The 72,089-nt window shown below is 40.1% G+C and overlaps 2 protein-coding genes, 1 long non-coding RNA gene, 1 other non-coding gene and 4 pseudogenes across 7 annotated transcripts; 1 reads left to right on the top strand and 7 right to left on the bottom strand.

The window, feature by feature from the left end:
- Positions 1-21,775: 21,775 nt before the first annotated feature.
- Positions 21,776-23,897, bottom strand: LOC148933834 (UDP glycosyltransferase 9-like; annotated as a pseudogene). The gene is made up of 2 exons (XR_016134683.1): positions 23,173-23,897; positions 21,776-22,581 (listed from the first exon to the last, which is right to left on the bottom strand). The product of XR_016134683.1 is annotated as a UDP glycosyltransferase 9-like (transcript).
- A 136-nt stretch (positions 23,898-24,033) lies between these two features.
- Positions 24,034-27,001, bottom strand: LOC148933833 (mogroside I-E synthase-like). Its single transcript, XM_089063192.1, has 3 exons — positions 26,621-27,001; positions 25,459-25,843; positions 24,034-24,814 (listed from the first exon to the last, which is right to left on the bottom strand). Exons 1-3 carry the CDS (start codon positions 26,878-26,880, stop codon positions 24,086-24,088), a joined length of 1,374 nt encoding a protein of 457 aa, XP_088919318.1. The 5' UTR covers positions 26,881-27,001; the 3' UTR covers positions 24,034-24,085.
- Positions 27,002-30,577: 3,576 nt separating this feature from the next.
- Positions 30,578-33,556, bottom strand: LOC148933831 (mogroside I-E synthase-like; annotated as a pseudogene). The gene is made up of 4 exons (XR_016132909.1): positions 33,482-33,556; positions 33,019-33,251; positions 32,258-32,642; positions 30,578-31,281 (listed from the first exon to the last, which is right to left on the bottom strand). The product of XR_016132909.1 is annotated as a mogroside I-E synthase-like (transcript).
- Positions 32,729-32,830, bottom strand: LOC148933832 (U6 spliceosomal RNA). Its single transcript, XR_016134831.1, has one exon. It is a non-coding gene; the product is annotated as a U6 spliceosomal RNA (small nuclear RNA).
- Positions 33,557-37,223: 3,667 nt separating the features above from the next.
- On the top strand, positions 37,224-38,559 carry LOC148933830 (uncharacterized). Its single transcript, XR_016135341.1, has 3 exons — positions 37,224-37,376; positions 37,765-37,830; positions 38,323-38,559. It is a non-coding gene; the product is annotated as an uncharacterized LOC148933830 (long non-coding RNA).
- Positions 38,560-40,195: 1,636 nt separating this feature from the next.
- LOC125220654 (UDP glycosyltransferase 9 pseudogene) lies at positions 40,196-41,922 on the bottom strand (annotated as a pseudogene).
- Positions 41,923-43,106: 1,184 nt separating this feature from the next.
- LOC125220655 (UDP glycosyltransferase 9 pseudogene) lies at positions 43,107-47,760 on the bottom strand (annotated as a pseudogene).
- A 17,711-nt stretch (positions 47,761-65,471) lies between these two features.
- LOC125221923 (UDP glycosyltransferase 9-like) lies at positions 65,472-69,479 on the bottom strand. Of its 2 annotated transcripts, none has more exons than XM_048124264.2 (3): positions 68,231-69,479; positions 67,285-67,669; positions 65,472-66,252 (listed from the first exon to the last, which is right to left on the bottom strand). In XM_048124264.2, exons 1-3 carry the CDS (start codon positions 68,488-68,490, stop codon positions 65,524-65,526), a joined length of 1,374 nt encoding a protein of 457 aa, XP_047980221.1. In that variant the 5' UTR covers positions 68,491-69,479; the 3' UTR covers positions 65,472-65,523. The 2 variants fall into 2 exon arrangements, with proteins under 2 accessions (XP_047980221.1, XP_088919314.1); XM_089063188.1 differs by having other exon boundaries at positions 68,211-68,342.
- Between the last annotated feature and the right edge of the window lie 2,610 nt (positions 69,480-72,089).

The following is a 72,089-nucleotide window of genomic DNA, read 5'->3' as shown; positions in this document are numbered from 1 at the left end:
GAGGACATTATCAAACGAGACTCTCCTCGTGCACGATTCAATATAATAGCAATCCTAGCACCGCTAGATATTGATCACCACTACCCAATATATCAGGATAATTGGGTTACGAAAAACCCGCACCATTTAATAAGTCAAAGTAGTGCATAATCAATACCGTATGCTCAATGCTAACCTACATTGATTAAGAAACAAATATTATCAAGACCTCGCCTTTCAGTAGATAGCCCAAGGCAAGTCTTGCTGTTAGATCCGTTCAGTGCTATACCACACCAATGTCATCTTATTTCAGTAAGGCTTAGAAATATGCGGACTGACATTGCAACCTTTCTCGATGGATAGTCAAATTCCATCTAGGTTGTGAAATTCATCTTTTTCTTTGTTTAGAACTGACCGTGTTACCTTAAAGTGGACGACGCCCACAACCGGTCTACTAAAACAAAGGCTTAGACTTTGTTAGGTTAACTTATACATTTAAACATGCATTAACATCCATTAAATGTAAAACATAACAACATTATGACAAAAATAATCTGTTTTATTCCTTGGAAAATAAAATAAGAGTTTTACAGTATTCAATCACTCGAAACGTGATTTCTAGTATACAAACTCTAACAATCTCCCACTTATACTCAAAACACTTTCGAGTATACAAAAAAAAATTGTGCTAACGTCTAATATTCTCCCACTTATACTGAAAGCGGATTGAGGTCTTAAGTTAGTCGAACTCTCATTCCTTCAACATGGCTTTCATACGGCTTTACCGCTAATGCCTTCGTGAAAGGATCTGCCAGGTTGTTCTCTGACTCAATCTTGATCACTTATATGTCTCCTCTCTGCACTATATCTCGTATAATATGATACTTCCTCTCTATGTGCTTGCTCGCTTTATGAGCCCGTGGTTCTCTCGAATTTGCCACAGCACCAGAATTGTCACAATAGATGGTGATGCTCTTAGGCATATTCGAAACCACACCTAAGTCCAGAAGGAAGTTCTTAAGCCATACAACCTCTTTTGCAGCCTCGGAAGCGGCCACATACTCGGCTTCCATGGTAGAGTCTGCAATGCATTTCTGCTTTACACTCTTCCAAATTACAGCTCCACTTCCTAGGGTAAACACATATCAGGAAGTTGATTTTCTCGAATCTACATCAGCTTGAAAATCTGAATCTGTATATCCTAAAGGACAGAGCTCGGCTGCATTGTAAACTAGAACATAGTTCTTAGTCCGATTAAGGTACTTGAGTATGTTCTTTACGGCAGTCCAATGTCCTTGGCCGGGATTTGATTGATATCTTGCCACCATGCCAACAGCAAAGCAGATATTGGGTCTGGTACAAAGCATAGCATACATGAGACTACCAACTGCCGATGCATATGGTATTCTTCTCATCTCTGCTATCTCAGATGTTGTCTTAGGACACATCTATTGAGATAAATGGATGCCATGTCTAAAAGGTAGGAAACCTTTCTTGGCGTCTTGCATGCTAAAGCGTCTAAGTACCGTATCAATGTAAGATTCTTGGGATAAGCACAACATTCTCTTAGCTCGGTTCCTGAGAACCTTGATACCGAGAATGTGTCCCGCATCACCCATATCTTTCATTTCGAACTGGCTGGACAATCAAGTTCGCACTGATGACAACATCTTTTTATTGTTTCCAATTAGAAGAATGTCATCTACATATAAAACTAAGAACACAACATTTCCCTTTTCAACCTTCTTATACACACAGCTTTCATTAGGGCATTTTTCGAATCCAAACTTTTGAACAGTTTGATCGAAACACTGGTTCCATGATCTAGATGCTTGCTTGAGGCCATAAATGGCCTTCTTAAGCCTCCAAACCATGTGTTCCTTGCCCTTTACCACATAGCCTTCGGGTTGTTCCATGTAGATGGTCTCCTCAAGACTCCCGTTTAAAAACGCAGTCTTGACGTCCATCTGCCATACTTCCCAATCCATGTAAGCTGCTATAGACAAAAGTATACGGATCGATTTGAGCATGGCCACTGGGGAGAAGGTCTCATCGTAATCGATGCCTTCCTTTTGGGTATACCCCTTAGCCACTAGTCTTGCCTTAAAGACTTTAACTCGTCCATCGGGTCCACGTTTACGTTTGTATATCCACTTGCTCCCAATGGCAGTACAGCCTTCGGGTAGGACAGACAAATCGTAGACGTCCTTGTCTACCATTGATTGTAGTTCCGAATCCATTGCTTTCACCCATTCGCAATGATCGACATCTGCCTGCGCCTCTGCAAAATTCCAGGGATCAAGTATATTGCTGTCCGAGGAGTGATCCATGCACTCTCCCAAACCAATGTATTTATCGGGCTCATGAGAGACCCTCCCACTGCGGCGCGGCACTACAATATCTGGAGTATCAGTTGAAATTTCTGGAATTGTTGGTACACTAGGTAATTGTTCTTGGTTAATGGAAGTTGTAACTTGAGTGAGCTCTTCAAGAGCTATCTCACTGCTGGGCTTATGATTCATTACATAGTCTTCATCTAAGAATGTGGCATGAGTGCTCACAATCACTTTCTGATCTCTGAGACTATAGAATTCATAAGCTTTCGTTCCTCTAGGGTATCCTATAAACACACAAACCTCCGTCCTAGATTCTAGCTTAGTTGGATCCTTTTCCAATACATGAGCCGGACACCCCCATACTCTGAGATGTTCTAGATTGAGCTTTCGCCCATTCCACAACTCATATGGGGTAGTAGGAACTGATTTAGAAGGTAAGTGGTCTAAGAGATAGGTTGCGGAAAGCAATGCATGCCCCCAAAACGAAGTAGGTAACCGTGCATAACTCATCATCGATCGGACCATGTTTAATAAGGTCCTATTCCTTCTTTCAGCTACGCCATTCTGCTGGGGTGTGCCCGGCGCAGTCGTTTGGGATTGAATTCCCGCCACTGATAAGTAGTCCGAAAACTCGGCACTTAGGTATTCGCCTTCACGATCAGATCGCAGGCATTTGATAGTCTTACCATGACGCGTCTCTACTTTAGCCTTAAACTCCTTGAACTTGTCAAAAGTTTCAGACTTGTAGCGCATCAAATAGACATATCCAGCTTTCGAGAAGTCATCTATAAAGGTGACGAAGTATCGATAGCCTCCCCTTGCCTCGGTTGACATTGGTCCACACACATCAGTATGAATGAGCTCAAGTACTTCCTTGGCCCTATTTCCCTTTGACCTAAAAGGTCTCTTAGTCATCTTGCCTTCGAGACAGGATTCACACTTCGAAAATGGTTCCTTCTCAAGACCTTTGATAAGATCTTGATCAACCATCGCATGAATCCTTCTTTCGTTGGCATGACCAAGTCTAAGGTGCCATAAATACGTGTCATTCATTGAACTTGGAGGTTCTTTTCTTTTCTTAGAAATTTTCGATGTTGCATTGAGTTCTGATTTACGTTGATTAAATTGTGTAGAAGTGATTGTGTACAGATTGTTTTCCATGATACCACGACAGATATAAGAGCCATCTTTCTTAATAACACAATTGTCATTAAAAGACATCGAATATCCATCAAAAGACAATTTAGAAACTGAAATTAAATTTCTTCTAAAAGAAGGTATCAACAAAACATTCTTCAAAATCAAAAATCTATCACTAGAAAAGCGTAAATAAACGTCTCCCACTGCAACGGCCGCCACTTTCATAGCGTCGCCCAGCTGGACTTCGATCTCACGATCATCTAACCGTATTGTCACCTGCATTAAGTCAGGATCAAAACATATATGATCAGTTGCTCCAGTATCAATAACCCAAGTATGAGTAGATGTCGAAGCCAAACATGACTCGACTACTAGAGCATGGTGCATACCTGTAGCCTTGCCCTTTTTAGGACAATCTGGCTTCCAATGACCTTTCTCTCCACATTTGAAGCACTTTCCAGTTTGCTTCTTGTCACTTCTCTGTTTCTTCTTTCCCTTAGCAATATTAGCTGCCAATAGGTTCGGTGCCTTTTTCTTTCCTCTTCTAGGCTTAGACCCAGAGGAATTAGGCGCCAAACTTAGCATGGCTACCTTAGCTTGAACCATAAGGTCCCCCGCCGACTGAAGTTCAGTCAGCAGCTCAGCTAGAGTATAATCCCGCTTGTTCATCTCGAAGTTGAGCTTGAACTGCTGGAAGCTAGGGGGAAGACTCTGAAGGATTATAGTAACCTGAGACTCGGGATTGATCTTCCCTCCCAAAACCTCAATCTGATTGAGGTGGCTCATCATCTCGAGGACATGTTGCCTCACAGACGTGCCTTCCTTCATAGACTTCGTCATGATACTCCGAAAGGCTTGAGACTTAGCCGTTCGATTCTGAGTACCAAACAGATTTGTAAGATTTTGCATAATCTCGGCGGCAGTCGCCATGGCAGAATGCTGATGCTTGAGTACTGAAGACATAGATGCCAACATATAGCACTTAGCCATCTCATTCGCCTTATGCCACCGTTTATGCGCATTCTGAACTCCCACCGAGGCGTTAGCCGCGGGGACTGGAGGCTGCGGAGTAGTGAGTACAAACTTGTACTCTTCAGCTGTGAGAACGATATCCAAGTTTTGTTTCCATTCTATTTAATTTTGGCCCTCGAGTTTGTTTTCTTTGAGAATGGCAGAAAGAGGATTAAAAGACATCTTGACGGATTTTATTGCACTGCAAACAGAAGATTTTACTATTTGTCATAAACTTATGTAAGGAAATTGAGTAGATTAACCATAGAACTTTTCAAAATCTTACAACAGCAAAATTAATAAATTGTATCCTCCTTTGGAGGTTAATACACATCAAAACTTTGGCAATTTTACTGGTCACAACACGGACGCATCAATATCTTCCTCCTTTGGAGGTCAACACGCCTAATGTTTCCTAAGCACGACCATCAGATTTAGCATTACAGAATTTTATTTCTATAACACACTCCCATAACAATGTTCATGTGCTGATAACAAAAATCAAGCTATCTCATAAATTCTGATTGAACCCTGAAACTTGCAGTTCCTTAGGATTATTGTCCCCACTTTGCAGGTGGCAATAATATTGGGAACCACTTTCTAGTTCATTCTATTTATTATGTAAGAAGTCCGCCCTTATGAACTTACCGTTTTCGTAGGATTATTGTCCTTACTTTGTAGGTGGCGATAATATTAGAAAATCAGCTTCACAAAATTTGGCAGTCCAACCGATGGAGACCATATATAAACTTTAAGTTCATAATTATCGCTTAGACATTTTAGTTATGGTTTTTCGTTAATTATCCATTAGCCTTAAGGCAGATTAAGACTAATTAAATTCTGTTGGTATTTAATTGACTGGATAATTAAATCTTTTATAATCTTTAATATCTAAGTTTAGGAATTATTAATCTAGAATTTAATTCTTATTCATGTCATACTATAAGATATATCTAAAATAAAGTACATTATTTATAATCTTAATTAGACATGAAAAATTAAATTCATATAATTTCCAAGTTCAAGATTAGGAAGAATATTAATTATATTATTTAATGTAATCTTATATATATCTATCTTATTATAGATTCTAGATATATATTTTATATATTTAGGAAACTGTTAAATTATTCTTATCTATATCATCTAGGATATAAAATATTCATAGATATAGAAAATAATCTAAATATTCCTAAAATCTAGGGAAATCATCCCAAAATATTTTATTTCATTAAATAATATTATTTTTAATGATATCTATTAATTTATGAATTAAATAATCATTAAAATAATCTTTCGTCAATATCTTGCGATTCGAGGTTGGCACGAATCTACACGACGAAGATTTGAACGTATCCTCCGGAGGCACTCGCCGGAGCAGCGAATTCGCCGCCCGACTGCCGCCGGCGTTCGCGCGCACTAGGCGCGCCGCTCCCTTCTTATTTCCTCCCGGCGGAAAAACCGCCGAGTCTCTCCCTCTGTCATCGTCAAACAGAAAACGCCGTCGGAGCCGCGCCTTACCGGCGATCTCCCACTGCCCGACGAGCTCGCGCGCACCAGCAGCCGCCGTTGCCGGCGATGCTGCTCTCGGTCGCGCCTCGTTAGGGCTGGGTCGACTAGGGTTTCGGTTTTTAGGGTTAGGGTTTGCAATTTCCGGTGGCTTCGCCACCTATTCGCGTCGTCGGCGGTCCAGCGCCGGAGCATCAGAGGTAGAATTGGTCATGTCAGCGGCGTGGACGAGCTCCTCTGCTCGCGTTCACGTCGCCGCACGTCCGGCCTCATGCTCCGACTTCCCGTCACAAACGTCGAATGGAATGGGGCCGCCTAGGGTGCATAAATAACAATCTCATAATAATCAGATCTATTTAGCAGATTATTTAGACAAAACCTATTCACGTAATTACCATATGTATCATGCTCATAACTTGAATTAATCATGCTTTAAGAATATTGAAACCTAAAACATGCTTTTCTACGGAGCAGAAAAATACCTAAATAATTCTCCAAAGAATTGAAGATGGCTAGCTTCTTCTCCACGTGATGCTTTGAGTACTAGACCACAAATCTTCTCTCTGGTTCCCGAACTGTATCCCAATATCAGTGTGGGCTGATCTTACTAGAATACTAGGACTTAAATAAAGAAGACAGAAGAAATCCTTTTTGGAATAGGAGAGGAATTCGAAAATTCCTACAGCCTGTGAGAGCTGTAATTTTCGAAAATTTCAACAAATAAAACTTGTGTTTTCTGTCTCCTTTATTCTCCTATTTATATTAAGTTCTTTTTGGGCCCAGACAGGGATCTAGGGAAGGTTTTGGATATGGGCTCATCCAATTTACTTTTTACTAATTAAATTGAACCCACAATTTAATATAAGTTATAATTGGAATATTACGAGCAGCCACTACAGAAGTAATATTGAACTCTCCCCATCCAAATCCGAAATTACAAGTAATCCGGGTTTCCGTTTAACTTTCATTTCCCGTGCTTAAGATTAAAATGTCCATTAATTAATTAATGTCTGCTACTGACGTAATTAATTAACTTCTTATTAATTCCAAGAGTGGACTTAGCATGAAACACTTATTTATTATTCATAGAGTAATCAAACTCCAACTAGCTAGGTTCCGAATAATAAAACCTTGTTTCGTGCTCCTCTTGAGGACATTATCAAACGAGACTCTCCTCGTGCAAGATTCAATATAATAGCAATCCTAGCACCGCTAGATATTGATCACCACTACCCAATATATCAGGATAATTGGGTTACGAAAAACCCGCACTATTTAATAAGTCAAAGTAGTGCATAATCAATACCGTATGCTCAATGCTAACCTACATTGATTAAGAAACAAATATTATCAAGACCTCGTCTTTCAGTAGATAGCCTATCCGTTCAGTGCTATACCACACCAATGTCATCTTATTTCAGTAAGGCTTAGAAATATGCGGACTGGCATTGCAACCTTTCTCGATGGATAGTCAAATTCCATCTAGGTTGTGAAATTCATCTTTTTCTTTGTTTAGAACTGACCGTGTTACCTTAAAGTGGACGACGCCCACAACCGGTCTACTAAAACAAAGGCTTAGACTTTGTTAGGTTAACTTATACATTTAAACATGCATTAACATCCATTAAATGTAAAACATAACAACATTATGACAAAAATAATCTGTTTTATTCCTTGGAAAATAAAATAAGAGTTTTACAGTATTCAATCACTCGAAACGTGATTTCTAGTATACAAACTCTAACAATCTCCCACTTATACTCAAAACACTTTCGAGTATACAAAAAAAAATTGTGCTAACGTCTAATATTCTTCCACTTATACTGAAAGTGGATTGAGGTCTTGAGTTAGTCGAACTCCCATTTCTTCAACATGGCTTTCATACGGCTTTACCGCTAATGCCTTCGTGAAAGGATCTGCCAGGTTGTTCTCTGACTCAATCTTGACCCGTGCTCTTAGCTAAGATTACAAATGTGGACCCGGACCCACTTTTACTCTTTATCCTTAGGCAAGAGCACAACACCCACATCCGTACTCTTAGCTAAGGACAAGCTCAAGGGTCCCACTATTCTATTATTCAATTTAAATACTTCAATTACTAAAAACATTTCTATATTATAAAAATATATTAAAATAAAAATTACATAATTAAAATCATAACAAACAAAAATTACAGTATTTAAATTCTAAAAAATTTAAATACATAATTAAAATTCTAGAAAATAAAAAAATACATACTTAAAATCCTACAAATTAAAAATGACATAATTAAAGACTAAAAAATACCCCCCGTGGAAGACTAGTCCTCTATCACCAATGTTCTCTTTAGATGAGAGAATATGAGAAAAAAGATGAGAGAGTAGATGAAAAAAATAGATGAGAGAATTTAGATGATAGAAGATGAGAATTGTGTAGTGTTATGAGAATTTTTTGTGTTGAAGAGGGAGTATTTATAGATGAAAATGTGAATTTTGGGGAAAAAAAATTTGAAAAAAAAATTTAAAATGTGTATAAAACGGTTATAATCTATTGGGAAGTGGGAAAATATTTTTTTATTTAAAACCATTTTTAAAAATTTATTTCGCATTTTTTTTTAAAAAAAAGAAAAAATGGATTTGCCAACGGCACTGCCACGTAAGGGTGCTCAGCAGCACGGACGTTGTGACATCCGTGACCCAAATCATACATTATATTGCATAATTTCATATTTTATTATAATGACGTGATATACATTTTTTTTTATTAGAATTATAGAGATTGAGTGGGTTGGTATATAATATGGTGCTTAGAAATATGCTTTCATGATATTAGCAATTATTTATCACATAATTACATGTAATTGAGTTTAAAACTATAAATAATTGAATTATGCATTATGCATATATGTACATGTACGTGTTAGACTAGGAGTACTTTTCTAATTATTAAGTCATACACATAATAATTATTTAAGCCACATACATATGCCTAATTGTGTAATAGTGTGTGCATGGATTTATATGTGTGTGTACGTACTAATTGTCTAACTAAACTTCTTTATGTACTTAGCTCTAGTAATCTCTGTTTACTATGACTTTGTTTACACACATATTTGTAATATTTCATTTACACACATATTTGTAATATTCCATTTTACCTTCAACTTCAAAAGTATGAATCTAATTAAAGAAAGGTGAGTGTATGGCGTGTATAATTTTATCAAACTACAAAATATTGTTTAGAAAGTAGATAAGTGTGACTTTTTTAAATTAGCTTTATTTATATTTGTTTATGTACTCTAAAGTCCATTTTTTTAGGGCACGTGTAGTGCCATGAATAAATGCATGCCTTGCATCCAGATGGAGCTGTTGAAACTACATACAAATGGATTAATTAGCCGACGTTAGTATGCTCAAATATATATACACATATACGAGTGTAGTGAGAGAAAAAAGGGGTGGAAATTAGAAAGAGAGAAAAAGAGACGAACGTGAGAGCAGAAAACAAATGATTAGAGAAGAGTAGATTTATGGGATAAACAATCGAGGGTGGTAAATCAGGAGATGAATTCAGAAGCAATAAGTTTACCTATCATAATCAGGTGGATATAAATCACACTTTTAATTTTACATATTTTATATGATTGATTGCTATGTGTATCATAATCAGGTGGATATAAATCACACTTTTAATTTTACATATTTTATATGATTGATTGCTATGTGTTAAATTGAAGTGAATATTTGAATTATATAATATGAGACTAAATGGTTATGTGTTATTTGATATTGATGGTGAAATGTGATGTGGATATGTGATTTGTGCAATGGATATGTTTATCTAGAGTATTGGAGTTAATTGATGGAATATATGGGTATGTAATTGGTGCAATGGATATGATTGATGCATGGTATTGGAATTATTCGAGTCATAAGATTAAAGAGGATATTTGACAGTCTTGCTCTGGATCTGATATACAATGGAAAAAGACCTATGGGTCATATTCAATGATAATGGACCTACGGGTCAAAGAATATATGCAAAGAGGGACCTTCGTGGAAAGGTCAAATCAAAGAGGGGCCTTCGTGGAAAGGTCAATATGCAAAGAGGGGCCTTCGTGGAAAGTTCAAAAAGCAAAGAGGGGCCTTCGTGGAAAGGTCAAATAATGAAAAGGGACCTACGGGTCGTATACAATGGAAATCCCGGGCAGATACCAGGCTTGATGTGTCAGAGAATAATAAAAAGAATGGAGAGGCATATGCATATGAATGTTAAATTGTTTATGATATTTATTACTTCCGGTGATATATTTTGATGAAAGAATGAGTTTGATATATGTGTGTGAAATTAAAGGTAAGGTTTATATGCACTGAGTTGTGGCTCATATAAACCACTAATATTTTTCAGGAATAAGATATCAATGATCGTGGGTTGATGTGAGTTACAGTTATTATAAGGGTCGGCGGCTGACGCATTTTGGCAACCTTCTCTTCCTCATCATTTTTGCATGTAGATAAATGTATAGTATATAGAGTGGTGAGAGGGTCCCACTGCAGTTTAGAATGGTTTGATATATTCAATTGATAAGTGTTGGGTTTTGAAATTATATAACATGTGCATTATATGTACTTGGCGCGTGAATTATTTATTTAAAATTTCTAAATTTATTTATAGTAAGTGCATAAGTCATAAGGGTTGGGGTGTGACAGACGTGCTCTGATTTAAGAGCAGCGCCGTGCCGCTGGCACGGACGGAAGACATGCATTGGCGGACGGCGGGTGTCCCCGCCGCTAGCACGGACGGACGGACACCTGCTGCGGATGCTCTAATTGACGTGTTGGGTATATACTTACATGTTGGGACCGTTTTTGGTTTAATGGACGCACATTTCACTAACATTTTACACTCGCTTTCTACTACATTTTTAAAACACGCGCTCTATTAAAATTGGTCTTGTATTGATAGACGAGGGAGTAACACATTTAGCTATCAATAATACTTTTTTTTATTTCAAACGTTTCATACTTATTAATTGAAAGGAAAATATGTGTAATTCACACTTATTTGTTTAAATGGACTTGAGATTAATAGTAAACTTTTCTTGAAAATGTTATTTACAATTGTCGACTAAATTCTTTGGAAATATATTCGCTCCATTCACAAAATAAGGTTATATTTATTTTTTCGAGGCATTCATAAAATAAAACTTTCATTTTTTTTTTTTCATTTTAGATAAATGTTCCGTACAGCACACAATCATTACCCTCACATTTTAATATACTGAAAAATACATGTAACATCTCGTAATTTAGAACCCTATTTTTAGAGCCCTAAAATTTATTAGTGATGACGTAGAGTCGTGAATGCATTTATTGCATGTGATGCTATGGCCAAATTGAGTCTAGGGTTTGCGTTGAAAGTTTGAAAAGTCAAACTTATTGATTTTATGATGTGGCATGTGATTTATTAAATTATGAGATTATGTGGTAAATTAATTGTCTAAGGGTAAGTGAGAATATTAGAGAAAATTTCCATAAATACTTATCACCCTAATTCTTGAGATTTTCGACCCCCCTTGAATTTTTGAAGAAGAAATTCTATTTTTTTTCGGATTTAATTTAATTCTTGGGATATTTATCCAAATTAAATCCAAGACCCAATTATTCCCTATTTCTAGAGAAAATTGAAAACCCCCTTCTATTCATTAGTGATTTTCGAAATCACTATATTTGGGAAGGAAAGAATTATTTTATTCTATTTGACTCCTTACTTGATTTTCTTCCATACCTAGAATTTAATTATTCTACCAAATCTTTCCATACTTCAAGAGATCTTGACTTACCTTATTCTAGACAATATTAAAAACACATGCCTTATTTAAATAGGCATAGGGACGCCTATTTCCATCCCAAGTTGGGAGAATTCTTTTTTTTTTTTTTTTTGCTTCGTGATATTTTATTCTACTCCGTAAATTATACCAAAACAAAATCTTGGCTAAATAAGTAGCCTAATTTTCGAAAACTAGGAGATTTATCCTAGGATCTATTTTTGTTAACTCTCCTTCCCTACTTCACAATATTTATTTATTTAATTGTGGAGAATAAGATCTTACCAAGTATTCTATTATTAATCTAAAGATTTTATTGGACTCTATAAATAAGGAGCCAAAAACCTAACCCTAGCCATCACAAATTTTCGCCCCCTCATGCATCTTGGTTGAGTGAAAGAGGGATAAAAGGGATGTGGGAACATGTATGTGTGTGTGGCGTGTGTGTGTGTGTGTGTGTAGTGTTTGTGTAGTGTGTGTTTGATGACTAAATAATCTTTTGAGATAAACATGATCTTGATTAATTAGTAATGATAAGATAAATCAATGGAAAAGGGAAAAGGTGTTTTGAGACATGCATGAGTAAGAGTAGTATTGAACCTAATTTGTGATATGTGCCTATGTGATTAAAAGGTGAAACTTTGGTTGCGAAGCCGGATAACGAAAAAGCGAAACTACTTGAAAACTAAGCAGTCGAGGTGGGCTTTACTCTAAAAACTCTCTTTTATTTTATCAAAATGTTGTTAGGTGTTATAAGGGTGGTTTAACGGTTATGCCATGCCTATGTTTATTTTAATGTGATGTTGGATATGCTTATACGAATTCGGGTCTGAGTATGGGCCGCAAGCCTTACCAGTCTGTGTACACGATGGGATCGGGAGCCGTCCTTGCTAGTCGGCCGGTCTCGTGGGCGAAAAGTGTGGCCACACTTTCGTCGCACCTTGGAATATTGTGATTGTTATTTTGATGAGAAAATGGAGGATTATTTTGACTGGCCAGTCTATGAAAATATATTTTGTGATACTCGTGATATTTCTTTTATAACTGCTTAAAACTCGAGTTCACTTGTTAAGGGTGGCATAACTAATAAAACGTTTTGGCAATGAGCTCACTGAGTATTTCAAAATACTCAGCCCTGCATGTGTTTTCCTTATGTGCAGGTTGAACGATGGCGGGTGGTGGCGGGTGTTGAGCTTGTTAATTAATTAAGAATGGTGGTTATGAACTTCAAGCATAGTTGTGTCTTCATACATAGCTATTCTTTCTTTTGGTCGTCTTCCGCTGAATTTTGATACACTTTGGAATTTGTTTTTGGAACCTTTGCATCTTGCCTCCGGTTTGAGGCCTTAGCCTTTTCTTGTGACTTTGTCTTGGATGTTATGTCGTACTCTTCAAATATTTTGATCGTTATTTATGATACCTTCCTTCTTCTTTCAAATTCCTAGGTTTTGTTATTGCTTTAAGTACTCTGATACTTCCTTCAAATCTTTTGGCAACACTCTTTGAATGAAACCCTAGCCTATGTTCACTTCTTTGGAGTCTGTTTGGGTAGCAGCCGTCGCATTTATTGTACCCTAGGAGGGCGGGCTGTTACAGTTGGTATCAGAGCCTCAGTTTCTTTCCGCTCTGAACCCAAGAGTCTTTTCGAAAATCTAAGTTGTCCTTGTAATCTTTTGTTAATAAACTGAATACGGAAGGCTCAACACCGCGACTCGTCTCGTTCAACCACAAAGAAAGAGGTACAAATATTTCTATGGTTGAAACTTTATGCTCTTGGAAATTTTGGTTGAAAGTGTCATTTTTGTGAGAAGCATGCCATAAGTGTTGAGAATATTGTTGTGCTTGTGAAGCGATGCTTCTTAAATGATGATCCCTAAGAGCTTGGAGATATTATAAATGTGAAGCGATGCTTCTTGAATGGTGAACTGTTAAACGTTGTATGAGAATTTTTTTTTTAATGCGAATGCGATTACATGAGATTATGTTGAAATGTTGCGATGCCTAGACTTGGACTTTTGAACCTAGCATGCTTTAGATATACGATCACAGCGCTTGTACCAACAATAGAAACGTGGAATGACTAGTATAAGGCCGTTAGTGTATATGGGGATTCGACGAAACGCGAATGGAGAACGCACGAATAGTTATCTTAAGGACAAGAACCTTGGACGCGACGCTATGAACCATCACCTTTTGACTTTTATACACTTTCGCAGCACCATTGGAGATCACGCACTTTCTATCCTTTTCCACCTTTTGTGACGGTGCTGACTTGTCCCTTTTCCCCTTTTGTAGATGGTTCAACCCTATCACGCTCTTATGCGTCACCGCTACGCCAAGTATAGGAACTTTCCAGTAGAACGCTATAGAGAGCTGGAATGGGACGGAGAGCAGTTCCTTCTGAAATTCGTCACCGATTTCTACGGTCATTGGCTGGACGCTTACGCGTACGGGACTACCCATCACGAGGGAATCATGCGACTTATCCATATACTACCTTCCCCTTGGAGCGAGTGGACCGCTCAAGCCTCAGTATCCTACACTTGGTTTAGCCCGCCCAAATAAACGCCTCGAGGAGACTTCGTCGGCCTAATAGGAGTCTTACTTCCGGCCATGTCTGCCGCCGTTGACGGACCTCCACTCCATCCGCCGACGCAAAGGTATTCGCCAGGAGCAGCACGTCGGATGAAGTATCGCGACGATGAGGAGCCGCACGTTGCTCGCGTTCCCCGTAGAAGGACCCTTAGGATGAGCGTTTCGGCCCCTCGAAGGATCATAAGAGAGGCCGAAGAGATTCTTACTTCGATTCCTTCGCCTCTAAGCAACGAGAAGAAAGACGAGGAGATGGGATCGTTCGAGAGAGGAGAAAGTTCGAACGCGGAGAGTGTCGGAGAGTCGGGAGAACTCGAAGAGGACGAGGGCGGAGATGTCTAGTGCCCGAATAGAAATTTTGTTTTTCTTTCCCCATGTTTTTGAATTCTAGAACTTCTATTTATGTTGTTATTTTCTTCCGGGATTGTATCGCTCTTTTTTTCTTTCGTTGTACCAAGACCTTTTGGAGATCATCTCTTTTTGGAAATTTAATGGGGAAATCGTACCTTTCATTCTATAATCTGGCGAAGAGCCTTCTTCACTCTTTTCTACCCTTATCGCATGAATATACTTGCTCGTTCTATTATCTTCCAAGTGTTTTCCACCTTATAGTGCAACCTTATTATGTTCTCTCTTGCACGACTAATTTCCTTACAACTATGATTGTGTGGTCTTTCTTTAGACCCTACTTGTGAATGAGTTAAAAATTTCTTTTCCTTTCCTTTCAAAGTACCCTATCACTGCCTTGAGTTCTAAATAAGTGCGCTAACAACTCGAGTGTGATGAATCAGAATGCTGCCTACACGCAACGTGAGGAACGAGGAACCTACCTCCCAGGCTTCGGTAGAAGAAAGTGTGACGCAACCTAGGCTGCCGTCACCACCACCACCACCTCCACGAGTAGATAGGGAAGTCGTGAAGCTGTTCCTTGACCAAAAGCCTCCTACCTTTGACGGGATGGGTGAACCTGCAAAAGCTAAAACTTGGATATGTGCCTTAGAGCGCATCTTCAAGACCTTAGTGTGCAACGATGCGGAGAAAATGATTTGTGTGACGCATCAACTGACCGGGTCTGCCGATTTTTGGTGGGACACTAAGTGAAGACCATGCCCCAGGATCGCATAGACATGATGACTTGGGAAGAATTCAAGACTGAGGTTTACGACAAATACGTACCCAAGAGTTACCGCAAGGCGAAAGCCGCCGAGTTTCACAACCTCACCCAGGGACGTCTGTCCGTAACCGAGTACGACCGCGACACTTTGTGACATGACCCGTTATGCACCTGAACAGACCGACACCGATGAGAAGCTGGCCGATAAGTTTCGTGAGGGTCTTAGGCACGAGATTAGGATGGCATTGGCAGTCCGTGGAACCCTTACGTACGCCGAGGCGTTAGCCCTCGCACTCGATGTAGAGGCAGCAATGCCAAAGGAGAGGAGCGCGGGGAACACCGCCATGACATTACCCCCGCCACGTCCTAACCATGATAAGAGAAGATGGGAGGAGAGCATGACTCACTATGACAACAAACGATACCGCCCCGCTCAGAACAGGCCGCCATACGGAGGAGGACATACTTCGTTCAATCCGGGAAGCGACCCCCGTGCCAGACCACCCCAGTGTAGCGTTTGCGCCAAGTACCATTTCGGACAGTGTAGAGGACCGAACTCGAATAGGTGCTTCAACTGTGGAGGAAATGGTCATTTCTCTAGGGAGTGCCCGAGTAGGAACGTAGGAACCGGGTCGAGGCAGAACCATCAGGGCTTCCGTCAGCAGCCGAGGGCGCCACCGACGGGCTCGGGAGCAAACCAGAATCAGCCACTGCGGCTGCAGCAACCTGTCCGCCCAAGACTTCCCGCCCCGGCTAGAGCGTACGCCATTAGTCAGAAGCAGCCCACGATTGAGCAAGGAAAGCCCGAGAGTGGAAATCTAGCAGGTATAGGCGAAATCCTCAATACCCCTATTGTTGTTTTGTTTGACACGGGCGCATCGCATTCGTTCATCTCTGAGTTATGTGTGCATACCTTAAGCTTGCCTACTAGGAAGTCTGAACATAGGATGATCACCAGTAGGAGGGATAGTAGAGATTTCCCATTTTTGCACGAACATAGAAATCACGCTAGGAGAGCTTAAACTAGTTGCCTACGATCTGCGAGTTATAGCGATGAGAGACGTTGACGTAATCTTAGGAATGGATTGGTTAACCGCGAGCTTTGCGACGATTCGCTGTAAGGAGAGACTGATAACCCTACAAGCCCCGGATATGGAACCCGCCGTGTACCACGGAATCTCGATGACCCGACGAATCGCTATAGTCTCCGCGTTACAAGCCACCGCCATGTTAAAGAAAGGACGCCCGACCTACCTTGTCTATCTCCACGGAGAAGAGAAGGAGGAAGCGAGGCTTGAAGACGTTGCTGTCGTACGAGATTTTCCGGACGTTTTTCCCGAGGAGTTACCTGGACCGCCGCCAGATAGGCAGTTAGAGTTTACGATCGATCTCGAACCTGGAGCCGCACCCGTATCGAAGGCACCATACCGCATGGCGCCTAAGGAGTTAGAGGAATTAAAGATTCAGCTACAAGAGATCATGGACTTAGGTTTCGTTAGGCCTAGTGTTTCGCCATGGGGCGCACCGGTGCTCTTCGTTAAGAAGAAAGACGGGTCAATGAGAATGTGTATCGACTATAGAGAGTTGAACAAATTGACCCTCAAGAACAAGTACCCTTTGCCGAGGATAGACGACCTGTTCGATCAACTCCGAGGAGCCGGAGTGTTCTCTAAGATGGATTTGAAGTCCGGATACCACCAGCTGAAAGTGCGAAAGGAGGATATCCCCAAAACCGCATTCTGAACCAGATATGGTCACTATGAGTTCGTTGTGATGCCGTTCGGTCTGACGAACACCCCAGCCGTGTTTATGGACTTGATGAATCGATTTTTCCACCCGTGCCTAGATACGTTCGTCTTAGTATGCATAGATGATATCTTAGTCTACTCGAACAACGAGAAGGAGCACGCGGAGCACCTACGAATCGCGCTGGAGACGTTGAGGAAGGAGAAGCTGTACGCCAAATTCAGCAAGTGTGAATTTTGGCTGAAGAAAGTCAACTTTTTAGGGCACATCGTGTCAGCAGAAGGAATTCGAGTGGACCCCGCCAAGGTCGAGGCGGTGCAACAGTGGAAGTCACCATTGATGCCGAACGAGATCCGGAGTTTCCTGGGCTTGGCAGGATACTACCGAAGGTTCATAGAAGGGTTCTCTAAGATAGCGAGACCGATGACCCATCAACTCAAGAAGGGAATCAAGGTGAATTGGACGCCGGAGTGTGAAGCGAGCTTTCAACTCTTGAAGGAGAAATTGACCACCGCACCAGTGCTAGCTGTGCCAAAGCTTGGAGTGAACTACGTAGTTTACACCGACGCTTCGAAAGTCGGATTAGGATGCGTGTTGATGCAGAACAACAAGGTGATCGCTTACGCGTCGCGACAGTTGAAACCGCACGAGTTGAACTACCCCACCCACGATTTAGAGTTAGGCGCAGTAGTGCATGCCCTAAAGAGTTGGAGGCACCATCTCTACGGAGTTAGGTGTGAAATCTTTACGGACCATAAGAGTTTGAAGTACTTCTTCGAGCAGAAGGATCTGAACATGCGACAACGGAGGTGGCTCAATCTGGTGAAGGACTACGATTGTGGTATCAACTACCACCCTGGCAAGGCAAACGTAGTAGCAGATGCTTTAAGCCGTAGGGACCATTCGCAACTCGCTGTTTTTCTGACTGAAGAGGAAAGTTTAGTACGAGAATTGAGTAAGCTGTGGATAGAAGTAGTTAGAACACCCGATACCGTGGAAGGTCGAATCGCCGCGTTAGTAGTAGAACCTGATCTAAGGACGAGGATCGTTGCAGCACAACGACTAGATGTGAGATTAGAGGAGATTCGAGTCGAAGTGAGAACCGGTGAATCCAGAAATTTTAGCGAGGCTTCCGACAACGCTCTCACCTTTAAAGGGAGGCTGTGTGTGCCGAACGACGAGGGACTTAGGAACGAGATCATGAGCGAAGCCCACGAAACCCCATACACTGCTCACCCCGGGAGCACAAAGATGTACCAGGATCTGAATAAGTCCTTTTGGTGGAACGACATGAAGAGAGATGTCGCAACTTTCGTGGAGCGCTGCTTAGCCTGCCAACAGGTGAAAGCCTTACACCAACGACCGTACGGGAAGCTAAAACCGCTTGCGATACCCGAGTGGAAATGGGAGCACGTCGCTATGGATTTCGTGACGGCATTGCCGAAGACCCTCAAAGGGAACACCGCGATCTGGGTGATCATAGATCGACTTACCAAGAGTGCGCATTTCATACCAATCCCCGTAACCCATGGATCGGATAGGCTAGCTCGGATCTACATTCAAGAAATCGTGCGATTACATGGAGTCCCGGTAACGATTACGTCCGATCGTGACCCGAAGTTTACCTCGAAATTTTGGATTAGTTTACAGCGCGAGCTTGGAACACGCTTAAACTTTAGCACCGCTTTCACCCCCAGTCTGATGGACAATCCGAAAGAACGATACAAACTCTCGAGGATATGCTAAGAGCCGTGGTGCTCGACCGAGGCGGGAGTTGGGAGACCGCACTCCCTTTGATCGAGTTCGCCTACAACAACAGCTTTCAAGCAACGATCGGCATGGCGCCATATTAAGCACTTTATGGGAGAAAGTGTAGATCTCCGCTCTACTGGGATGAAGTTGGTGAACGAAGAGCGCTTGGACTCTATGCAGTCGAAGAAATGGTCTAAATCGTTCGACAAATCCGCGCGAATTAAGGAAGCCCAGGACAGACAGAAGTCGTATGCCGACGTTCGACGGACGGACTTACAGTTCCACGCTGGTGATAAAGTTTTTCCTCAAAGGCAAACTGAAACCGCGTTTTATCGGGCCGTACGAAATTCTAGAAGGAGTAGGACCCGTAGCTTATCGTTTAGCGCTGTCGCCCAGCCTTGGGAATGTGCACAACATTTTTCATGTGTCGCAGTTGTGAAAATACGTGTTCGATCCGAAGCATGTGATTCGTTACGAGGATATTGCTGTAAGCCCGGATCTGAGCTACAAGGAGCAACCCCAGTTAATCTTAGATCGAAAGGTCCAAATCACGAGAAATAAAACCACTGCCTTCGTGAAAATTCAATGGAGAAACCACGGGCCCGAGGAAGCCACGTGGGAGCTTTAGGATAAGTGATGGAACTATACCCGGAACTCTTTCCGTAAAGGTACCAAATTTCGGGACGAAATTTTTTTTAAGTGTGGTAGGATGTAACATCTCGGAATTTAGAACCCTATTTTTAGAGTCCTAGAATTTATTAGTGATGACGTAGAGTCGTGAATGCATTTATTGCATGTGATGCTATGGCCAAATTGAGTCTAGGGTTTGCGTTGAAAGTCTGAAAAGTCAAACTTATTGATTTTATGATGTGGCATGTGATTTATTAAATTATGAGCTTATGTGGTAAATTAATTGTCTAAGGGTGAGTGAGAATATTAGAGAAAATTTCCATAAATACTTGTCACCCTAATTCTTGAGATTTTCGACCCCCCTTGAATTTTTGAAAGAAGAAATTCTATTTTTTTTCGGATTTAATTTAATTCTTGGGATATTTATCCAAATTAAATCCAAGACCCAATTATTCCCTATCTCTAGAGAAAATTGAAAACCCCCTTCTATTCATTAGTGATTTTCGAAAATCACTATATTTGGGAAGGAAAGAATTAGTTTATTCTATTTGACTCCTTACTTGATTTCCTTCCATAGCTAGAATTTAATTATTCTACCAAATCTTTCCATACTTCAAGAGATCTTGCCTTACCTTATTCAAGGCAATATTAAAAATCCATGCCTTATTTAAATAGGCATAGGGACGCCTATTTCCATCCCAAGTTGGGAGAATTCTTTTTTTTTATTTTTATTTTGCTCCGTGATATTTTATTCTACTCCGTAAATTATACCAAAACAAAATCTTGGCTAAATAAGTAGCCTAATTTTCGAAAACTAGGAGATTTATCCTAGGATCTATTTTTGTTAACTCTCCTTCCCTACTTCACAATATTTATTTATTTAATTGTGGAGAATAAGATCTTACCAAGTATTCTATTATTAACCTAAAGATTTTATTGAACTCTATAAATAAGGAGCCAAAAACCTAACCCTAGTCATCACAAATTTTCGCCCCCTCATGCATCTTGGTTGAGTGAAAGAGGGATAAAAGGGATGTGGGAACATGTATGTGTGTGTGGCGTGTGTGTGTGTGCGACGTGTGTGTGTGTGTGTGTGTGTAGTGTTTGTGTAGTGTGTGTTTGATGACTAAATAATCTTGTGAGATAAACATGATCTTGATTAATTAGTAATGATAAGATAAATCAATGGAAAAGGGAAAATGTGTTTTGAGACATGCATGAGTAAGAGTAGTATTGAACCTAATTTGTGATATGTGCCTATGTGATTAAAAGGTGAAACTTTGGTTGCGAAGCCGGATAACGAAAAAGCGAAACTACTTGAAAACTAAGCAGTCGAGGTGGGCTTTACTCTAAAAACTCTCTTTTATTTTATCAAAATGTTGTTAGGTGTTATAAGGGTGGTTTAACGGTTATGCCATGCCTATGTTTATTTTAATGTGATGTTGGATATGCTTATACGAATTCGGGTCTGAGTATGGGCCGCAAGCCCTACCAGGCTGTGTACACGATGGGATCGGGAGCCGTCCTTGCTAGTCGGCCGGTCTCGTGGGCGAAAAGTGTGGCCACACTTTCGTCGCACCTTGGAATATTGTGATTGTTATTTTGATGAGAAAATGGAGGATTATTTTGACTGGCCAGTCTATGAAAATATTACTCGTGATATTTCTTTTATAACTGCTTAAAACTCGAGTTCACTTGGTAAGGGTGGCATAACTAATAAAACGTTTTGGCAATGAGCTCACTGAGTATTTCAAAATACTCAGCCCTGCATGTGTTTTCCTTATGTGCAGGTTGAACGATGGCGAGTGGTGGCGGGTGTTGAGCTTGTTAATTAATTAAGAATGGTGGTTATGAACTTCAAGCATAGTTGTGTCTTCATACATAGCTATTCTTTCTCTTGGTCGTCTTCCGCTGAATTTTGATACACTTTGGAATTTGTTTTTGGAACCTTTGCATCTTGCCTTCGGTTTGAGGCCTTAGCCTTTTCTTGTGACTTTGTCGTACTCTTTAGATATTTTGATCGTTATTTATGATACCTTCCTTCTTCTTTCAAATTCCTAGGTTAAGTTATTGCTTTAAATACTCTGGTACTTCCTTCAAATCTTTTGGTCAACACTCTTTGAATGAAACCCTAGTCTATGTTCACTTCTTTGGAGTCTGTTTGGGTAGCAGCCGTTGCATTTATTGTACCCTAGGAGGGCGGGCTGTTACAATACAACTCAAGTTTATTGGGACCAGGTGAGTTTCATCTCTCAATTATTCTATTTTCGTAGTGCGGAAACAAATTCATCAATATTAGTAGCAGAAGTCCCACCTTGTTCAACAGCCTCATGAGCCAAACTCTTCCACTTAGAAGCATTTTACTTGAGCTCAATCCCTTCATCTCCTTCAACAACTTGTTTAACCCGCATCGCGATCTCCTCTCTCCGGACGATTCCATCCTCGCCCGCTCTAACTCCGATCCCAAACCCCCATACGTCCTCGACATATATAGCATTTGTCGGCTGATCAAATTCCCGCGCCATGGCCACAAGAGGCACACCGTGGCTCAGTGCCTCGAGAGTCGAGTTCCATCCACAGTGGCTCAGGAAGCACGCCACGGCGCGATGGGCCAGCACCTATGGCTGATGACACCACTCTACAATAAGGCCTTTCTCTACATTAAGATTCTTTATCTTATCCATCTCAGAAGCTCTCACCACCCACAAAAATGGGCAGTTGCTCATTGCTAGGCCGTGGGCGAGCTCCTCCATCTGCTCCTTTTGGAAAGACGCTAAGCTTCCGAAAGAGACGTATACGACCGAGCCGCTCCCCTTGGCGTCGAGCCATTTTTGGCACGCTTCATCTTGTTTTGACTCAAACAGGTTGATGATGTGGTTCGAAACTAATCTCTTGCTTTTTTGGAGTAGCAAGTAAGTTGGTCCAACAGTCTTGACTGGCCATAGGCTTGGCATCCAGTCCAATACCTCCAATGACACATCAAACTAGGAGCATGAAGCATATACACTAATATTTTCACGGGATAAAATGTCATGTAATTAGAAAATTTGATCCAATTCTAATTAATATATAAATTTGAAAACATAATACATTCATACATCCATAAAAAATAGTCTTAATATTATGTGACATGAGTTTAACGCGCGACTGATAAAAGTTGAAAATGAGTAACGTATGAAGGCAATAAACTGTGAGAAATTTTTATTAATGGAAAGGGAATAGTTTTATGGACAGACAAAAATTGAAAAACATAACTTTTCTTGGACGGGGAAGTACTAAATCACAAAATTTCAATTCTTTTCTTTGCTGTCTCATTCTTGTACAAAATGACATCATTTGGTGGTACTCATAGCAAAATTGTTATTTTGAAAGGAGTAATTTTTTTTCTTTTCCTTAAGACTTTTTTAGTATCACCAAACGACGTTGTTTCATACACGGATGTCAGATGAAATAGTTAAAAAAGCCTAGAACTTCGCAATTCATTTCTCCGTTTTCAAATTTTATGAGACTGATAAGAATATGACCAAACTTTGTGATTCAACCAAAGTAAGTTGTACCTGAGATTCAAGCTTGTAAAATGAGTTGAAGAAGATCCAATCAGCTCTCTCAAGATTATCAAACTGATGACCAACAAGATCCACAGTAACCATCGGTTCATCAAGATGCGCAAACAAAGGCAGATGATGAGGTCGAAAAGGAGGCAGCGCCGGCAAGTTCACGTTGGAGTGTTGATCGTATGGAAACCTCAGCAAGCCTTGTCTCAAATGGTAATAAATAGCGGTAACACTGCAGGGCATAGTGAAAAATGTAGCCCCGAGCAAGCCTCGTTGGTGCGCGATATCAAGCACCCAAGGCATTGTGGAGTCGTAGATCACGGCTTTAACCTGGCCTCACTCATCCAAGAAGGCGGCCAGGCTGCGTGACAGATTGGCCTTGAGACGGGCTAGGTAGGCTTTGACGGTCTCAGGCTGGGTGACTTGTTCGTGGCCGTCGGAGAGGTGGTGGATGGGGATGGATGCGTGGTGGAATGTAGGGGTTTTGGATATGGCGGTGGTGGTGGTGATAGTAAGGGTGACACGTAGGCCGTGGAGGGTGAGGGACTCGGCCAAGGCGGCGGCCGGGTTGATGTGGCCTTGGGCTGGAAATGCAACCATCACAACCTCTGCATCCATTTCTTTTGCTTTTCTTTGTTTCTTACTTTTGGATTTATGGAGGTGTGATGTGATGATCCAAGTCAAGAGTTAGGAATGTTTTGGTGGCCTATTCTAGTTCAGTAGCAATCATAGGACTGCACCATTGTTGACTGTCCGTATAAGTAGTGTTAATGGATTAAATGATATAGAGTTATGTGATTTTTGTGGCCTATTATAGTTCAGTAGCAATTATAGAACGGCACTATTGTTAACGGTCCGTATAAGTAGTGTTAATGACCTCAAGTTCCACTAACGCATTCCACTAACTTGAACTTGTTCAAACAAGAACAGAGGTGGGGCTAAAATCCCCGCCATCATCAAACGCAATCTTAGAAACAAAATCCACAACATTAAGGTCGGAAGTCCCACCCTTCCCCACCGCCTCCGCCGCCATTTCCTTCCACCTCAGAGCATTCCTCCTAATCTCATCCCCTCCAACAACTCTCTCAATACACTTCGCAATCTCCTCCCTCCCAACAATCCCATCTCTGCCGCCGCACCGCGCCCCTGCCCCCCACACATCCGCCACAAACTTGGCGTTCGTGGTCTGGTCCACCCACTGCGCCATCGCCACGAGGGGCACCCCGTGGCTCAACCCCTCGAGAGTCGAATTCCACCCACAGTGCGTCACAAAGCACGCCACGGCTTTATGCGCCAGCACCTCTGGCTGGTGGCACCATTCTACGATCAGACCCTTCCCGGCCGCGGTATTGGCTAAGTCGGGAGGGAGCTTGTCGAGTTCAGAGGATCGGACCACCCATAGGAAGTGGAGGCCGGTGTTTAGAAGGGCGTGGCCGAGTTCTGCCATTTGCTCTTTTTTAAGAGTGGCGATGCTTCCGAAGGAGACGTAGACGACCGAGTTGGGGTCTCTCGACTCGAGCCACTCTCGGTAGGCGTCGCCCTTCGGCTCGAACATGCTGATGCTGTGCTTCTTGGCTTCGCCAAGTAGTAGGAACGTCGGTCCGATTGTCGTGATCGCCCATCGTCTTCTCATCCACTCGAGTATCTGCGTATTGAATGTGTTAAAACTCTTAAATCTTGTCTCACATCAACCAACTTAGTGATGATCATAGCTTCTCTGTATAAGTGTGGATAATCCTCTCACTTATAAGACCTTTTAGGAGGTAAGGGACACATTTCTAATACAACGATATTATGATATAGGGACACATTTCTAATACAACGATATTATGATATTGGACTTTAATTCATTCATTACTTAAGACAAAAAAATTATAAGCACTCGACTCTAGAACCTATAATGGGCTTAATATAAATTTTCTTCGTTTTCAAAATAAAGTCTTGTGTTACTAAATGGATATCCATATAAAAATCTCATTTTACTTTTTCTTTTTTTATTAGTATACTATATAACCTATTCTATTACAAATTGCTATTCCTATTGAACTAACTTTTACTCACTTTCATTTCATATTTCTTAAATTCACATTGAAATTAATAAAGTGGAATTTGATTATATTTCAGACGAAAGCCGTATTTCTTAGTGATTGCTTTTAGAATGTATGAACTATTCCATCCGTTTCTTAAATTTTGTCACATTTTACTATTTCCGTCCATCCCACAAAATTCCTCATAATTATTGTGAAATTTATTCCATTTGAAACTGCAGGCGAAAGAGAAGAAAAATACCGGAGTTTCCAAGTTGTCAAAGGTGTTGAAGAAGACCCAATCCGCTCTCTCAAGATTAGAGAACTGATCAGTAAGAAGCTTCACAGCGCATTGCTCAGGATCCACCACATGGCAAAAGGAAGGCAGATCTCTCTTCTCTAGTTGGGGCAGAGCCGGCAGCGACACCGCCACGTCATCCTCGTATGGATACCGAAGCAGCAACCCTTGTCCCAAATGATGGAACACGGCGGAGACGCCACAGCTCATGGTGAAAAAACACGCCCCGGCCAAGCCCCGGTCCTTGGCCATATCCAACACCCACGGCATTATCGAGTCGTAGATAATAGCCCTCGCGCAGCTCATGTGGTCGTCCATGAAATCCGCCAAATTCCGGGAGAAATTGCACCTGGGTGCGAACACAGGAAAAAGTATCGCTAAATTTTATTTATAAATATATTCACTCAGGCTATGTCTCATTTTGTTATATCGGGACTTCTACAATTTAAAATCTCACTGTTTATTTCATTCTGGAAAACAGACCACATAGTTCACTTAATCATTACACTTGCATGTCATTATAAAATTAATAATATACTCCCTCCGTTCCATAGAGGGATTTTATTTTTTGCACCCGTTTTAAAAAAATGATATTAAATAATTAAAGTGGAATGAGAGTAAAGTAAGAGAAAGAATAATGTAGAAAAGAATCTTATCACAATATTCTCTCTTGTTTTTATAATTAATTTTTCAAAATAAGTGCGCAAAATGAAATGTCTCTATTAATGTGGAACGAGGGGAGTAAAAAATAGACCGAAACACTACTATTTCTCCACCAATTTTCATTCAAATTTCTTAAATCACACCAAATCAAAGTGAGATTTTAATGGATGGTTGAAGGAAGTACTATTTGTTAAGTGATTCGAATCATTGATAAAGGACTTTTTCACAATAAGCAATACTATAAAATTCGGATAATTTTTGAAGATTTGAAAATTAAAATAAAAATTTGGTAGCGCACAAAAATCAAAGTGAGATTTTAAATAAAAAACGAAGAAAGTACTGTTTAAGTGATTTGAATTAATAATAAAAACTTTTTACCTAATATTTGAAGACTAAGTAGAAAAAAGGTAAAAGAATAGATTGGTATAGCTAGGGGGTTTAACCTCATCCTTAATTTGTGTACCTGAAGCGTTTGAGGTATGTCTCGACGGTCTCGGTCCCCTCCACATGCTCGGAGCCATCGGACACAGTATGTAGGGTTAGAGAGGCGCAGTCGGAGAAGTTTGCGGATTTGGCGATGGAAGTGGTGGTGACAACGGCGACAAGAAGGCCTTTGGACGCTAAGCACTTAGCGAACGCTAGAGCCGGATTGATATGACCTTGTGCCGGGAATGGGATCACTACTACTTGAGCCTTTCTACCAGCACCTACTTCTATACCCATCCTTTGTAGTATATGTGTATATGATGAACTCCATATATAGATTATTTATAAGAAAGGGTGAGAGAGTGAGAGAGAGAGAGAGAAGAGAATTTGAATTTGGAAACATAGCAGTCTTAGTCTTTGGAATGGAGAAATAAAGGTGGGTTGAATTGGCTTGATGCATTATGGTGTCAATAATTGAGTTGAGAGCACCTTTTTCTTCTAGAAAAGTAGTGCTCTAGAAGATGAAATTATTTTTAGTAGAAACAATTGTAGTTTTGGTCTCTTTGAGCTCTCCTTTTTACGCTCAACACTTTTCTCCAACTCCAGATCCAACTCCTGATACTGCGGCATGCATTGCTAAAATGCGCACCCGTGTGGCTCGTCTTCTCCAGAGTCGAGTCCCAACCAGAATGGCTCATGAAACATGCCAGCACTTACGGCTTTTCAGACGACCTAATCACCCACGAGGATTGGTGGTTGTTCATGATTAGGTTATGTTACAAGGTTTAATGTAAAATTTGTAAAGTAAAATAAAGATAGAAAAAATAGTTGAAAAATAAGATCAACTTTATTATAGAGATAGAACTTGCTATAAATAGATAGAAACTAATATTTGTGATTAACTTGAAATAAAAAATAAAAATAAAAATTTACTTTTTAGGGACGGAGATAATAAATCAAATAGAGAATTCACTGCTTGATAGACTCCCTTCTTGTTGTTTCGAAGAGATATATTTGTCATGTTTCTAGTCTAGTAGCAGTGTTTGGGCCCACAGTCTTATAATAGTAAAACATGGTTTGAATAATTGAATGGCCAAGACCACATTGGCTTATCTAAACAAAGACTCAAAGAAATAATGTTTCTCTGGTCAAGGAAAAAGGTGACAATTCAATCCCGTACGATGTATATAGTCTATTAATTTCTTCAAAATATCAACTAAATGTCGTGAACTATCGATAAAATATCACAATATTGCTAATTTGCTATAATCAAGCTTAACAAAATATGGCATGGCCAAAACTTGGATGTTTTATTTATGGAGTTTAAGCACATCCATCTTGGCTTTAATTTAATTAATTACCAAGAGCTTTAATGTAACAGCCGGCCTTTCTAGGGTATAATAAATACGGCGACTGCTACCAACACGGACTTAAAAGCAATAAAAACATAGGCTACGGTTTCATTTAAGATGTTTGACCAAGGTGTTAAACGAACTATGAAAGCAATAAGTCAACGGTTTAACCTAGGAAATCAACTAAAAATAGACACCATAAACTATGATCAAAATCAAGGGTTTGACATAAATTCAGCAAAAACACAACATGTCTCAATCTTCTAAACCAAAGGGAACAAGTTTCAAAAATTCAGCGGAAGCGACCAAGAGAAAGTGAAGCTACGTATGAAGACACAACTACACTTGAAGTTCAAAATATCCATCTTATTTTATTAATGTGCTCAACACCCGCCACCGCTCGTCGCCTTTCAACCTGCACATAAGGAAAACACATGCAGGGCTGAGTATTTTGAAATACTCAGTGAACTCGTTGCCAAAATATTTTAATAGTTATGCCACCCTTACCATAGTGAACTCGAGTTTTACAATTATCAAAATAAAGATCATCGAGTATCACAAAAATATTTTCAACCGACTGGCCAGTCAAACAAACTCCCTAATTTCCTCATCAATTTCCACAATCACAACATTTCCATGGTGCGACGAAAGTGTGGCCACACTTTTCGCCCACGAGACCGGCCAACTAGCAAGGACGGCTCCCGATCTCCTGTGTACACTAGCCTGATAGGGTTTGCGGCCCTACTCAGACCCGAATTCGTTTATACATATCCATAGCCCTATAGCCCAATGGAGCGAACTCTCAAACTGGGCATCAGGCGCACAACATCATCACAAATAATCACAGGCATGGCATAACTGTTTAAACCACCCTTATCTCTCCACATTCATAAATTTGCACATAAAAGAGTTTAAGAATAAAGCCCACCTCGACTGCTTAGGTTTCAAGTACGTTTCTCTCTTTCGCTATCCGGCTTCGCAACCGAGGTTTCACCTTTTAATCACATAGGCACATATCACAAATCAGTTTCAACATCAATCTCTTAAATCATGCATGTCTCAACGCTTCCCCTTTTTCCCACCGATCTGGTTTACATTTATCATTCAAAACAAGACATATTCATCATATATGTTTATTCACTCATCAATCTTAGATCTATCATCAACTTATGTCATAGATGAGGGTCGTTCCCGTGTCACACACACACATACACACCGCATACACCCACATGCACGCATACACACACACACACACGCATGTGCATTTTTCATATACCGTTTAACCCACTTTCAATCAATTTAGATGCATGAGGGGTTCAAGAATACCGATTAATCGGTTAGAAGAAGAAGATAAACATGTAGGTACCTTTTCTTGTCAAAACAAACGGTATTAACAAAGTAGAGACTTGATTCTTCGACAATTCTTGAGGCTCAGACTCTAATTCTTCTCAAAGGATGAAGAATTATTGGAGAAAAGTGAAGAAAATTGAGAGAGAGGGAAAAAGAGAGGGAGGCGTGTAGTTGGGGTGGGGGGCGATTTTTTTGATGGCTAGGGTTAGGTGTTTCTCTTATTTATAGGGTTCAATAAAATCTTTAGGTAATTAAATAGAATATTTGGGAAGATTTGATTCTCCATAATTAAATAAAACAAATATTGTGGAGTAGAGAAGAAGAAATAAAAAAAAAAGTGAACTGGGGTTCAAGGCAAGGGATTTTCGAAAATTATGGCTCTCTATTTAGCCAAGATTTTGTTTTGTATATTTTACGGAGTAGAATAAAATATCACGGAGCAAAATAAAAATAAAAATCCTCCCATTGAAAAAAGGAAATAGGCGTGTAATTGGCTTTTCCACAAGGAATGGATTTTTAAATATTAACTAAAATAAGATATGGCAAGATCTCCTTGATGTATGGTAAGATTTGCTAGAATATTAAATTTTAGGTATGGAAGGAAATCAATAAGGGATCAATTAAACAATAAAATAATTCTTCCTTCCCAAGAATAGGTGATTTTCGAAAATCACCTTAAAACAATCATGGGTGTCGATTTTCCTCATTAAGAAATAGAGAATAATTGGGTTTTGGATTTAATTTGGATAAATATCCCAAGAATTAAATTAAATCCGGAAAAATAGGATTTCTCCCCAATAAGGCCAAGGGGTTCGAAAATTTCAGCAAGAGGATGGTTATGGAAAGTATCCTAATAATCTCACTCACCTTTAAAGACATAATTCATCACATAATTCCTTTAATTCAGATATTCATATGCCACATCATATATTCAACAAGTTTGACTTTTCAAACTTCCAACGCAACCCTAGACACAGCTCGGTCATAAATTCGTTCCTCATTTGATTCACGTCTCCTAAAGTCATCAATTAAGAAATTTTCCGGCTCTAAAATTAGGGTTCGAAATTTCGGCACGAGATTTTATGAGATATTGGTTAATTTAAGAGTGAGTGTAAGTATTAAATGAAAGGAAAAAGAAAATTGAATATTTAATTGGAGAGAATAAAAAGTGATTTAATTGGAGAGAAAAAGTTACTAAAAATATAAATATCTCATCCTATTTGGGTTAAACTAAAATGGGAAATGAGTGTCATATTATTTTATTTGATTATTTTTTCTAGCTCCGGAATAGTTCAACCAAGAAGAATTTTGGAAACAAAATCCTCAACATTATTATCGGATCTCCCACCCTTCCGCACTGCTTCCGCCGCCAATTCCTTCCACCTCAAAGCATTCCTCCTGATCTCATCCCCTCCAACAACTCTCTCAATACACATCGCAATCTCTTATCTCCCAACAATCCCATTCCCATCTCCGCCGCAGCACCGCAACCCAGCTCCCACACATCCGCCACAAACTTCGCATTTGTGGTCTGGTCCACCCACTGCGCCATCGCCACGAGGGGCACCCCGTGGCTCAACCCCTCGAGAGTCGAATTCCATCCACAGTGCGTCACGAAGCACGCCACGGCTTTGTGCGCCAGCACCTATGGCTGGTGGCACCATTCGACGATTAGACCCTTCCCGGCCGCGGTACTGGCAAAGTCGGGAGGGATCTTGTCGAGTTCGGAGGATCGGACCACCCATAAGAAGTGGCGGCCCGTGGTTAGAAGGGCGTGGCCGAGTTCTGCCATTTGCTCTTTTTCAAGAGAGGCGATGCTTCCGAATGAGACGTAGACGACGGACTTGGGGTCTCTCGACTCGAGCCATTCTCGGTAGGCGTCGGCCTTCGGCACGAACATGCTGATGCTTTGCTTCTTGTCTTGGCCGTGTAGTAGGAATGTCGGTCCGATTGTCGTGATCTCCCATCGGCTTCTCATCCACTCGAGTATCTGCGTGTTGAAAGATATATGGACTAGATTATGATATTAAGCTTTAATAAAAGTTATGCTGATAAAAGATTACTATTTTTTCTGTCTCACTCGAGATGTCCACATTTTTCATTTACTTTATCTCACTCAAAATGTCCACTTTCTATATTGAGAAATATATATCTCTTTCTCTCCACTCTCCTCATTAAAATAATCAACTACTTTTTTTCTCTCCACTCTCCTCGTTAAAATATTCAACTACTCCCTCCGTCCCAAGATAAGCGACTCACATTCCTTTTTTTTGGGACGTCTGAAGATAAGGGAGCCATTTTCTTTTTTGGTATCTCTCTTACTTTTTCTCTCTGCTTTATTAACTCTCTTAATTTATTCACTTTTCACTTTACTAACAAAACCTCATTTCCATAAATCTCTTGTCGAAAAGTTTGTGCTCACTTATCTTGGGACGGAGGGAGTACTTTTTTCTCTCTGCTTACTCCACTTAACAATTTCTCCTAAAATCCTATCACTCAAGAATGTAGACTTCTTGAGTGTGACGGAGAGAGTAACATAAAACATGTGGCCTGCCGTTAAATAGCTCATTTTGTTTTTATACGATATCTCTAATTAATACATGTCGCATTCAAAAAATTATTCAACTCATATTTTATAGTATATAAAACGGAGCAGTCTAGTCTTCACTAATAATACTGCAATTATTTTTTAAAATTTTTCTCTTACTTAATAAATATTGTCTATTATCAAGACTATTGATTATGAACTGATGAACATCATTGATATTCATATTTTCCTAATGAATTCTTTCACATTTTTCAAATCGGTGCCAATCTCCAATGTGACAATTAATGCAGACTAAATGAGTGGTTCTCTACTGTAGAAGTTACTTCTTAGAATATAAGAAATTAAAAGATTTCGTATGTGTAAGTTGGTCAAACAACAGAGAAATTAATAATGTCCGAGGCCAAGGCCAAGAGTCTTGTATATCTTCCAACTCGTCAAAGGTGTTAAAGAAGATCCAATCCACTCTCAAGATTAGAGAACTGATCAGTAAGATGCTTCACAAGATAATGGAGGTTAAAATTCGGCCCCAAATTAGGAAAGGATGGCAGATCTCTCTTCTCAAGCGGAGGCAGAGCGGCAACGACACCACCGCCACTTCATCCTCATACGGAAAACGCAGCAGCAAGCCTTGTCCCAAATGGTAGAGCACGGCGGAGACGCTGCAGCTATGAGTGGAAAAACACGCCCCGACCATACCCCGGTCCTTGGCGTTATCCAGCACCCACGGCATTACCGAGTCGTAGATAATAGCCCTCGTACCTCTCATGTGGCCGTCTATAAAATCCGCCAGATTTTTGGAGAATTTGCACCTGTGTGCGAGCGCAGGAAAAAATATTGATATATTTTATTTAAAAAATATATTCACTCCGTCTGTGATTCAAATCTCATTTAATTTCATTTTAGGTAACGTCTCAGTTACTATGCGTGTCATCCTTGCGCAGGGGCCATGCAAATCTTCTCTGTATTGTTCCAACTTTATCAAATGTCCCCGAAGGACAACGTCTCAGTTTACTAAATCATTAAATGAGACCAAAATTTCGTTAACTTTTTCTATTAATTTTTCTTCATATTTCTTAAACCAGGACTTTTTCACAACAATTAACATAAAATTTGGATAATTTTGAAGACCGTATAAAAACAAGATTGGTAGGGGCTTAAAGCCCCTTAACCTTATCTTTTGTGTACCTGAGGCGGTTGAAGTATGCCTCGGTGGTCTCGGTCCCCTCCACGTGCTCGGAGCCATCGGACACGGTGTGTAGGGTTAGGGAGGCGCAGTCGGAGAAGTTTGCGGATTTAGAGATGGAAGTGGTGGTGACGAAGGCAATGAGAAGGCCTTTGGAGGCTAAAGACTTGGCGAATGCAAGAGTCGGGTTGATGTGGCCTTGTGCGGGGTATAGGATCACTACTACTTGAGCCTTCTACATCCTTTATTTAAGAATTGGAATTTGGAAGATAAGTTTGCAGTTGGAATGAATATATAAAGGTGGGTTAAATAGGGACATGCATATTAATGGTGTCAATAATTGAGTTAAGGTCACTTTTTGTACTTGTTTCTTTCCTTGTCACAAGAGATCTAGATTTTAAGCAAAAAACAATTGTAGTTTTGTTCCCGTAAAAACTTTTCACCCATCCAACCCCAACTCCTCACCATCCTCGAAGAACTTGGCATTAAACCACCCTTTGGAGTAACGGATTCAGGATTCGGAAACGGAGGGGGCGGCATATATATTAGTACTAGCTTGGTTTTGGGTGGACATGATTATTTTTTTTTGTCTTCGAGTCAACGTCAAAGGAAACAGAGGGGACGTGTAACATCTCGGAATTTAGAACCCGAATTTTAGAGCCCTAGAATTAATTATTGATGGCGTGGAAGATGTGAATTATTCGATGAGTAAATTTATTGCATGAGTTTCTTTGACCGGGAAGTTTGAAAAGTCAAATTTGTTGACTATGTGACGTGGCATGTGATTTCTTGAATTAGGAGATTATGTGGCAAATTATTTGTTTAAGGGTGAGTGAGAATATTAGAGAAAATTTCCATGTATACTTGCCACCCAATTCATGTAATTTTCGAACCCTAGACCCCCTTTGAAGAGAAATTCTATTTCTTCCGGATTTAATTTAATCATTGGGATATTTACCCAAAGTAAAATCCAAGACCCAATTATTTCCTTATTTTAAAAGAGGAAAAAAATCGAGCCCCTTATTTTCCTAGGTGATTTTCGAAAATCACCCATGTAGGGAAGGAAATATTATTTTTGATTATTTAATTGATCCCTTAGTTGATTTCCTTCCATACATAGAATTTAATTATTCTACCAAATCTTTCCATACCTCAAGAGATCTTGCCTTATCTTATTCTAGTCAATATTTAAAAATCCATGCCTTATTTAAAAGGCATAGGAGACGCCACTTTTCACTCCAAATTGGGGAGAATTCTTACTTTTATTTTGCTCCGTGATATTTTATTCTACTCCGTAAAATATACCAAAACAAAATCTTGGCCATCCTAGAAGCATAATTTTCGAAAAACTAGGAGATTTGCCCTAGGATCTATTTTTGTTAATTTTTCTTACCTACTTCACAATATTTATTTATTTAATTGTGGAGAATGAGATCTTACCAAATATTCTATTCTAATTACCTAAAGATCTTGTTGGACTCTATAAATAAGAACCAAAACCCCTAACCCTAGCCCCCACATTTTCGAAAATCCCCCACCCTCACTCTCTCAATTTTTCTTCTACTTTACTCCATTTATCCTTCATCCTTTGAGAAGAAATTGAAGTTTAATCCGAGGGTATTGAAGAACCAAGTCTCTACTTTGTTTCTACCGATCGTTTTTCTCTAAAAAGGTATTTTGTTTATGAGTTCTTATCACTATTCTTCTTCTTCTTCTTTTTCTTTTTCTTCTAACCGATTATTCGGTCTTCTCGAACCCTCATGCATCTTGGTTGAGTAAAAGTGGGATAAGAGGGATGTGGGAATATGTTCATGTGTGTGTGTGCCGTGTGTGCGTGTGTGTGTGTGAGCGTGTGTGTATGGCGTGTGTGTGTGTGTCGTGTGGTGTGTGTGTGTTGTGTCGTGTAGAGTGTGTTTGATGGTTAAATATTTGCGTGTGATAAACATGATCTTGTTTGATTAGTAGCGATAAGATAAATCGGTGGGAAAAGGGAAAAGTCTTGAGGCATGCATGAGTAAGAGTAGTATTGAACCTAATTTATGATATGTGCCTATGTGATTAAAAGGTGAAACTTTGGCTGCGAAGCCGGATAACGAAAAAACGAAACTACTTGAAAACTAAGCAGTCGAGGTGGGCTTTACTCTTAAAACTCTCTCTTATTTTGTCAAAAGTATTGATTGGTGTTATAAGGGTGGTTTAACTGTTATGTCATGCCTATGTTTGTTTATTTGTGATATTGTGCGCCTAATGCCTAGTTTGTGAGTTCGCTCCATTGGGCTATATGGTTATGGATGTGATTATACGAATTCGGGTCTGAGTATGGGCCGCAAGCCCTACCAGGCTGTGTACACGGTGGGATCGGGAGCCGTCCTTGCTAGTCGGCCGGTCTCGTGGGCGAAAAGTGTGGCCACACTTTCGTCGCACCATGGAAAGATTGTGATTGTGATTGTGGAAATTGATGAGAAAAGTGGGGAGTTGTTTGACTGGCCAGTCTATGGAAAATATATTTTGTGATACTCGTGATATATCTCTTATAACTGCTTAAAACTCGAGATCACTTGGTAAGGGTGGCATAACTTATAAAATGTTTTGGCAACGAGCTCACTGAGTATTTCAAAATACTCAGCTCTGCATGTGTTTTCCTTGTGTGCAGGTTGAATGATGACGAGCGGTGGCGGGTGTTGAGCAGATTAATTAATTAATATGGATATGTTGAACTTCAAGCGTAGTTGTGTCTTCATACATAGCTATACTTTCTCTTGGTCGCTTTCCGCTGAATTATGATACACTTTAGAATTTCTTTTGGAATATTTGCATCTTGCCTTCGGTTTGAGGCCTTAGCCTTTTTCTTGTGACTTTGTCTTGGATATTATGTCGTACTCTTAAGATATTTTGATCGTCATTTATGATATCTTCTTTTTCCTTTAAACTTCTAGGTTAAGTTGTTGCATTAAATGCTCGGCTATTTCTTCCAATTCTTTTGGTTAGTACTCTTTAAATGAAACCCTAGCCTATGTTTACTTCTCTAGAGTCGGTTTTGGGTAGCAGCCGCCGCATTTATTGTACCGTAGGAGGGCGGGCTGTTACAGGACGGACGTGGCAATTTTACGCACTTACAGCTTATTGACTTCAGGCAACCTAACCACGCACGAGGTGTAGTACGTAGTTGCTCATAATTAGGTTATGTTATAGATCAAACAGGAGAATTGTAACATCCCATTTTTTCGAACCCTAATTTTTGAGACGTGAAATTTTTTGCATTAAATGCTTTTAATGCTATGAAATATGTGGATTTAATTATGAGTAATTTATTGCATGATTTCTTGTGACCTAATTGCGATTTGGAGTAGAGATGGAGTTGAATAGTCAAACTTGTTGATTTAATGACGTGGCTATTGAATAGTCAATATCGTTGAAAAATATGACGTGGCCGTAGAATGGTCAAAGTCGTTGAAAAGGTGACGTGGAGGTGAAATTAGAATGGTGGATTTTTGTGATGCGATTATGTGAATATTTTGATGCGGGGTGAAATAATATTGTGGTGAATTATTTTCCTAAGGGATGAGTGAGAATTTAATAGGAGCATTATTTATTTAATTGGAATTTTCGACCCTCTTATTAATTGGAAAAAAATCCTATTTTCTTGGATTTAATTATTGCTTGGGATAATTATTTTAAATTAAATCCAAAGTCCGATTATTCCTTATTTATTCCATGAAAATTTTGGCCCCTATGATGATTTCAAGGAGATTTTCGAAAATCTCCTATTTACGGGAGAATGGATTATTTTATTATATTATCCCTTGTTTATCCTCTTCCATAAATGAATTCAAATATCCTAACATATCTTACCATATCTAAGGAGATCTTGCCATATCTTATATTAAATAATATTTGAAATTGATCCCTTATGGAGTAATCAATATTCACGCCTATTTCCTATTCTTAGTGGGAGATTTATTATTTTTATTCTGCTCCATGATATAGATTATTCTACTCCGTAAAATATCCAAATTTAATTATATGCTAATTAAATAGCATAAAATTCGAATCCCCCTATTTCTCTCTCTAAAATCACGTCAACTACTATCCCATATCTCTTCCAAATCTTTTATTTATTTAATTATGGGATTATATCTTGCACTCTATAAATAAGAGTGAAAACCTAAACCCTAGATTAAAGAAAAACCGCCCCCCCTCTCCCTCACGTCGATCTCTCTCTCTCCCCACTCTCTCAAAATTTTCTTCTACTTTTCTCCAATATTTCTTCATCTTTTGGAGAAGAATTGAAGTTGAAATTCAAGAATTTTTGAAGAATCAAGGCTATTACTTTGTTTCTACCGTTTGTTCTATTGAAAAGGTATTTTTATTTTTATTTTTATTTTGATCTTCTCTTCTTCTACCGATCAATCGGTGTTCTTGAGTCCACATGCATTTAGAATGAATGAAGGGAAAATTAATCGATGAATTTGGGATGCATATGTGTATGTGTGTGTGACCGTGTGTGTGCACGCCTCGGGATGCGTGCACATGCGTTGTGTGTGTGTGCGTGTGTTGTGTGTGGAAAACACTCATGCGTGTCACGATTTGATGATAAATCTGGAGTTGTTGTGTGAATAAAAACGATATAATAACTGTACTTTGATTTTGAATGGGAATATTGAAAATAATCGATGGGAAAGGGAAACGTGAGAACATGCATGATTTTGGTCCATGACTGAGACTTATTTGAAATACATGAACTAAAGGTGATAGCTCGCGTTCTCGGTGTGATAACAAGAAGAAGTACGTACTTGAAATCGAAGAAAATCGAGGTGGGCTTTATTCTTAAACTCTCTCTTATGTTGCAAATATATGAAAGTGGAGCGATAAGGGTGGATTAAACTGTTATGCCATGCCTATGATTATTTTGGATATTGCGTGTGCCTGATGCCTAGTTTGCGAGTGCGCTCCATTAGGCTATAGGGCTATATAAACGAATTCAGGTATGAGTAGGGCCGCAAACCCTATCAGGCTAGTGTACACTGGAGATCGGGAGCCGTCCTTGCTAGTCGGCCGGTCTCGTGGGCGAAAGTGTGGCCACACTTCGTCGCACCATGATATTGTTGATTGATGAGAAAATGAGAGGTATTGTTTGACTGGCCAGTCCATGAAATATTTTGTGATACTCGATGCTATCTTTTAAACTAAATGCTAAACCTCGAGTTCATTATGGTAAGGGTGGCATAACTATTAAAACGTTTTGGCATGAGTCTACTGAGTATGCTTAAAATACTCAGCCCTGCATGTGTTTTCCATATGTGCAGGTTGAGCGGCGATGGGCGGTCGGTGGTGTTGAGACAGTTGAATCGAATAAAATGGATGTTTGGAACTTTAAGTGTAGTCGTGTCTTCATACATGGCTCCGCTTTCTCTTGGATTGCTTCCGCTGAATTTTTGGAAACTTATTATCTTTGGTTGTTTTGAACTTATTTCCTTGATTTGGAATATTGGGAAATATTGCGTTTTGTTGGAGTTACAGTAAACCCTTGACTTTTGAGCTTAGCCTATGTAGTCTATTAAATCTTGATTTTCGTGAGTAAGCCGTTGACTTATTGCCTTGATAGTTCATTAAACACTTGGTCAAATCTCTTTAAATGAAACCCAAGCCTATGTTCTTGTTGCATTTAGGTTCGCCTAGGTAGCAGTCGCCGTAATTATTATACCCTAGAAATCCGGGTTGTTACAAGAATTCATCGATAGACATTTTCAAAAGACATATTTGTCGTGTTTTTGATCTAGTAAAAATGTTGGGCCCATAAACGTAAGTGGCGTGAATAATTGAATGGCCTACCACATTTGCTTTTTGTAGGCTATAGCAAAGAGATAATGTATCTATGGCCACTAGACATTTTCAAAAGACATATTTGTCGTGTTTTTGATCTGATAAGAATGTTGGGCCCACAAACGTACGTGGTGTGAATAATTGAATGGCCTACCACATTTGCTTTTTGTAGGCTGTAGCAAAGAGATAATGTATCTATGGCCAAGAATTCAATCCTATACTACAAAAAATTCCCAATATTGTTTTAGTTAAGCTTAACAAAGTATGGCATGTCCTGATTTTGGATGTCAAAATGGTTGTTTTTTCTAATTATAAAGTGTAATTACATCCAGAAATGGAAAATGTATTTCGGGACATTGTTTTTTATCAATAGCTTAAATGTGGTGTATTAACGTAGGCACGGTCGGAGAAGGTTGCGATCATGGCGATGACGACATTGGTCTTGTTCATCTTATCTTTTTTCTTTTTTTTCCTTGTAATTTGGTAATTCATGTGTGTCTATTTAATTACATACATGTGCGTATTTTGCTTGAAATTGTTAGTCTTGATAGTTTTAGTTCTAAAGGCAAAACAGTGTTCTGAATATGTCACGTGAACATAATGTGTCGGTTTTTGGATCTATAGATACTTAATTTTATAATTTTTTAGTTGATTGATTGTCGTGAGTCTGTAACTTTCTTTTATTTCACAACTAATTAATATATTTACTTTTTACTATTCCTTTTTTTCCTAATAAATATTAAGAATTTTTTGTGGACACGAGATTTATTAGAGAAAAAATTGATAAAATAAAATATAAAATAGAAAATTTAGTGGAAGTAGGGTTAGTGAATAATAAAATCTATATTCATATTATTAGTAGTTTAGTTGGTATAATTTATAAATAAAGTGATGTATAGAAATAATGTGCATTTATATGTTACTACTCCTAAAATATTTCTCAAATTAGACAATTTATATTCTCTCCGTCCTTAATAATTTGTCACCATTTAATCTGGTACGAGTTTTAAGAAATGAAATAAAAAATGAGTTGAAAAAGTTAGTGGCATGTGGGTTCTAGTTTTATATATTAGTTTTATAATAAAATGTGAGTGAAAATGACTTAGTGGAATGTAGGGTTCATTACAAAAAATGATAAAAATAAAAAGTAATAAACTTTTATGGATGGACGAAAATAGAAATAAGTGACAAATTTTCAGGAACGAAGGGAGTAATTTTGGGAGAGGGATACTTTTTGCCAAAAATAAAAATGACTCGTTAATATTGATAATTTTCAAAATAAAAAATTACTTAACTAACAAAAAGAATAAAAAGTATACATAAAAGTAAACCCACGTCCTAACGTAAACAAGCTAACTACCTACACAGAAGTTCCTCAACAAAATGCCGAATATTATTGATAGAAGTCCCACCACATTCCACAGCATCCTTAGCCAATTTCCTAAACTCACAAGCCTTCCTTCTCATCTCAACCCCTCTCTCTCCTCCCACAACTCCTTCAATACACTCAGCAATCTCCTCTCTTTCACAACCTTTCATCACAACCCCAATCCCCCACACATCCTCCACAAACTTAGCATCCGTGGTCTGGTCCATCCATTGCGGCACGGCCACGACGGGCACCCCATGCCCGACTGCCTCCAGAGTCGAGTTCCACCCGCAGTGGCTCACGAAGCACGCCACCGCACGGTGGGCTAGCACCGCTGGCTGGTTACACCAAGCCACCACGAGGCCCTTCTCCCTGGGATTGAAATCCCGGGGGAGCTTGTCGGCCTCGGAGGCTCTGACGACCCATAGGAAGTGACGGTTGTTGGCGACGAGGCCGTGTGCAAGTTCTTCCATCTGAGGTTTTCCAAGGGATGCGATGCTTCCGAAGGAAACGTAGATGACGGAGGCGGTCTCTTTGGAGTCGAGCCATTGTGTGCAGGCGTCTTGTTTCGGTTCGAAAAGGTTGATGGTGATTAGGTTGTTGTTGTCTTTGTGGTTTAGGAGGATGGTTGATGGTCTTGATTGGCCATTTTCTGGCCATCCAATCTACTGTCCGGTAGAGAAGATAAATAAACAAAATATCATAAGAATATATACATTTTAGATCAATTTATAACGCCCAAAGAAGATAAATAAACAAAATATGATAAGAATATACATTTTAGATCAATTTATAACGCCAAGATAAAGGATTTATTTATCCTAGCATGCAAACTTCCTTAAAGTGGTTTAGGGGTTAGGATTAGGATACATTTGGATTATGTGACAAGGAGATTATGTTCCTATGGCCAAGAAATAATTGATGATATATGCATTAGACTAGAGCATATGATAAGTTACAACATTATGGATAAACCAAAAATAAAAATAAAAATAAAAATAGAATGATTAATTGTGGACGAATAGAGTATTTATTGATTGTACAATGATAAGTGATGAATTCATAACATTAGAACATTGTTGTGTCTAGACAAAATCATATGCATATTTATTAGGGCAAATAGCTCAAAACCTTAAAGTTTATTTAAATTCTAGTGCATTGCGCGACATTAAAAATAATCTGGAAAAAAATTATGATCTTTACATTTCTTCTCAATCATCACATAAAGAAATGGCAACCAAAAAATCTTATGTGGATATCAACGCCGACAGCAAATTCCAACACGTACGTACCTCTTTCTCGAGCATGTCGAACGTGTTGATGAAGATCCAATCTGCCTTGTCAAGATTCAAGAACTGGCCACAAAGATGGTTGACAATGGTCTGCTTGTCATCCATAAACATAGAGAGGTAAGGCAAATCCTTGACCCCAAGACAAGGCAACGAAGGCAGCCTCACCTCCCCACATTCCTCATAAGGATACTTCTGTAGTTAATGTGCAACAGAAAAAGTTTAATTATGCTTTTTGTTTAGAGTGTCATTAGTAGGTTGGCTGATTATGACACTAGTCATTAATTCTCTAGCATGTGTTTTCATTTCCTAGAAAAGGTGTCTCGTATTCCATCTTTAATTAGTGGAGATGGAGAGTCTTTTGAAAGTTGAACCATTTTCATCTATCTAAGTATCAGACTTTCTCCCTGAAAACTCACCTCCATAACAACTCCTAAAACAGAGACTATACAACCATTATCTCAATCAAAAACAAAGAGAAATTCTAGTGCCAACGATCTAACAGTTTGGCATCAGAGTCTATTTAAAATACTAGGATTTCTCCAACAAAAAAGCCTCAAGAAGGTGAAAGGAAGAGCAATAGTTGCTGTCAAGTTTCAGAAGAGTATCATTGTTTAGTCACATGTGTATGCAAAGATTTCCTAGCTTTTTCTTATTGAATTGTATACTGAAAATTTGCCTGCATTGAATTAGCAACGTTCACATGCATGCAATATTCGATTAAATATTGGATATGATAATGAAACATGTGAGTTCAAAAAGATAACACATTCACAATATTCTTGAGGCAAATGGCAAAAAAACATGAAGTTCAATCAAATTTGAGTCTACTGTGCGACGCTAAAAATCCCCTGGAAAAATTATGAAATTTAATTTGTTATCCATCATCACATCAAGTTTGTGTAATAGGCATCCAAAAATTCTTATACCAATGAAGTAATCGATGTCATCAACAATATATTATTAGACAAACGGATTGTTGTTTCGCCGTGAGATACAAATATGATGTTTTCCCGGTTATTTAAAGTTGTCTGGCAAACCAAAATTTGACCAAAACTTAAATGTTTTTAAGGCAATATTAGGCCTATTTGTCATGAATCTGAACAAATTTTCAGATTCAAGCCTGTCATACTTATTAATGTTTTAAAGTTGCCTGGAAAACCAATATTTTTTTTCAATTCAAACCTGTCATACTTATTAATTGAAGGAAAAATATGTGTAATTCATACTTATTTGATTGAATGTACTTGAGATTAATAATAAATATTTTCTTGAAAATGTTATTTACAATTATTGACTAAATTCTTTAGAAATATATTCGCTTCATTCACAAAACCTATGTAAAAAAAGTGGTTTCCACATTCCATTTCAGTCCGTCTTCAATAATTGTCACACTTCATTTTTACTATAAATGGTAAGTAGGTCTCACATTTCATTAACTCAATTCACTCACATTTTATTATAAAACGTATATAAAAAGTGGTTTCCACATTCTACTAAATTTTTCAATCAACTTTTCTTAGTCCTGTCAAAAAGTGACAATTAATTAGGGACAAAGGAAGTATGCTGAAAATGGAAAATACAACAAGTATATAGGGACGGAGTGAGTATCATCTCTCAATTATTCTATTTTCGTAGTGCGGAAACAAATTCATCAATATTAGTAGCAGAAGTCCCACCTTGTTCCACAGCCTCATGAGCCAAACTCTTCCACTTAGAAGCATTTTTCTTGAGCTCAATCCCTTCATCTCCTTCAACAATTTGTTTAACCCGCATCGCGATCTCCTCTCTCGAAACGATTCCATCCTCGCCCGAACCCCCATACGTCCTCGACAAACATAGCATTTGTTGGCTGATCATATTCCCGCGCCATGGCCACAAGAGGCACGCCGTGGCTCAGTGCCTCGAGGGTCGAGTTCCATCCACAGTGGCTCAGGAAGCACGCCACGGCGCGATGGGCCAGCACCTGTGGCTGATGACACCACTCAACAATAAGGCCTTTCTCTACATTAAGATTCTTTATCTTATCCATCTCAGAAGCTCTCACCACCCACAAAAATGGGCAGTTGCTCATTGCAAGGCCGTGGGCGAGCTCCTCCATTTGCTCCTTTTGGAAAGACGCTAAGCTTCCGAAAGAGACGTATACGACCGAGCCGCTCCCCTTGGCGTCGAGCCATTTTTGGCACGCTTGATCTTGTTTTGACTCAAACAGGTTGATGATGTGGTTTGAAACTAGTCTCTTGCTTTTCTGGAGTATTAAGTAGGTCCAACAGTCTTAACCGGCCATAGTCTTGCCATCCAATCCAATACCTCCAATGACACATCAAATTTAGAGCATCAAGTATATACACTAACATTTTCCCGGGAATAAATGTCATTAAATTAGAAATTTTGATCCAATTCTAATTAATCTATAAATTTGAAAACAAAATACTTCATCAGTCCATAAAAAACAGTCTTAATATTATGTGACACGAGTTTAAAGTGCAAAAATGACGTCATTTGGTGGTACTTTTCCTGGAGGGGGAAGTACTAAATCATGACATTTCTATTCTTTTCTTTGTTGTCTCATTCTTGTACACAATGACATCATTTGGTGGTACTTTTAACAACATTGTCGATTAGTTTGAATTAAGTAATTTTTTTTTATTTTCCTTGACGTTGTTTTAGTATCACCAAACGATGCTGTTTGATATCAATAGTCCAAAAAAAACTAAAACTTGGCATTTTCAAATCTTACGAGACTGACCAGAATATTACCAAACTAAGTGATTCAAGACTAGCCATTGTGAAGTGCCACACTAGATAAGCTTTGTGTGGCCAAAAAAAAGTGAGTAGTACCTGAGATTCAAGCGTGTGAAATGAGTTGAAGAAGATCCAATCAGCTCTCTCAAGATTATCAAACTGCTGACCAACATGATCCACAGTAACCATCGGTTCATCAAGATGCGCAAACAAAGGCAGATGATGCGGTCGAAAAGGAGGCAGCGCCGGCAAGTTCACGGTGGAGTGTTGATCGTATGGAAACCTCAGCAACCCTTGTCCCAAATGGTAATAAACAGCGCTAACGCTGCAAGACGAAGTGAAAAATGCAGCCCCGAGCAAGCCTCGTTGGTGCGTGATATCAAGCACCCACGGCATTGTGGAGTCGTAGATCACGGCTTTAACCTGGCCGCACTCATCCAAGAGGGCGGCCAGGCTGCGCGGCAGATTGGCCTTGAGACGGGCTAGGTAGGCTTTGACGGTCTCGGGCTGGGTGACTTGCTCGTGGCCATCGGAAATGTAACATCCCGGATTTTAGAACCCTAATTTTTGAGCCCTAGAATTAATTGTTGATGACGTGGAGTCGTGAATGCATTTATTGCATGTGATGCTATGGCCGAGTTGAGTTTAGGGTTTGCGTTGAAAGTTTGAAAAGTCAAACTTATTGACTTTATGATGTGGCATGTGATTAATTTATTTGTGTGATTTATGTGGTAAATTAATTGTTTAAGGGTGAGTGAGAATATTAGAGAAAATTTCCATAATTACTTGTCACCCTAATTCTTATAATTTTCGAACCCTAGACCCCTTGGAGAAAGAATTTCTATATCTCCGGAATTTATTTAATCCTTGGAATATTTATCCAAATTAAATTCCAAGAGCCAATTATTTCCTTGTTTAAAGATGGAAAAATCGAGCCCCTTATTTCCCTAGGTGATTTTCGAAAATCACCCATGTGGGAAGGAAAATATTATTTTGCCTACTTAATTGATTCCTTACTTGATTTCCTTCCATACCTAGAATTTAAAAATTCTACCAAATCTTTCCATACTTCAAGAGATCTTGCCTTACTTTATTTTAGTCAATATTCAAAAATCCATGCCTTATTTAAAAAGGCTAGAAATCGCCCCTTGTCTTGCTTCATGGAGGATTTTCCTTATTTATATTTTGCTCCATGATATTTTATTCTATATGGAAAAATACCAAAACAAAACCTTGGCTATCTAGAAGCCATAATTTTCGAAAATTATGGGGATTTGCCCTAGGATCTATTTTTGTTAATTCTTCTTCCCTACTTCACAATATTATTTTATTTTATTTAATTTGTGGAGAATGAGATCTTACCAAATATTATATTCTAATTACCTAAAGATCTTGTTGGACTCTATAAATAAGAGCCAAAACCCCTAACCCTAGCCCCCACATTTTCGAAACCCTCCCCCATACACTCTCTCATTTTTTTTCTTCTACATTACTCCATTAATCCTTCATCCTTTGAGAAGAAATTAAAGTTTAATCCAAGAACTTTGAAGAATCAAGGCTAATACTTAGTTGAGAGTATTTTCTACCGATTGTTTTTCGCTAAAAAGGTATTTTCGATTAAGAGTTATGGTTGTTCTTCTTCTACCTCTTCTTTTCTTCTTCCAACCGATTAATCGGTCTTCTTGAACCCTCATGCATCTTAGTTGAGTGAAAGAGGGATAAAAAGGGATGTGGGAACGTGTGTATGTGTGTGTGCCGAGTGTGTGTGTGGCGTGTGTGTGTGTGTACCGTGTGTGTGTGTGTGTTGTTGTGTGGTGTAGTGTGTGTTTGATAGTTAAATGATGGTGTGATAAACATGATCTTGATTAATTAGTGATGATAAGATAAATCGTTGGGAAGAGGGAAAAGTAATGAGACATGCATGAGTAAGAGTAGTATTGAACCTAATTTGTGATATGTGCCTATGTGATTAAAAGGTGAAACTTTGGTTGCAAAGCCGGATAACGGAAAAGCGAAACTACTTGAAAACTAAGCAATCGAGGTGGGCTTTACTCTAAAAACTCTCTTTTATTTTATCTAAATGTTGTTGGGCGATATAAGGGTGGTTTAACCGTTATGCCATACCTATGTTTGTTTTAATGTGATATCTGATCTGCTTATACGAATTCGGGTCTGAGTATGAGCCGCAAGCCCTACCAGGCTGTGTACACGATGGGATCGAGAGCCGTCCTTGCTAGTCGGCCGGTCTCGTGGGCGAAAAGTGTGGCCACACTTTCGTCGCACCATGGAATGATTGTTAATTGATGAGAAAATGGGAGGTTATTTTGACTGGCCAGTCTATGAAAATATATTTTGTGATACTCGTGATATTCCTTTTATAACTGCTTAAAAACTCGAGTTCACTTGGTAAGGGTGGCATAACTTATAAAATGTTTTGGCAACGAGCTCACTGAGTATTTCAAAATACTCAGCCCTGCATGTGTTTTTCCTTATGTGCAGGTTGAATGATGACGAGCGGTGGCGGGTGTTGAGCAGCTTAATAAATTAATATGGATGTGTTGAACTCTAAGTGTAGTTGTGTCATCACACATAGCTATGCTTCTCTCTTGGTCGTTTTCCGCTGAATTTTTGATACCCTTTAGAACTTCTTTTTGGAATATTTGCATCTTACTTTTGGTTGTGGCCTTAGCCTTTTCTTGTGATTCTGTCTGGGATACTATGCCGTACTCTTAAGGTTTTGATCCTCATTTATGATATCTATCTCCTTTTGAACTTCTAGGTTAAGATGTTGCATTTAATACTCTGATATCTCTTTCAATTCTTTTGGTCAATACCCTTTAAATGAAACACTAGTCTGTGTTTACTTCTTTGGAGTTGGTTTTGGGTAGCAGCCGCCGCATTTATTGTACCCTAGGAGGGCGGGCTGTTACAGTTGGTATCAGAGCGTCAGTTCTTTCCGCTCTGGACCCAAGAGTCTTTTCGAACCTTTGGATGTCTTTGTAATCTTTTTGTAAATGAACTAAATGCGAAGGGCTCAACACCGCAACTCGTCTCGTTCAACCGCAAAGAAAGAGGTACTAGATATTTTGTGCCGTGTGTTTGAAACTTGATGCTTTTTTTTGTTTTTGAAATGTTGTGCATGAAAAGTGACGCTTTCTGAATGACGATTTGTTGAATATGAGAACTTGTGAAGAGCCTATTTATGTGCTAGAAATATTATGAACGCGAAGCGATGCTTCTTGAATGATTTGTTGAATGTTACATGAGAACTTGTGAAAATTTGTAAAATGTGAATGTGATCATGTGGGACTATGTTGAAATGTTGCTATGCTTAGATTTTGGACTTTTGGACTTAGCATGTTTAGCTACGATCACAGCGCTTGTACCAACAATAGAAACGTGAAAGAACTAGTACAAGGCCGTTAGTGTATGTGGAGATTTGACGAAACGCGAATACAGAACGCACAAATAGTCGTCTTAAGAACGAGAACCTTGGACACGACGTTTTGAACCACCATCTTTTGACTCTCATACACTTTCGCAGCACCATTTGAGATCACGCACTATCTATTCTTTTCCACCTTTGTGATGGTGCTGACTTGTTCCTTTTTCCCTTTTCTGTAAATGGTCCAACCCTATCACGCCCTTATGCGTCACCGTTACGCTAAGAATAGGAACTTTCCGGTGGAGCGCTATAGAGAGCTAGAATGGGACGGAGAGCAGTTCCTTCTGAACTTCGTCACCGACTTCTATGGTCATTGGCTGGACGCCTACGCGTACGGAACTACCCATCACGAGGGAATCATGCGACTTATCCATATACTACCTTCCCCTTGGAGCGAGTGGACCGCTCAAGCCTCACAGTATCCTACACTTGGTTTAGCCCTCCCAAATACACGCCTCGAGGAGACTTCGTTGGCCTAATGGGAGTCTTACTTCCGGCCATGTCTACCGCCGTTGATGGACCTCCACTCCATCTGCCAACGCAAAGGTACTCCCCAGGAGCAGCACGCCAGATGAAGTATCGCGATGACGAGGAACCACACGTTGCTCGCGTACCCCGTAGAAGGACCCTTAGGATGCGCGTTTCAGCACCTCGAAGGATCATAAGAAAGGCCGAAGAGATGCTTACTTTGATTCCTTCGCCCCTAAGCAGCGAGAAGAAAGACGAGGAGTTAGGATCGTTCGAGAGAGGAGAGAGTTCGAGCGCCGAGAGTGTCGGAGAGTCGGGAGAACCAGAAGAGGACGAGGCCAAAAGTGGCTAGTGCTCGAATAGCGATTTTGTTTTCTTTTCCCCACGTTTTGAATTTCTAAGAACTTCTTTTTATGTTGTTATTTTTCTTCCGCGATTGAATCGCTCTTTTCCATTCATTGTACCAAGACCTTTTGGGATCATTTTTGAAATATTATGGGGAATTCGCACCTTTCATTCTATTACATGGCAATGAAGCCGTCTTCACTCTTCTTATCCTTATTGCATGAATATACTTGCTCTTTCTATTACCTTCCGAGTGTTTTCCACCTTATGGTGCAACCTTATTATGTTCTCTATTTTCCTAACAACTGCTATTGCGTGGTCTTTCTTTGGACCCTGCTTGTGAATGAGTTTAAAAATCTTTTCTTCCAAAGTACCCTATCACTACCTTGAAATGTTAAGTAAGTGCGCTAACCGTTTGAGTGTGGTAAATCAGAATGCCGCCTAGACGCAACGTGAGGAACGAGGAACCATCTTCCCATGCTTCGGAAGAGCAAAGTGTGACGCAACCAAGACCGCCGTCACCACCACCACCACCTCCACAAGTAGATAGGGAAGTTGTGAAGCTTTTCCTTGACCAAAAGCCTCCTACCTTCGACGGAATGGGCGAACCTGCGAAAGCCGAAACTTGGATACGTGCCTTAGAGCTCATTTTCCGAACCTTAGTGTGCAACGAAGCGGAGAAGATGATCTGCGTGACGCATCAGCTGACTGGATCCGCCGATTTTTGGTGGGATACCAAGCTAAAGACCATGCCCCAGGATCGCATAGACGGAATGACTTGGGAGGAGTTCAAGACAGAAGTTTACGATAAGTACGTACCCAAGAGCTACCGCAAGGCGAAAGCAGCTGAGTTTCACAACCTCACCCAAGGACATCTGTCTGTAACCGAGTATGACCGTGCACTTTGTGACATGACCCGCTATGCGCCAGAACAGACCGATACTGATGAGAAGCTGGCTGATAAGTTTCGTGAGGGCCTTAGGCACGAGATTAGGATGACATTGGCAGTCCGCGGAACCCTTGTTAGAGTTTGTATACTAGAAATCACGTTTCGAGTGATTGAATACTGTAAAACTCTTATTTTATTTTCCAATGAATAAAACAGATTATTTTTGTCATAATGTTGTTATGTTTTACATTTAATGGATGTTAATGCATGTTTAAATGTATAAGTTAACTTAACAAAGTCTAAGTCTTTGTTTTAGTAGACCGGTTGTGGGCGTCGTCCACTTTAAGGTAATACGGTCAGTTCTAAACAAAGAAAAATATGAATTTCACAACCTAGATGGAATTAGACTACCCATCGAGAAAGGTTGCAATGTCAGTCCGTATATTTCTAAGCCTTACTGAAATAAGATGACATTGGTGTGGTATAGCACTGAACGGATCTAACAGCAAGACTTGCCTTGGGCTATCTACTGAAAGGCGAGGTCTTGATAAATATTTATTTCTTAATCAATGTAGGTTAGCATTGAGCATACGGTATTGATTATGCATTGCTTTGACTTATCAAATGGTGCGGGTTTTTCGTAGCCCAATTATCCTGATATATTGGGCAGTGGTGATCGATATCTAGCGGTGCTAGGATTGCTATTATATTGAATCGTGCACGAGGTGAGTCTCGTTTGATAATGTCCTCAAGAGGAGCGCGAAACTAAGTTTTATTATTCGGAACCTAGCTAGTTGGAGTATGATTACTCTATGAATAATAAATGAGTGTTTCATGCTAAGTCCACTCTTGGAATTAATAAGAAGTTAATTAATTAAGTCAATAGCAGACATTAATTAATTAATGGACATATTAATCTTAAGCACGGGAAATGAAAGATAAACGGAAACCCGGATTACTTATAATTTCGGATTTGGATGGGGAGAGTTCAATATTACTTCTGTAGTGGCTGCTCGTAATATTCCAATTATAACTTATATTAAATTGTGGGTTCAATTTAATTAGTAAAAAGTAAATTGGATGAGCCCATATCCAAAGCCTTCCATAGATCCCTGTCTGGGCCCAAAAGGAACTTAATATAAATAGGAGAATAAAGGAGACAGAAAATACACAATATCTCATATTGCAATTTTCGAAAATTTCGATCTCTCCCAGCTGTAGGAGATTTCGAATTTGAGTCCTATTCCAAAAAGGATTTCTTCTGTCTTCTTTATTTAAGTCCTAGTATTCTAGTAAGATCAGCCCACACTGATATTAGAGTACAGTTCGGGAACCAGAGAGAAGATTTGTGGTCTAGTACTTAAAGCTACACGTGGAGAAGTCGCTAGCCATCTTCAATTCTTTGGAGAATTAATTAGGTATTATTCTACTCCGTAGAAAAGCATGTTTTAGGTTTTCAATATTCTTAAAGCATGATTAATTCAAGTTATGAGCATGATACATGTGATAATTACGCGAATAGATTTTGTCTAAATAATCTGCTAAATAGATCTGATTATTATGTGATTTATTTACATGCTCTTCCGCTGCGTGCACCAACAATTGGTATCAGAGCCAGTCTTTGGCTCTGATTATTTGGATTTAAATTTCGCGAAATTCATGTATGCATGTCTTGATTGATTACGAAGCATGTTCTTGTGTTTTTATTTTTTTTGTTTATGCATGTTGAACTCAAGAACATTCGAATCATAGAACTTGAATTATTCGAACGAACTAGATGTGCGATTCGTCGGCGCTTGCGCCGGGACGAATTGCGCTATGATCGATCGAAGAGGGTTGCCAATCGAGTGGGAGCCGAGGGCGACGGGCATGGGGCGACGCGCCGGCGAGCAAGGGCTCGCGCGCGCCACCGGCCAAGCCCGCCAAACCCTAGCCGGCCCCGATCAAACGCGATGCGACGCGACAGGAGCCGAGGACGTGCGATCACGCGGCGACGCGCATGCGAGCAGGGGCTCGCGCGCGCCGCCGATCGAGACCGCGAGCCCAGGCGGCACCAGACGCGTCGGACGGAGGAAGCCTGGCACGGTGGCTCGTCCGAGAACCACCGAGGCGCCGGTCTTCTTCGCAAAACCCTAACCCTAACCCTAATACCGAAACCCTAGCCGACCCAGCCCTAGCGAGGCGCAACCGAGAGCAGCCGCCGGCTGCTGGTGCGCGCGAGCTCGTCGGGCAGTGGGAGATCGCCGGGAGGTCGTGGCTCTGGCTGCGCCTTCTGGCTCGACGACGACGGAGGGTGAAATCTCGGCGGTTGTCCGCCGGGAGGAAGAAGGGAGAAGGAAGAGCGCGCCGTAAGGCGCGGGTTTTCCGGCGGTCGTCGGGGGGCGAACACGCCGTCCCGGCGAGAATCTCCGGGGATATCTTCGTATCTTCGTTGTGTAGATTCGTGCCAACCTCGAATCTCTAGAAATTGACGAAAGATTATTTTAATGATTATTTAATTGTTTAATTAATAGATATCATTAAAAATAATATTATTTAATGAAATAAAACATTTTGGGAAGATTTCCCTAGATTTTAGGAATATTTGGATTATTTTCTATATCTATGAATATTTTATATCCTAGATGATATAGATAAGAATAATTTAATAGTTTCCTAATTATAATATATATCTAGAATCTATTATAAGATATGATATATATAAGAATACATTAAATAATATAATTGATATTCTTCCTAATCTTGAACTTGGAAATTATATGAATTTGATTTTTCATGTCTAATTAAGATTATAAATAATGTATTTTATTTTAGATATATCTTATAGTAAGACATGAATGAGAATTAAATTCTAGATTAATAGTTTCTATATTAAGATATTAAAGATTATAAAAGATTTAATTATCCAGTAAATTAAATACCAACAGAATTTAATTAGTCTTAATCTGCCTTAAGGCTAAAGGATAATTAATTAAAACCATAACCCAAATATCTAAGCGATAATTATGAACTAATGGTTTATATATGGTCTCCATCGGTTGGACTGCCAAATTTTGTGAAGCTGATTTTCTAATATTATCGCCACCTACAGAGTAGGGACAATAATCCTACGAAAACAGTAAGTTCATAAGGGCGGACTTCTCAAATAATGAATAGAGTGAACTAGAAAGTGATTCCTAATATTATCGCCACCTACAGAGTAGGGACAATAATCCTAAGGAATTGCGAGTTTCAGGGTTCAATCGGAATTTATGAGATAGCTTGATTTTGTTATCAACACATGAACATTGTTATGGGAGTGTGTTGTAGAAATAAAATACTGTAATGCTAAACCAGGTGGTCGTGCTTAGGAAGCATTTGACATGTCAACCTCCAGAGGAGGAAGCTATTGATATGTCGGTGTTGTGACCAGTAAATTGTCGAAATTTTAATGCGTATTAACCTCCTGAGGAGGATACAATTTATTAATTTTGCTGTTGTAAGATTTTGAAAAGTTTTATGGTTAATCTACTCAATTTCCTTACATAAGTTTATGACAAATAGTAAAATCTTCTGTTAGCAGTGCAATAAAATTCGTCAAGATGTCTTTTAATCCTCTTTCTGCCATTCTCAAAGAAAACAAACTCGAAGGCCAAAATTACATCGAATGGAAACAAAACTTGGATATCGTTCTCACAGCAGAAGAGTACAAGTTCGTACTCACTACTCCACGCCCAGCTGTCCCGGCTGCTAGTGCCAGCCAAGCATTGCGAGATGCGCATAGACGGTGGCATAAGGCGAATGAGATGGCTAAGTGCTACATGTTGGCTTCTATGTCATCAGTACTCAAGCATCAGCATTCTGCCATGGAAGCTGCCGCCGAGATCATGACAAATCTCGCAAATCTTTTTGGTACTCAGAATCGAACGGCTAAGTCTCAAGCCTTTCGGAGTATCATGACGAAGTCTATGAAGGAAGGCTCGTCTGTGAGGCAACACGTCCTCGAGATGATGAGTCACCTCAACCAGATTGAGGTATTGGGAGGGACGATCGATCCCGAGTCCCAGGTTACTATAATCCTTCAGAGTCTTCCCCCTAGCTTCCAGCAGTTCAAGCTCAACTTTGAGATGAACAAACGGAATTATACTTTAGCAGAGTTGCTGACTGAACTTCAGTCGGCGGAGGACCTTATGGTTCAAGCTAAAGTAGCTATGATGAGTATCGCGCCTAATTCCTCTGGCTCTAAGGCTAGAAGAGGAAAGAAAAAGGCACCGAACCAAGTAGCAGTCAACAATGCTAAGGGAAAGAAGAAACAGCGGGGTGACAAGAAGCAAACTGGAAAATGCTTCAAGTGTGGAGAGAAAGGTCATTGGAAGCCAGATTGTCCTAAAAAGGGCAAGGCTACAGGTATGCACCATGCTCTAGTAGTCGAGTCATGTTTGGCTTTGACATCTACTCATACTTGGGTTATTGATACTGGAGCAACTGATCATATATGTTTTGATCCTGACTTGATGCAGGTGACAAGACGGCTACATGATCGTGAGATAGAGGTCCAGCTGGGCGACGCTACGAAAGTGGCGGCCGTTGCAGTGGGAGACGTTTATTTACGTTTTTCTAGTGATAGATTTTTTGATTTTGAAGAATGTTTTGTTGATACCCTCTTTTAGAAGAAATTTAATTTCAGTTTCTAAATTGTCTTATGATGGATATTCGATTTCTTTTAATGACAATTACGTTATTAAGAAAGATGGTTCTTATATCTGTCGCGGTATCATGGAAAACAATCTGTACACGATCACTTCTACACAATTTAATCAACGTAAATCAGAACTCAATGCTACATCGAAAATTTCTAAGAAAAGAAAAGAACCTTCAACTTCAATGAATGAAACATACTTATGGCACCTTAGACTTGGTCATGCCAACGAAAGAAGGATTCATGCGATGGTTGATCAAGATCTTATTAAAGGTCTTGAGAAGGAACCGTTTTCGAAGTGTGAGTCCTGTCTCGAAGGCAAGATGACTAAGAGATCTTTTAGATCAAAGGGGAATAGGGCCAAAGAAGTACTTGAGCTCATTCATACTGATGTGTGTGGACCAATGTCAACCGAGGCAAGGGGCGGTTTTCGATATTTCGTCACCTTTACAGATGACTACTCGAAAATCGGATACATCTATTTGATGCGCTACAAGTCTGAAACTTTTGACAAGTTCAAGGAGTTTAAGGCTAAAGTAGAGACGCAACATGGTAAGAGTATCAAATGCCTGCGATCTGATCGCGGAGGCGAATACCTAAGTGCCGAGTTTTTGGACTATTTATCGGTAGCTGGGATTGAATCCCAAACGACTGCGCCGGGCACACCCCAGCAGAATGGCGTGGCTGAAAGAAGGAATAGGACCTTATTAAATATGGTCAGATCGATGATGAGTTATGCACGGTTACCTGTTTCGTTTTGGGGTCATGCTTTGCTTTCTGCAAACTATCTCTTAGACGTCTTACCTTCTAAATCTGTTCCTACTACCCCATATGAGTTGTGGAATGGGCGTAAGCCCAATCTAGAACATCTCAGAGTATGGGGGTGTCCGGCTCATGTATTGGAAAAGGATCCAACTAAGCTGGAATCTAGGACTGAGGTTTGCGTGTTTATAGGATACCCTAGAGGAACGAAAGCTTATGAATTCTATAGTCTCAGAGATCAGAAAGTGATTGTGAGCACTCATGCCACATTCTTAGAGGAAGACTATGTAATGAATCATAAGTCCAGCAGTGAGATTGCTCTAGAAGAGCTAACTCAAGTTTCAACTTCCATTAACCAAGAACAATTACCAAGTGTAACAACAATTCCAGAAACTTCAACTAATACTCCAGATATTGTAGTGCCGCGCCGCAGTGGGAGGGTCTCTCATGAGCCCGATAGATACATTGGTTTGGGTGAGTGTATGGATCACTCCTCGGACAGCAATGTACTGGATCCCTGGAATTTTGCAGAGGCGCAGGCTGATGTCGATCATTGCGAATGGGTGAAAGCAATGGATTCGGAACTACAATCTATGTTAGACAAAGACGTCTACGATTTGTCTGTCCTACCCGAAGGCTGTACTGCCATTGGGAGCAAGTGGATATACAAACGTAAACGTGGACCCGATGGACGAGTTAAAGTCTTCAAGGCAAGACTAGTGGCTAAGGGGTATACCCAAAAGGAAGGTATCGATTACGATGAGACCTTCTCCCCAGTGGCCATGCTCAAATCGATCCGTATACTTTTGTCTATAGCAGCTTACATGGATTGGGAAGTATGGCAGATGGACGTTAAGACTGCGTTTCTAAACGGGAGTCTTGAGGAGACCATCTACATGGAACAACCCGAAGGCTATGTAGTGAAGGGCAAGGAACACATGGTTTGGAAGCTTAAGAAGGCCATTTATGGTCTCAAGCAAGCATCTAGATCATGGAACCAGTGTTTCGATCAAACTGTTCAAAAGTTTGGATTCGAAAAATGCCCTAATGAAAGCTGCGTGTATAAGAAGGTTGAAAAAGGAAATGTTGTGTTCTTAGTTTTGTATGTAGATGACATTCTTCTAATTGGAAACAATAAAAAGATGTTGTCATCAGTGCGAACTTGGTTGTCCAGCCAGTTCGAGATGAAAGATATGGGTGATGCGGGACACATTCTCGGTATCAAGGTTCTTAGGAACCGAGGTAAGAAAATGTTGTGCTTATCCCAAGAATCTTACATCGAAACGGTACTTAGACGCTTTAGCATGCAAGATGCCAAGAAAGGTTTCCTACCTTTTAGACATGGCATCCAGTTGTCTCAAGAGATGTGTCCTAAGACAGCATCTGAGATAGCAGAGATGAGAAGAATACCATATGCCTCGGCAGTTGGTAGTCTCATGTATGCTATGCTTTGTACTAGACCCGATATCTGCTTTGCTGTTGGCATGGTAGCAAGATATCAATCAAATCCCGGCCAAGGACATTGGACTGCCGTAAAGAACATACTCAAGTACCTTAATCGGACTAAGGACTATGTTCTAGTTTACAATGCAGCCGAGCTCTGTCCTTTAGGATATACAGATTCAGACTTTCAGGCTGATCTGGATTCGAGAAAATCAACTTCCGGATATGTGTTTACCTTAGGAGGTGGAGCTATAGTTTGGAAGAGTGTAAAGCAGAAATGCATTGCAGACTCTACCATGGAAGCCGAGTATGTAGCCGCTTCGGAGGCTGCAAAGGAGGCTGTATGGCTTAAGAACTTCCTTCTGGACTTAGGTGTGGTTACGAATATGCCCAAGCGCATCACTGTTTATTGTGATAACTCTGGTGCTGTGGCAAATTCGAGGGAACCACGGGCTCATAAGGCGAGCAAGCACATAGAGAGGAAGTATCATATCATTCGAGATATAGTGCAGAGAGGAGACATACAAGTGGTCAAGATTGAGTCAGAAAACAACCTGGCAGATCCTTTCACGAAGGCGTTAGCGGTAAAGCCGTATGAAAGCCATGTTGAAGGAATGGGAGTTCGACTAATTCAAGACCTCAATCCGCTTTCAGTATAAGTGGGAGATTTAGACGTTAGCACATTTTGTATACTCGAAAGTGTTTTGAGTATAAGTGGGAGATTGTTAGAGTTTGTATACTAGAAATCACGTTTCGAGTGATTGAATACTGTAAAACTCTTATTTTATTTTCCAATGAATAAAACAGATTATTTTTGTCATAATGTTGTTATGTTTTACATTTAATGGATGTTAATGCATGTTTAAATGTATAAGTTAACTTAACAAAGTCTAAGTCTTTGTTTTAGTAGACCGGTTGTGGGCGTCGTCCACTTTAAGGTAATACGGTCAGTTCTAAACAAAGAAAAATATGAATTTCACAACCTAGATGGAATTAGACTACCCATCGAGAAAGGTTGCAATGTCAGTCCGTATATTTCTAAGCCTTACTGAAATAAGATGACATTGGTGTGGTATAGCACTGAACGGATCTAACAGCAAGACTTGCCTTGGGCTATCTACTGAAAGGCGAGGTCTTGATAAATATTTATTTCTTAATCAATGTAGGTTAGCATTGAGCATACGGTATTGATTATGCATTGCTTTGACTTATCAAATGGTGCGGGTTTTTCGTAGCCCAATTATCCTGATATATTGGGCAGTGGTGATCGATATCTAGCGGTGCTAGGATTGCTATTATATTGAATCGTGCACGAGGTGAGTCTCGTTTGATAATGTCCTCAAGAGGAGCGCGAAACTAAGTTTTATTATTCGGAACCTAGCTAGTTGGAGTATGATTACTCTATGAATAATAAATGAGTGTTTCATGCTAAGTCCACTCTTGGAATTAATAAGAAGTTAATTAATTAAGTCAATAGCAGACATTAATTAATTAATGGACATATTAATCTTAAGCACGGGAAATGAAAGATAAACGGAAACCCGGATTACTTATAATTTCGGATTTGGATGGGGAGAGTTCAATATTACTTCTGTAGTGGCTGCTCGTAATATTCCAATTATAACTTATATTAAATTGTGGGTTCAATTTAATTAGTAAAAAGTAAATTGGATGAGCCCATATCCAAAGCCTTCCATAGATCCCTGTCTGGGCCCAAAAGGAACTTAATATAAATAGGAGAATAAAGGAGACAGAAAATACACAATATCTCATATTGCAATTTTCGAAAATTTCGATCTCTCCCAGCTGTAGGAGATTTCGAATTTGAGTCCTATTCCAAAAAGGATTTCTTCTGTCTTCTTTATTTAAGTCCTAGTATTCTAGTAAGATCAGCCCACACTGATATTAGAGTACAGTTCGGGAACCAGAGAGAAGATTTGTGGTCTAGTACTTAAAGCTACACGTGGAGAAGTCGCTAGCCATCTTCAATTCTTTGGAGAATTAATTAGGTATTATTCTACTCCGTAGAAAAGCATGTTTTAGGTTTTCAATATTCTTAAAGCATGATTAATTCAAGTTATGAGCATGATACATGTGATAATTACGCGAATAGATTTTGTCTAAATAATCTGCTAAATAGATCTGATTATTATGTGATTTATTTACATGCTCTTCCGCTGCGTGCACCAACAACCCTTACGTACGCCGAGGCGCTAGCCCTCGCGTTCGATGTTGAGGCAGCAATGCCCAAGGAGAGGAGCGCGGGGAACACTACGCTGACATTACCCCCGCCACGTCCTAACCATGACAAGAGGAGATGGGAGGAGAGTAGGATCCACCATGACAATAAGCGATACCGTCCCAACGAAGGAGGACAGACTTCGTTCAATCCAAGGAGCGACCCCCGTGCCAGACCACCTCAGTGTAACGCTTGCGCCAAGTACCATTTCGGGCAGTGTAGAGGACCGAACTCGAATAGATGCTTCAATTGTGGAGGAAACGGGCACTTCTCGAGGGAGTGTCCGAGCAAGGGAAACGGACCAAGGCAGAACCATCAGGGTTTTCGTCAGCAGCCGAGAGCGCCACCTACGAGCTCGGGAGCAAACCCGAATCAGCAACTGCGGCTGCAGCAGCCTGTCCGCCCAAGACTTCCAGCCCCGGCTAGAGCGTACGCTATAGAGCAGAAGCAGCCCAAGGTCGAGCAAGGAAAGCCCGAGAGTGGAAATCTAGCAGGTATAGGCGAAATCCTTGATACCCCTATCGTTGTTTTGTTTGATACGGGCGCATCTCATTCTTTCATCTCTGAGTTGTGTGTGCATACCCTAAGTTTGCCTACTAGGAAGTCCGAACATAGAATAACGGTGTCCTCACCCGTATGAGGAAAGATAGAGATCTCTCGTTTTTGTTTGAACGTAGAAATTGTACTAGGAGAACTTAAGTTAGTTGTTCACGACCTGCGAGTTATGGCGATGAGAGACGTTGACGTGATTTTAGGAATGGATTGGTTAACTGCGAACTTCGCGACGATTAGTTGTAAGAAACGACAGATAACCCTACAAACCCCGGGTATGGAACCCGCCGTGTACCACGGAATCTCGATGAACCGACGAATCGCTGTAGTCTCTGCGTTACAAGCCACTGCCATGTTGAGGAAAGGACGCCCGGCCTACCTTGTCTATCTCCACGGAGAAGAGAAGGAGGAAGCGAGGCTCGAAGACGTTGCTGTCGTACGATATTTTCCCGATGTCTTTCCCGAGGAGTTACCTGGACAGCCGCCCGATAGGCAGTTAGAGTTTACGATCGATCTCGAACCTGGAGCCGCCCCCATATCGAAGGCGCCGTACCGCATGGCACCTAAGGAGTTAGAGGAGTTAAAGATTCAGCTGCAAGAGCTCATGGATTTAGGATTCGTTAGGCCCAGTGTTTCGCCATGGGGCGCACCGGTGCTCTTCGTTAAGAAGAAAGATGGGTCAATGAGAATGTGTATCGACTATAGAGAGTTGAACAAATTGACCCTCAAGAACAAATACCCTTTGCCGAGGATAGATGACTTGTTCGACCAACTCCGAGGAGCCGGAGTGTTCTCTAAGATGGATTTGAAGTCCGGATACCACCAGTTGAAAGTGCGAAAAGAGGATATCCCTAAAACCGCATTCCGTACCAGATATGGTCACTATGAGTTCGTCGTGATGCCGTTCGGTCTGACGAACGCCCCAGCCGTGTTTATGGATTTGATGAACCGCATTTTCCACCCGTACCTAGATACGTTCGTCTTAGTATTCATAGATGATATCTTAGTCTAATCGAAGGACGAGAAGGAGCACGCAGAACACCTACGAATCGCGCTAGAGACGTTGAGGAACGAGAAGCTGTACGCCAAATTCAGCAAGTGTGAATTCTGGCTGAAGGAAGTCAACTTTTTAGGACACATCGTGTCAATAGAGGGAATCCGAGTGGACCCCGCTAAGGTCGAGGCGGTGCAACAATGGAAGTCGCCATCGACGCAGAACCAGATTCGGAGTTTCCTGGGTTTGGCAGGATACTACCGAAGGTTCATAGAAGGATTCTCAAAGATAGCGAGCCCAATGACCCAACAGCTCACGAAAGGAATCAAGGTGAATTGGACGCCGGAATGTGAAGCGAGTTTCCAACTCTTGAAGGAGAAATTGACCACCGCACCAGTGTTAGCTGTGCCAGAGCTTGGAGTCGACTACGTAGTTTACACCGACGCTTCGAAAGTCGGATTAGGATGCATGTTGATGCAGAACAACAAGGTGATCGCTTACGCGTCGCGGCAGTTGAAACCGCATGAGTTGAACTACCCTACCCACGACTTAGAGTTAGCCGCCGTAGTGCATGCCCTAAAGATTTTGGAGGCACCATCTCTACGGAGTTAGGTGTGAAATCTTTACGGACCATAAGAGTTTGAAGTACTTCTTTGAGCAGAAGGATCTGAACATGCGACAACGGAGATGGCTCGAGCTAGTGAAGGACTACGATTGTGATATCAACTACCACCCCGGCAAGGCAAACGTGGTAGCAGACCCTTTAAGCCGTAGAGACCAATCGCAACTCGCCGTCTTTCTGACAGCCGAGGAAAACCTAGTGCGAGAGTTGAGTAAGTTGCGGATAGAAGTAGTTCGAACACCCGATACCGTGAAAGGTCGAATCGCCGCGTTAGTAGTAGAACCTGATCTAAGGACGAGGATCGTTGTAGCACAACGGCTAGATGAGAAATTAGAAGAGATTCGAGTCGAAGTGAGAACCGGTGAGTCCGGAAGTTTTAGTGAGGCTTCCGATAACGCTCTTACCTTTGAAGGGAGACTGTGTGTGCCGAACGACGAGAGTCTTAGGAACGAGATCATGAGCGAAGCTCACGAAACCCCATACACTGCTCACCCCGGGAGCACGAAGATGTACCAGGATCTGAAAAAGTCCTTTTGGTGGAACGGCATGAAGAGAGATGTCGCAGCTTCGTGGAACGTTGCTTAGCCTGCCAACAGGTGAAAGCCTTACACCAACGACCGTACGGGAAGCTACAACCGCTGGAGATACCCGAGTGGAAGTGGGAGCACATCGCTATGGATTTCGTGACTGCGTTGCCGAAAACCCTTAAAGGGAACACCGCGATTTGGGTGATCATCGATCGACTTACCAAGAGTGCGCATTTCATACCCATCCCCGTAACCCATGGATCGGATAGGCTAGCTCGGATCTACGTTCAAGAGATCGTGCGACTACATGGAGTCCCAGTGACGATTACGTCTGATCGTGACCCGAAGTTCACCTCAAAATTTTGGATTAGTCTACAACGCGAGCTTGGAACACGCTTAAACTTTAGTACCGCTTTCCACCCACAATCCGATGGACAATCCGAGAGGACGATACTAACTCTCGAGGACATGTTAAGAGCCGTGGTGCTCGACCGAGGCGGAAGTTGGGAGACCGCACTCCCATTGATCGAGTTTGCCTACAACAACAGCTTCCAAGCAACGATCGGCATGGCGCCATATGAAGCACTTTATGGGAAAAAGTGTAGATCTCCGTTCTACTGGGATGAAGTCGGCGAACGAAGAGCGCTTGGACTCGATGCAGTCGAAGAAATGGTCGAAATCGTTCGACAAATCCGCGCGCGAATGAAAGAAGCTCAGGACAGACAGAAATCGTACGCCGACGTTCGACGGACGGACTTGCAGTTCCACGCTGGTGATAAAGTTTTCCTCAAAGTATCCCCGTCGAAAGGGATAGCGCGTTTTGGAGTCAAGGGCAAACTGAAACCACGTTTTATAGAGCCGTACGAAATTCTAGAAGGAGTAGGACCCGTAGCTTATCGTTTAGCGCTGCCGCCCAGCCTTGGGAATGTGCACAACGTTTTTCATGTGTCGCAATTGCGAAAGTACGTGTTCGATCCGAAGCATGTGATTCGTTACGAGGATATTGCTGTAAGCCCGGATCTGAGCTACGAGGAGCGACCCCAGTTAGTCTTAAACCGAAAGGTCCAAACCTTGAGAAATAAAACCACTGCCTTCGTGAAAATTCAATGGAGAAACCACGGGCCCGAGGAAACCACGTGGGAGCATGAGGATAAGATGATAGAGCTTTACCCGGAACTCTTTCCGTAAAAGGCACCAAATTTCGGGACGAAATTTTTCTAAGTGTGGTAGGATGTAACATCCCGGATTTTAGAACCCTAATTTTTTAGCCCTAGAATTAATTGTTGATGACGTGGAGTCGTGAATGCATTTATTGCATGTGATGCTATGGCCGAGTTGAGTTTAGGGTTTGCGTTGAAAGTTTGAAAAGTCAAACTTATTGACTTTATGATGTGGCATGTGATTAATTTATTTGTGTGATTTATGTGGTAAATTAATTGTTTAAGGGTGAGTGAGAATATTAGAGAAAATTTCCATAATTACTTGTCACCCTAATTCTTATAATTTTCGAACCCTAGACCCCTTGGAGAAAGAATTTCTATATCTCCGGAATTTATTTAATCCTTGGAATATTTATCCAAATTAAATTCCAAGAGCCAATTATTTCCTTGTTTAAAGATGGAAAAATCGAGCCCCTTATTTCCCTAGGTGATTTTCGAAAATCACCCATGTGGGAAGGAAAATATTATTTTGCCTACTTAATTGATTCCTTACTTGATTTCCTTCCATACCTAGAATTTAAATATTCTACCAAATCTTTCCATACTTCAAGAGATCTTGCCTTACTTTATTTTAGTCAATATTCAAAAATCCATGCCTTATTTAAAAAGGCTAGAAATCGCCCCTTGTCTTGCTTCATGGAGGATTTTCCTTATTTATATTTTGCACCATGATATTTTATTCTATATGGAAAAATACCAAAACAAAACCTTGGCTATCTAGAAGCCATAATTTTCGAAAATTATGGGGATTTGCCCTAGGATCTATTTTTGTTAATTCTTCTTCCCTACTTCACAATATTATTTTATTTTATTTAATTTGTGGAGAATGAGATCTTACCAAATATTCTATTCTAATTACCTAAAGATCTTGTTGGACTCTATAAATAAGAGCCAAAACCCCTAACCCTAGCCCCCACATTTTCGAAACCCTCCCCCATACACTCTCTCATTTTTTTTCTTCTACATTACTCCATTAATCCTTCATCCTTTGAGAAGAAATTGATGTTTAATCCAAGAACTTTGAAGAATCAAGGCTAATACTTGTTTTCTACCGATTGTTTTTCACTAAAAAGGTATTTTCGATTAAGAGTTATGTTTGTTCTTCTTCTACCTCTTCTTTTCTTCTTCCAACCAATTAATCGGTATTCTTGAACCCTCATGCATCTTAGTTGAGTGAAAGAGGGATAAAAAGGGATGTGGGAACGTGTGTATGCGTGTGTGCCGAGTGTGTGTGTGGCGTGTGTGTGTGTGTACCGTGTGTGTGTGTGTGTTGTTGTGTGGTGTAGTGTGTGTTTGATAGTTAAATAATATGGTGTGATAAACATGATCTTGATTAATTAGTGATGATAAGATAAATCGTTGGGAAGAGGGAAAAGTAATGAGACATGCATGAGTAAGAGTAGTATTGAACCTAATTTGTGATATGTGCCTATGTGATTAAAAGGTGAAACTTTGGTTGCAAAGCCGGATAACGGAAAAGCGAAACTACTTGAAAACTAAGCAATCGAGGTGGGCTTTACTCTAAAAACTCTCTTTTATTTTATCTAAATGTTGTTGGTCGATATAAGGGTGGTTTAACCATTATGCCATACCTATGTTTGTTTTAATGTGATATCTGATTTGCTTATACGAATTCGGGTCTGAGTATGGGCCGCAAGCCCTACCAGGCTGTGTACACGATGGGATCGAGAGCCGTCCTTGCTAGTCGGCCGGTCTCGTGGGCGAAAAGTGTGGCCACACTTTCGTCGCACCATGGAATGATTGTTAATTGATGAGAAAATGGGAGGTTATTTTGACTGGCCAGTCTATGAAAATATATTTTGTGATACTCGTGATATTCCTTTTATAACTGCTTAAAAACTCGAGTTCACTTGGTAAGGGTGACATAACTTATAAAATGTTTTGGCAACGAGCTCACTGAAAATACTCAGCCCTACATGTGTTTTTCCTTATGTGCAGGTTGAATGATGACGAGCGGTGGCGGGTGTTGAGCAGCTTAATAAATTAATATGGATGTGTTGAACTCTAAGTGTAGTTGTGTCGTCACACATAGCTATGCTTCTCTCTTGGTCGTTTTCCGCTGAATTTTTGATACCCTTTAGAACTTCTTTTTGGAATATTTGCATCTTACTTTTGGTTGTGGCCTTAGCCTTTTCTTGTGATTCTGTCTGGGATACTATGCCGTACTCTTAAGGTTTTGATCCTCATTTATGATATCTATCTCCTTTTGAACTTCTAGGTTAAGATGTTGCATTTAATACTCTGATATCTCTTTCAATTCTTTTGGTCAATACCCTTTAAATGAAACCCTAGTCTTTGTTTACTTCTTTGGAGTTGGTTTTGGGTAGCAGCCGCCGCATTTATTATACCCTAGGAGGGCGGGCTGTTACAGTTGGTATCAGAGCGTCAGTTCTTTCCGCTCTGGACCCAAGAGTCTTTTCGAACCTTTGGATGTCTTTGTAATCTTTTTGTAAATGAACTAAATGCGAAGGGCTCAACACCGCAACTCGTCTCGTTCAACCGCAAAGAAAGAGGTACTAGATATTTTGTGCCGTGTGTTTAAAACTTGATGCTTTTTTTTTTTTTTTTGAAATGTTGTGCATGAAAAGTGACGCTTTCTGAATGACGATTTGTTGAATATGAGAACTTGTGAAGAGCCTGTTTATGTGCTAGAAATATTATGAACGCGAAGCGATGCTTCTTGAATGATTTGTTGAATGTTATATGAGAACTTGTGAAAATTTGTGAAATGCGAATTTGATCATGTGGCTATGTTGAAATGTTGCTATGCTTAGATTTTGGACTTTTGGACTGGGAAGGCGGCCGGGTATATGGAGGTGTATGATGTGATGAACCAAGTCAAGAGTTATGAATGCTTTGGTGGCCTATTATAGTATAGTAGAAATCATAGGACTCCACCATTGTCGGCCGTCCTTAAGTATTGTTAATAGATTAAATGATATAGAGTCATGTGATTTTGGTGGCCTATAAAATATAGTCCAGTAGCAATCATAGGACGACACTATTGTTGACCGTCCGTATAAGTAGTGTTAATGACCTCAAGTTCCACTAACGCATTCCACTAACTTAAACTTGTTCAAACAAGAACAGAGGTGGGGCTAAAATCACCGCCATCATCAAACGCAATCTTAGAAACAAAATCCACAACATTAAGGTCGGAAGTCCCACCCTTCCCCACCGCCTCCGCCGCCATTTCCTTCCACCTCAGAGCATTCCTCCTAATCTCATCCCCTCCAACAACTCTCTCAATACACTTCGCAATCTCCTCCCTCCCAACAATCCCATCTCTGCCGCCGCACCGCGCCCCTGCCCCCCACACATCCGCCACAAGCTTCGCGTTCATGGTCTGGTCCGCCCACTGCGCCATCGCCACGAGGGGCACCCCGTGGCTCAACCCCTCGAGAGTCGAATTCCACCCACAGTGCGTCACAAAGCACGCCACGGCTTTGTGCACCAGCACCTCTGGCTGGTGGCACCATTCCACGACTAGACCCTTCCCGGCCGCGGTACTGGCGAAGTCAGGAGGGAGCTTGTCGAGTTCGGAGGATCGGACCACCCATAGGAAGTGGTAGCCGGTGGCTAGAAGAGCGTGGCCAAGTTCCGCCATCTGCTCTTTTTTGAGAGAGGCCATGCTTCCGAACGAGACGTAGACAACGGAGTTGGGATCTCTCGACTCGAGCCATTCTCGGTAGGCGTCGGCCTTCGGCTCAAACAGGCTGATGCTGTGCTTCTTGGATTCGCCGAGTAGTAGGAACGTCGGTCCGATTGTCGTGATCGCCCATCGTCTTCTCATCCATTCGAGAACCTATATTGGGCTTAATATAAATTTTCTTTGTATTCAAAATAAAGTCTTGTGTTACTAAATGGATATCCATAGTTAAAATAAAAATCTCATTTTACTTTTTTTTTGGTTTGTATACTATATAACGTATTCTATTACAAAGTGCTATCCATATTCAACTAACTTTTCTAAACCATTTTCATTTCATATTTCTTAAATTCACATTGAAATGAATAAAGTGGAATTTGATTATATCTCAGACGAAAGCAGTATTTCTTAGAAATTTCTTTTAGAATGTATGAACTACTCCATCCATTCAGTAAATTTTGTCACATTTTACTATTTCCGTCTATCCCATAAAATTTGTCACATTTCACTTTTAACCATTTTTGGTAGTGGACCCAATGTTTTATTAACTCATTTCAACTCACATATTATTTTTAAACTAATACTCCTTCGCACCATAAAAATACGTGCACTCTCTATTTTCGTCCGTCCCACAAAAATATGTGCATTTCATTTTTGGAAAGTTATACTCCCTCCGTTCCATAGTAATAGGGGCGTTTTTCCATTTCCGTCCGTTCCACAGTAATAGAGTCATTTCCCTTTTTAGTAAAAGTCAACACATTTTTCCACACCTACTTTACTCTCTCTTACTTTTTTCTATCTTCATCTCTCTGCCTTTTTCATTTTCCACTTTATTCTCTCTTTACTTAACTCACTTAACACAATTTTTCTTAATCTCCGTGCCGAAAAGTTTTGCCTTCATTACTATGGAACGGAGGGAGTATCAATTTAATAACGTAGGTCTCACTATCCACTAATACTACTTAATTTACTATACCATTCTCCTCCTTTTTTCTTACTTTACTAAAAAATTTTAATTTTCGTGTCGTCCCAAATGCACATAGTATTTTTTTAGAATGAAGGGAGTATATAAAAGTAAGATGCAATATATAGTAACTTTTTCTATCTATTAAATAATGATAAAAATTCCTCATAATTATTGTGAAATTTATTCCATTTGAAACTACAGGCGAAAGAGAAGAAAAATACCGGAGTTTCCAAGTTGTCAAAGGTGTTGAAGAAGACCCAATCCGCTCTCTCAAGATTAGAGAACTGATCAGTAAGAAGCTTCACAGCGCATTGCTCAGGATCCACCACATGGCAAAAGGAAGGCAGATCTCTCTTCTCTAGTTGGGGCAGAGCCGGCAGCGACACCGCCACGTCATCCTCGTACGGATACCGAAGCAGCAACCCTTGTCCCAAATGATGGAACACAGCGGAGATGCCACAGCTCATGGTGAAAAAACACGCCCCGGCCAAGCCCCGGTCCTTGGCGATATCCAGCACCCACGGCATTATCGAGTCGTAGATAATAGCCCTCGCGCAGCTCATGTGGTCGTCCATGAAATCCGCCAAATTCCGGGAGAAATTGCACCTGGGTGCGAACACAGGAAAAAGTATCGCTAAATTTTATTTATAAATATATTCACTCAGGCTATGTCTCATTTTGTTATATCGGGACTTCTACAATTTAAAATCTCACTGTTTATTTCATTTTGGGAAAGAGACTGTATACCGTTCACTAAATCATTACACTAGTTGCATGTCATTATAAAATTTTAATAATATAAAAAATGAGACCGAAACACTACTAAATTTTTCCACCAATTTTCCTTCAAATTTCTTAAAATTCACACCGAGTCAAAGTGAGATTTTAATTGGTGGTCGAAGGAGGTACTATTTGTTAAGTGACTTGAATCATTGATAAATGACTTTTTCACAATAAGCAAGTATATGAAATTTGGATAATTTCGAAGATTTAAAAATAAACGAAGTGAGATTTTAAATAGTATACGAAGAAAGTACTGTTTTAAGTGATTTGAATTATTAATAAAAACTTTTTCATAAAAATCTACCTAAACTTTGAAGACTTTGTAAAAAAGAAAGTAAAAGAATAGTTTGGTAGGGGGTCCAACCTCATCCTTAATTTGTGTACCTGAAACGTTTGAGGTATGCCTCGACGGTCTCGGTCCCCTCCACGTGCTCGGAGCCATCCGACACGGTGTGTAGGGTTAGAGAGGTGCAGTCGGAGAAGTTTGCGGATTTGGCGATGGAAGTGGTGGTGACGACGGCGACGAGAAGGCCTTTGGACGCTAAGCACTTGGCGAACGCTAGAGCCGGATTGATGTGGCCTTGTGCCGGGAATGGGATCACTACTACTTGAGCCTTTCTACCTGCACCTACTTCTATACCCATCCTTTGTAGTATATGTGTATATGAACACCAAATATAGATTATTGATAAGAGAGGGTGAGACAGAGAAGAGAATTTGAATTTGGAGGCAGAGCATTCTTAGTCTTTGGAATGCATTATGGTGTCAATAATTGAGTTGAGAGCACCTTTTTCTTCTAGAAAAGTAGTGCTCTAGAAGATGAAATTATTTTTAGTAGAAACAATTGTAATTTTGGTCTCTTTGAATAGTACTGAAAACACTCTCCCAACACTTTTCTTCAACTCCTCATATTGCGGCATGCATTGCTAGAATAGGCACCGTGTGGCTCGTCTTCTCTAGAGTCGAGTCCCAACCACAATGGCTCATGAAACACGCCAGCACTTATACGGCTTTTCAGACGACCTGACCACCTACGAGGATTGGTGGTTGTTAAAAAATAAAAATAAACTATTTTTTATGGATGGAGATAATAAATCAAACAGATAATTCACTCCAGCTAGATACATTCTCTCTAGGCGTTCTTGTTGTTTCCAAAAGATATTTGTCATGTTTCTAGTCTAGTAGCATTGTTTGGGCCCACAGTCTTATAATAGTAAAACATGGTTAGAATAATTGAATGGCCAAGACCACATTTGCTTATCCAAACAAAGACTCAAAGAGATAATGTTTCTCTGGTCAAGAAAAAAGGTGACGATTCAATCCCATACGATACATATAGTCTATTAATCTCTTCAAAATATCAACTAAAAGTCGTGAATTATCGATAAAATATCACAATATTGCTACAATTAAGCTTAACAAAATATGGCATGGCCTGAACTTGAATATTTTAATTATAAAGTTTAAGCACATTCATTTTTTTTAGCTTCGAAATTGTTCAAGCAAGAATAATTTTGGAAACAAAATCCTCAACATTATTATCGGAACTCCCACCCTTCCCCACTGCCTCCGCCGCCAATTCCTTCCACCTCAAAGCATTCCTCCTAATATGAACATCCCCTCCAACAACTCTCTCAATACACATCGCAATCTCCTCCCTCCCAACAATCCCATCTCCTTTGCCGCACCGCGCCCCTGCCCCCGACACATCCTCCACAAACTTCGAATTCGTGTTCTGGTCCACCCAATGCGCCATCGCCATGAGGGGCACCCCGTGGCTCAACCCCTCGAGAGTCGAATTCCACCCACAGTGCGTCACAAAGCACGCCACGGCTTTGTGCGCCAGCACCTCGGGCTGGTGGCACCACTCGACGATTAGACCCTTCCCGGCCGTCGTATTGGCTAGTAGGGCGTGGCCAAGTTCGGCGTTTGCTCTTTTTCAAGAGAGGCCATGCTTCCGAAGCAGACGTAGACCACGGACTTGGGGTCTCTCGACTCGAGCCATTCTCGGTAGGCGTCGGCCTTCGGCACGAACATGCTGATGCTTTGCTTCTTGTCTTGGCCGTGTAGTAGGAATGTTGGTCCGATTGTCGTGATCTCCCATCGGCTTCTCATCCACTCGAGTATCTGCGTGTTGAAAGATATATGGACTGGATTATGATATTAAGCTTTAATAAAAGTAATGACGATAAAAGATTACTATTTCCTCCGTCTCACTCGAGATGTCCACATTTTCCATTTACTTAATCCCACTCAAAATATCCTCTTTCTATATTTGGAAAATACATATCTCTTTCTCTTCACTCTCATTGAAATAATCAACTACTACATCCGTCCCACATTAAGTGTTACATTTAGTGTGGGCACGAGTTATATGAAAGATAAAGAAAAGAGGGTTGAATACACCGGCGGATCGCGGAGGGGGGGGGGGGGGCAGGAGGGGGGCGGTCGCCCCCTCCTGGCCGTTCGGAGAGCCTATATTTTCCCTTCAAGCGAACCGAAAATAGCATATCCGCCCCCTCCGTGGAGTGTAAAAATATACTTTGTTTTCAATAAATGTCATAAAAAATGTAGTAGTCCAATGGTTTATTTATTTGGTTTTTTACTTAGAGGTCTAGAGTTCAACCCCTAACAAGAACATATAATTTCCATTCTTTATTTTTTCATTTTATCAACTAATATTGCTTCTTATTATCAAAATAAAACCTTTAAATACTCTATGAAATAGAAAAATTTACTAAATTTACTAATTTGCATATACTCCGTATTATTTTATTATATTTATATTTTAGTTAAAATCATTTTTTATACTTTAATGTTATATTTGTCATAAAATTCTTATAATTTGATATCCTACATCTTATTCTCTATGTAACAAAATAAACATTTAAATGTTTGTGAAATCTTTATATTTATTACTTCACTTGTATCACTTTTATATATAATATTTATAATGATTTTGAATGTATATAATATTTACAATAATTTTATGTTTTTAGATGAATAATAAATACATATTTGCAAGCTAATACATGTTTATATTTTATTAACGAAGCTAGTGATATTCAAATATTGATATAATATTATTTTTATTTTTTAATATTTAAATATTATATATTAATATTAAAAATATTAAATACTGCCCCCTTCGTTTTCGAGGTCTGGATCCACCACTGGTTGAATAAGTTAGTGTGATTATATATTAGTTTTATAATAAAATGTGAGCAGAATTGATTGGTGGAATGTGGAATCTACTTATCATTTATGGTAAAAGTTAAATGTGACTCTTATTGTGGGACGGATCAAAATAGCAAAATGTGATACTTATTGTGGGATGGAGATAGTAACACTTTTTTCTCTCTACCTGCTTGTCACGCCCGCATTTTCTAAGGATAGAAAACACGGTTGATCGCGACTAGGGGAGGACTAAAGAAGCGGGGAAGAAAGTTGAAAACAACGAAACTCGACCATAACTCAAAATAAATGGAATATCTCGAATAAAATCAGAGTATTATCTCAACAACTGACAACTCAAAGGAATACAATATCTCATCAATAAATGAACTCAAAAGAAACAACATTCAGCGGAAGCATTCGAGAGAAGAATTATACTATGTATAAAGATATAATATATTCGAAATCTTTATTTGTTATCTTCTTCACTTTTATGCTCAACACCCACCGCGCTCGTCACAGCTCAACCTGCACATTTTTTAAAAAAGGAAATGCAGGGCTGAGTACCTGATGCACTCAGTGGACTCATGCCGAAAACATTTTATAAAAAGTATTTATCATACCACCATTGGGTGAACTCGGGGTTTAACTTTGAAAAATGCCCAAGACACTAAAACCATTTCCATAGTAAAAGTCGACTGAATCAGTCATTTTCCCATAGATGTCTACCATATCTGATCCATTGATGACAAGGAATGTGGCCACATTCCAAGTCACTAGACCGGCCAACCCAAAAGATGGCTCACGATCCCCATTGGTGTACACTAGCCTGAATAGGGACTCACTCCCTAGTCAGACCCGAATTCAATTATCCATACATGGCAAAAGCCACAGCAGATAGGTTCCATAGATAAAACAAAACACGGCATGACAAATATTCATATCATTTTCACATAAAAATATACTTAGGGCATTGCCCTTATTTAAAAAGAAAATCCACCTCAATCGTTTAATTTTCTGAATTTGAAATCCTTTCCGTTCTCGAAAGCGTGCGTGAAAAGCCTTCGTC

Source organism: Salvia hispanica, chromosome 1 (genome assembly GCF_029641045.1).
Source record: "Salvia hispanica isolate PSC_SH4W2 chromosome 1, Shi_PSC_v1, whole genome shotgun sequence".
NCBI classification, from domain to species: Eukaryota; Viridiplantae; Streptophyta; class Magnoliopsida; order Lamiales; family Lamiaceae; genus Salvia; species Salvia hispanica.
This window is presented reverse-complemented; position numbering and strand designations above follow the sequence as displayed.

Bases quoted from the DNA above. Each gene is read 5' to 3' on its own strand.
- LOC148933833 (XM_089063192.1), bottom strand. From the start codon at position 26,880: ATGGGTATAGAAGTAGGTGCTGGTAGAAAGGCTCAAGTAGTAGTGATC. The intron at 25,844-26,620 runs GTACACAAATTA...GTTCGCACCCAG, and splicing joins ACATACCTCAAACGCTTCAG to GTGCAATTTCTCCCGGAATT. The intron at 24,815-25,458 runs GTATTTTTCTTC...TTCAATACGCAG, and splicing joins TTGACAACTTGGAAACTCCG to ATACTCGAGTGGATGAGAAG.
- LOC125221923 (XM_048124264.2), bottom strand. From the start codon at position 68,490: ATGGGTATAGAAGTAGGTGCAGGTAGAAAGGCTCAAGTAGTAGTGATC. The intron at 67,670-68,230 runs GTACACAAATTA...GTTCGCACCCAG, and splicing joins GCATACCTCAAACGTTTCAG to GTGCAATTTCTCCCGGAATT. The intron at 66,253-67,284 runs GTATTTTTCTTC...AGCCCAATATAG, and splicing joins TTGACAACTTGGAAACTCCG to GTTCTCGAATGGATGAGAAG.